At 44.2% G+C, this 72,089-nt stretch overlaps 1 long non-coding RNA gene across 1 annotated transcript; it reads right to left on the minus strand.

Moving 5' to 3' along the window:
- Positions 1-31,888: 31,888 nt before the first annotated feature.
- LOC141172667 (uncharacterized) lies at positions 31,889-50,756 on the minus strand. Its single transcript, XR_012252509.1, has 3 exons — positions 50,649-50,756; positions 37,007-37,140; positions 31,889-32,046 (listed from the first exon to the last, which is right to left on the minus strand). It is a non-coding gene; the product is annotated as an uncharacterized lncRNA (long non-coding RNA).
- Between the last annotated feature and the right edge of the window lie 21,333 nt (positions 50,757-72,089).

The raw sequence follows: 72,089 nt of genomic DNA on the forward strand, positions 1-72,089 counted from the left end.
AAATAAATTAAATCCGCTCCAAGTGAAAAAAACAAGCCATCACCCAGCTCCGTAACCTGAAAATTGAAAACATCCTTACGGCACTCGGAAGATTATGTCACAAGCATATTTTATTTTTCAAATTTTTGATTTTTTTTTTCATCTTTTGAATAAAATAAAAACTATGCATGTTCTGTATTTCTGTAATTGGTCTGACCTGGAGAATTATATTGCCAGGATACCCTTATCTGTAAATCAAAAAAAACAATATCAGAATTACACTTTTTTTTTTTTTGCTATTTCACCGCACTTGGAATTTTTCCCCGCTTTCTGGTACATCACAGGATAACACGGACGGTGTCATTCAAAAGTACTGAAGTTACCGAAAAAAACAAGACCTAATACGGCTATATTGGCGGAAAAATAAAAATGTTGTGGCTCTTGGAATAAGGTGAGAAAAAAAGTTCTTAAAGGGCAAAAAGGAATTTGCCAGACAGTTTTCACTATTTAATCTGAGAGCAGCATAATGTAGAGGCAGATACCCTTATACCAGGGATGTGTCACTTGCTCAGCTGCTTTCTGTAGTTTCAATACAATCAGTGTTTTATCAGCAGAACATTATCACTGCCAGGACTAGGTGTCCCATGCAAGCTATTCCAGCTAATCTGTGTAACCCCATTCCCACCACTAATTGACAGCTTTCTGACAATGTCTAGTGTACATAAAGAAAAAGAAAGCTGCAAATCAATGCTGTGGGGGGAGGGGTGATACAGGGCTCAGTATTACAGCACTGCTACAACTATAGCAGAGAAAACAGGGATTTTGTCAAAACTACACCAAACAGGTCAACAAGGGATATATTGCTGGAATCAGGCTCTCTGCCCCTACATCATACTGCTCTCAGATTAAACAGCAAAAGCCTGCTGACTGATTCCTTTTAATCTCCATTGTGGCTCTTTTTGCCAAGGCCTGCTTTTTTCATGAAGAAAAAAAAATACTAGTGAACATACAATCTAAATAAGCAGCATTAGAAAACTGCACTCAGGTAAGAGAACATTAGCACCTACTTTGTTCTGTTTCCAGCATCTCTGCTTCTACTAATCCACTTTAATCTGTTTAATGATAGACACAATTTCTCTCTTCCAATATCAAACAAGTGGTTTATCAAACAATTCACAGAATCCACATAAACTGCTTTAAGTATCTCATAAAAGAAATAATTACTAGAGAGGAGCGAATCTTTTAAAATTCATATCAAAGTGACCTTTACTTATTTGATGATGGGTAATCGGATGGTAACCAACAGCCTTTTCTTTAATCACCAATATTCTTCATAGCTGTTATGTTACACACTATCTGTACAGTTTATTCAGTGTTTTATGGCTCGCTCTCCCTATCTCTATGGCTAAGCTGTGAGCAGTGCCATCCTCTCACTATCCATATTCATTCCAAAATGGCTGCTGCATTCCATGCTACAGCTTTTATACAGGCTATGATAGTTCCTTCTGAATGGCTGCACTGTACAATGTGATTCGAAAGATGCAACGCTTTATTGGAATTATGGGAATGCCCGGCCGCACCTGAAGTCATGTGATGTTTCTTGTTAAAAGGTGATGAATATTTTAAGCAAATTGTTTAAATTCACCAGGTTCAGCAGATTCCTAAAATTCAACATGAATTCACATTGAATCGATTCACTCATCTCTACCTGTTATTTTAGAAATTTTAAGGGAACCAGTCACCATGGAAAACACCATTTGACTGCAGATATAGGGTTAAGCTGCAGGTAAATAGTGTTCCAATATCGCCTGGCCGCCTTACTGAAAGTTGGGCAATCAGGGTTATTTTCTCCTTGTAGCTGCAGGTATTCAGTCATAGCGGTGGTGCAGGGAGCGGCTACCTTCAGCGCTCACTACACTGTGTCTGGCGGCTGTGAGGACGCCCAGCGCATTTAGATTGACAGCTGGCTCTTAAGCGCAACTGGGCAAAGTCAGCTGTCAATCTAAATGCTGGGGCACACTTACAGCCGCTGCTGAGAGTATAGTGAGTGGAGCTGTGAGCATTGACTATAATCGCTACTTACACCGCCCCTATAACTAAAAGTCAAAGACTTCCTGGAAAAAATAAGTTCAAAGCCCTATTAGAATGCTGTTTACCTGCAGATTAACCCAATATCAGCAGGTAAATAGCGATTTTATAAGGTGACAGGTTCCCTTTAAGAAAAAAATTGACAAATGGATGTTACCATTTTCCTTATCAAAAAGGCTTATCCCGACACAATCTGACATTGTCCAAGCAGTGCTGACAGCGTCATAGTATAGGGACCACCCCATATTAATAACACTCTTGTCAACTTTTATGTTTTGTGAGAAGTAACAGAAAGACGCTGAAACATAGAGTTCTAAGGGTTCACGCGCACTTGTGAGCAACATCCAATGATTCTCTCATGCGGATCACAGGTGTGGACAAGATGGAGAACTTAATTTCTACGTTTTCTCCATTCTGTGAGTCGGCGTATATCAGACTGCATTCTGATGATATCAGAGTGCAGTCCGATGTTTTGCATGCACCCATGGACTTGTATGAATGCGCACCATCCGTCATACGCAGCCAATGGCAGCATGCAGCGATTTTTTTTCTCATGCAGACTCAGCATGAGAAAAAAAACACTAGTCGGCGCTGCTCCATAGTATAATATTGGAGTGAGTGGTATCTGATGAAGCATCAAGTAGCTCTCATCCGAGTTATTCGCTGGCTGCTCACCAGTGTGAGTGAATTCTAAGAAAAATTATACCAGAATTGTTACTTAATAAAGAATTAAATTATAGAGATCTGACCAAGTGCTGCACCTTTTTCACATGTACTGTATATACCTTTTTTGACTACTGTAGGCATTTCCTGCACAGTGGGTGGCATACCACTCAGTTGTAACATTCATGTTTTAGGGTGGCTGGGGTCCCAGATGTCAGATCTCCATAGGGTTTTAATGTTATGTCGTATTCCAGACATCACCTAGTGATGTGACATAACAACAGACCTTCTGTATTTAATTAGGGGCCATTAAATGGATTGTCCACTACTCAAACAACCTCTTCTGAATCCCTTGGTTTCCCCCCAGTAAATTAACACCTATACTCACCTCCAGTGCTGCTCCAGCGGTGTTAGCATTGACTCTCATCGGGCTCACGAGAGCCCTGCAGCCAATCAGCACGGTCTTCACTCTACCATCCTTTAGACAAATCAAAAGATCCAGAGGAACTGAGAGAAAAGCCTCAGCTCTCATTTCATCCAGATAACAGTTATGTCCATAGGAGAGGAGAGTGAAGCCAGCGCTGATTGGCTGCAGGGATCGTGTGACATAATGCTAAGCAATCCCTGGGAGAGCTAGTTCTGACACTGTTGGAACAGCGCCGACACCCGAGGTGAGTAGTATAAGTGTTATTATTTCACTGGGTGGAAACATAGGGAGTCAGAAGGGGTTGTCAGAGTAGTGAAGAACCCCCTTTAACATTGTGTTTTGGCCCCTCAATCTGATGTTTAATGGGAATCCAGTTGAACTCATAACACATGTCTACAAAAAAAAAATTTTCAGGTGCTAACTAGTGATGAGCGAACATGCTTGCCTCTGCTCGGTAGTCGCCCGGTGCTCGGCGAGTATTTCCGGGTTGCTTGGGCAGGAACTCAGGTCCCCGCCCTGCATGTTTGGTGCTCTTTAGAGAGCCAATGAACATGCAGGGATTGCCTGCCACGCACTGTAATGCCGTAACCATGTTGGTCATCAGGTCTATGTAAGACCTGACGCCACTATGCTCGTCACAGTTTACCCTGGAAACAGGCAGAGTAGGGAGAGCTGCTGCTGAGTCAGGGAGAGATTTGCTTGCTTACAGTTAGTATATGTATTCCACAACTTATATATATATATATATGTATATATATATATCCATCTGAACTAACAGTCCTTCTGAGGACTAATCCAGCTGCATATATTCAGTGGTGATAACAGGAGTTAGGCAGGCAGGCAGTGTATGCGGCAGACTGCAGTGCATGATACAGCAAAAGAGGGTCCATTGAACGTTCTTTCTGCTTCTGCTGTTCTTACAGATATTTGTAGACATAGCCCCAGATATCAGGGGCCAGGGTAATTTTTTTTTTTATCTTAATCCTGGTTATTTGCTTAAAAACCAAGGCAGGCTGGGTATGTGACAGACTGCAGTGCATGATACAGCACAAGAGAGTCCTTTGCATGTTCAACTTCTGACTGATCCTGCTGTAACAAATATTTGTAGACATAGCCCCACGTATCAGGGGCCAGGGCTAATTTTTTTTATCTTAATCCTGGTTATTTGCTTAAAAAACAATCCAGAGTACATCATTTGTCTGCTCCATTTGCTTCTTAGCACTGCAGAATACACCCAAATCTTTTCCATATTACAGCGATAAAAATCCAGAAATTTGAACTGAACGTGGAAAATATTGGCCTCCTTTTACATTTTGTTGCAGTGTGTTGGTCAAGCTATTCACACTAGGTCTCTGTGAAGAATAGTATTAGTAAACTACAGGCCTGCTATTTAAACATGGTTCTCTGTCAGACGTATCACATATAACAGCATTCCAAAATCAGCCATTTCTGGCTTCCATTTCCATTTCGTTGCAGTGTGTCGAGCAAGCTATTCACACTAGGTCTCTGTGAAGAATAGCATTAGTAAACTACAGGTCTGCTATTTAAAACCGTGGTTCTCTGTCAGACGTATCACATATAACAGCGTTCCAAAATAAGCCATTTCTGACTTCTATTTCCATTTTGTTACAGTGTGTCAGTCAAGCTATTCACACTAGGTCTCTGTGAAGAGTAGTATTAGTAAACTACAGGCCTGCTATTTAAAACCGTGGTTCTCTGTCAGACGTATCACATATAACAGAGTTCCAAAATCAGCCCCATTTCTGCCTTCCATTTCTATTTTGTTGCAGTTGGTTGGTCAAGCTATTCACACTAGGTCTCTGTGAAGAATAGTATTAGTAAATTACAGGCCTGCTATTTAAAACTGTGGTTCTCTGTCAGACGTATCACATATAACAGCATTCCAAAATCAGCCATTTCTGACTTCTATTTCCATTTTGTTGCAGTGTGTCAGTCAAGCTATTCACACTAGATCTCTGTGAAGAGTAGTATTAGTAAACTACAGGCCTGCTATTTAAAACCGTGGTTCTCTGTCAGATGTATCACATATAACAACATTCTAAAATCAGACATTTCTGTCTTCCATTTCCATTTTGTTGCAGTGTGTTGGTCAAGCTATTCACACTAGGTCTCTGTGAAGAATAATACACTATACTCATTGGGTACTGACCTTCCCTGCTGAGTTTAAGAAGTGACACACATATCATTCAATAAAATATACATTTTATTATTAAATTTAAAAAAAACATAAAACAGAAAGGAGACTAAAATAATGCACTGGGGCTCAATCATATACTCAGTCTATGTAGATAACAACAGACACAATGATTTTATACTCTGAAAAGGATCTTCTCATTAATAATCAACCTTCAAAGTAGTAGAAAAAATATTATCATGAATGCACATATGTATACATAATATCAGAAAGGTATCCAAACCATTAGATGGCAAATAAGAAGGTCTTCAAACTACAGAACGCAATACGAGAAATTTCCTCTTGAATAGATATGGTTATATATTTTGCACTATGCATGTTTGGAGAAATGGTTGTATTAGAAACTAATTATTTTTCAAATTGACTATGAATGTGCATAACAATCCTCAAATGCAGGAGGAAAATCTCTATCCTATATAATTATTAGAGATATATATATATATTCTTGTATTGCGTGAGTTGCTAGAGTTTCTCATAGACTTACATTGGGCTCGTTACTCGGACCGGGGACTCGAGCATTCCAATTTGCTCGACCTGAGCAATTAGTACCCAAGCATTTTAGTGTTCGCCCACAGCTGCCTGCTTTACCTTTGCTTGTTATAAAAAATAGGGGGGGAAACCACGTAATTTTTTTTAAGTATTTAGTTATTTATTAGGTTAAACCAGGCTAAAAGCCCTTCAGTGCCACATGAAAGGTACTAAAGTGTGCATAGTTTATTATATGTAGGGGGCTTGTGAAATGATATACAGTACAGACCAAAAGTTTGGACACACCTTCTCATTTAAAGATTTTTCTGTATTTTCATGACTATGAAAATTGTACATTCACACTGAAGGCATCAAAACTATGAATAAACACATGTGAAATTATATACTTAACAAAAAAGTGTGAAACAACTGAAAATATGTCTTATATTCTTGGTTCTTCAAAGTAGCCACCTTTTGCTTTGATGACTGCTTTGCACACTCTTGGCATTCTCTTGATGAGCTTCAAGTGGTAGTCACCAGAAATGGTTTTCACTTCACAGGTGTGCCCTGTCAGGTTTAATAAGTGGGAATTCTTGCCTTATAAATGGGGTTGGGACCATCAGTTGTGTTGTGCAGAAGTCTGGTGGATATACAGCTGATAGTCCTACTGAATAGACTGTTAGAATTTGTATTATGGCAAGAAAAAAGCAGCTAAGTAAAGAAAAACGAGTGGCCATCATTACTTTAAGAAATGAAGGTCAGTCAGTCTGAAAAATTGGGAAAACTTTGAAAGTGTCCCCAAGTGCAGTTGCAAAAACCATCAAGTGCTACAAAGAAACTGGCTCACATGAGGACAGCCCCAGGAAAGGAAGACCAAGAGTCACCTCTGCTTCTGAGGATAAGTTGATCTGAGTCAACAGCCTCAGAAATCGCAGGTTAAAAGCAGCTCAGATTAGAGACCAGGTCAATGCCACACAGAGTTCTAGCAGCAGACACATCTGTTCAACAACTGTTAAGAGGAGACTTTGTGCAGCAGGCCTTCATGGTAAAATAGCTGCTAGGAAACCACTGCTAAGGACAGGCAAACAGCAGAAGAGATTTGTTTGGGCTAAAGAACACAAGGAATGGACATTAGACCAGTGGAAATCTGTGCTTTGGTCTGATGAGTCCAAATTTGAGATCTTTGGTTCCAACCACCGTGTCTTTGTGCGATGCAGAAAAGGTGAACGGATGAACTCTACATGCCTGGTTCCCACCGTGAAGCATGGAGGAGGTGTGATGGTGTGGGGGTACTTTGCTGGTGACATTGTTGGGGATTTATTCAAAATTGAAGGCATACTGAACCAGCATGGCTACAACAGCATCTTGCATCGGCATGCTACTCCATCAGGTTTGCGTTTAGTTGGACCATCATTTATTTTTCAACAGGACAATGACCCCAAACACACCTCCAGGCTGTGTAAGGGCTATCTGACCAAGAAGGAGAATGATGGGGTGCTACGCCAGATGACCTGGCCTCCACAGTCACCAGACCTGAACCCAATCGAGATGGTTTGGGGTGAGCTGGACCGCAGAGTGAAGGCAAAAGGGCCAACAAGTGCTAAGCATCTCTGGGAACTCCACGATTGTTGGAAGACCATTTCCGGTGACTACCACTTGAAGCTCATCAAGAGAATGCCAAGAGTGTGCAAAGCAGTCATCAAAGCAAAAGGTGGCTACTTTGAAGAACCTAGAATATAAGACATATTTTAAGTTGTTTCACACTTTTTTGTTAAGTATATAATTCCACATATGTTAATTCATAGTTTTGATGCCTTCAGTGTGAATGTACAATTTTCATAGTCATGAAAATACAGAAAAATCTTTAAATGAGAAGGTGTGTCCAAACTTTTGGTCAGTACTGTATCTACAGGACATCTAGCTATTGTATATATTTATATTTATCTATCATATATCTAATATCTTTCTATCATCTATCAATATGTCTACATGAGATTGCTTTATTAGGTTTGTAAACAAGCTTTAAGTTACATAGAGTATTACAGTATGTAAAAGATTACGTTAAAAGTGCATATGGATGTTATACAGATGCTAGGAGGAAAAAAAAAAAAAATCGCACACTTGCATGACATACGGAATGACATATGCAAGACACGCCAACTTTTCTGGCTGAGAATCTGAGCGATTTTATATACACAGATGTGAGCGAACCCTAAATTTGAAAACTCATGTTAGATCATTCATTTAATCACCATGCAAGTACATCAGCCTCATCAGATCTAAGAAATGTATTTATTGCATAATGTATACAGTTTGTATTGTGAAATCAAGCGTAAGGAGGAATGATAGTGCTAGAAAAGTTTTGTTTGGTGAAAATGAATACAACTCATCTCTCTCTAAACCCACTCTCAGGCAAGTGAGTGTGAGTGTGGGCAAACATATATATCCCTTTCTTCATATTGTATTATGAGCAGTGACACTAATTTGTCCGTCAGGTCACAGTTTGAAAGGATGATGTTCATAAACAGTAAACTGGTCACATACACAAATCTGTAGATCACATACAAATTGTTAGAACTCTCCTGTTAGGTTTTTTCTATTATGCTGGTCACATGACCTTGTTTGCCTATTTAATCCTGCTTCGCCCTTCTGGCCTTGCTGGACTTCATTGTAATTTCTACTCTTAAGCTAGCCAGGTGCTTTGTTACCTTTCTCAGTCAGTTTAGCTAGGTCTTTTGACCTCTATGTTCTATGTTGTTTGTTTGTCTTTTTACTGCTACAATTTCTGCTAGGAGGTGTCCATCTTTCTCCCAGTCCCTAGTTCTTGTAGGGATCCCTCCCTCACATCTATAGGTCTTCGTTCAGACTAGCTGAGGACTTTAGCGGGTCTGATCGCAGGATCAGGTTCCCCGTTACATCGTAGGGATCTAGCTTAGTTCTATTGTAGGGACAGATCTCCTGTCTTTCCTTAGTGCTTGTAGCAGATCATAACACAAATATAACAAGTTTCTTATTTTTTTCCCAGCTGCACCCATCTATTTATCATATTCTCAAACCCAAACTCTGACAACTCTTTCATTGCCATGTCTGAGACGAACAAAACAAAACCATACAAAGCTTACCAAAGACTCTGGCCTCAAAACCTAGCGGGAATTGTGAGCAAACATGGTGAGAAACCAAGGCGCGGCGTACAGACTGGGCCCGATCTCATACTCTTCTAGGTGGTTGTACAAGTCTCTGTGGTAGTCGTGAAGCAGCCGAGAAAGTTGGTACATCTGGATCTAAGCAAGAGGAGGGAAGACAGACGTAAGTGACATCTCATAAGGCGCTTTCTAAGAACAGTATGGAGTTGGGTTTAGTTTATGTTTTTAGGGGAATTACAAAGGAAATTAGAAAATTTTTTAATAAAGAATCTGTCAGTATTGTTAACAAGTCAATGGTAGTCAGTCATCACCATTACATGACTTCAATGAACGCGTTCATAATATAAATATAACAATATACAATTAAACATCAGAGAGCATTCTTACAAAGTGGTTACATAAGCCTCAATACGAAGAGAGGTCATCCGCATACAACTCACATTCCCCTCTTATAATGAGATGTCGGTGACTAGTTTAGATTTACAGCCGGACATAGTTTAGTGACATGCGGACAGGAAAAATTACTACTATTGTCATAAATGAAAGCCAAATGACAACTATCAAACAAGCGGCAAACATATCCCAAGTCTAGTAGCAAAAAGTTCAACAATGAAGTGAAAAAAAATACCCTTATATTCCACCCTGCATACTAGGGTCTCTTGTAGCATTGTTATTTTTGTTATTACTTGATGTTTTCTATATTTAATATGATGACCGTATATAGGTAAGTAAAATAGAGAAATATTGGCACTTTACATTGTATTATGAACACACATTTGGGGTCATTACTATCTTGCGATTTGTACTATACAGGCATCAAGCAATTTAATAATATTTTATTTCATGTTGAATTTTTTTTCCATTCAGTATTATTTCTGGTATCACCTTTTGTGCATCAAACGTATTTAGCATTTTTTTAACATGGTTATTAATCTAATAAAATAAAATCATGATTTAATTGGGAAAAATATTTTACTTAGCCCTTTTGTTGGGGTCACAAATTAAAGCCAAGTTATCCTCCATAACAAGATTTCTCTTTTCATCACCAACTACTCTATAATATGGTTAGAACAGTGTCCAGGGAAATTGTAAAAAGGCCACATAATGTTCAGATACCAGATCATTATGATTGATACAATTTAGTATTTTATATGATCTTAAATTTCTGGGCAAATTGTAGAGATCAGCCCTTCTTTTATATATCAAATGTTTTGGCCAAAAATTATGAAACCAAGCATTGAGAATTAAACAATAATAATAATAATGTTGTAGCCAGAAATTTAATGAAAGGGTAGCTGCCATGGTTAACAATTTTTGATGGCCTGCGCCCGCGCGTCGGGTGGGTCAGGAGCCTGGTGCATGCGCCATAGAGTGCCTCAGAGGGCGGACTTCCGCTCCCTCCTATCCAACGGCAGTCATGTGGTGGTCACATGACTGCCATATTTGGGCATTTTAGGTCCTGCGGCGCCACATTCTTTAGCCTTTTGAGAAAGCGGTGTACTCTCCTGGCGAAACGTGCATCGAGGCATTCTTCCCCATCACCCCCACCTACAGGGTTTCAGTTTGACGGTGCCTGACTCTTGGTAAGATCTTGGGGGCTCTTAATTATTGAATTACATTACACTGTGCTTTACCACTATTTTTGGCCATGTGATTGTTGAAATATGTGGTCCTCATAGACAGAAACCTATTTTCATTGTAATTTATTGTTATCAATTTGATAGCAGACCGTCTCTTTTTTCCTGCATTTTGCTGCCACTTTGCACTTTTTTGTTTTTTGAATGCTTTTATCTATGACTTTGATACTATATGTCATGGGATACTCTCAATAAAATGTTATATATTACGCCAGTTGAACTCTGATTCTCTTGTTTCATACATTAGATTATTAGCTGTCTCGGCCAACATCAACAGGTTTGGCCCTTATTAGTCTAATATGTATGGGGGCCATCAAATAGGAACCTCCAGTGATTCCGAGAGCAAGGAACTTGTTTCCTTTGGTCTCCCCTGGATCTCTTCTGGCCTCAAGACAGAAGTCAGGAAGAATGGAGGTCCATTCAAAATCTATGGCACAGAACATATGGGTCTAGGCTTATGCAGCGCTGTGCCATATTAGTTAATGCTATAGACCTGAAATGAGTGGCAGGATCCATGCACGACCTGTCGCTTCATTCAACTTTCCTCTAGTGGATAAGTGATAACTCGAGGGATGAGATAATTGGCATTTATTAGAATTGCTTGTATTTGATGGTGCCGGTACCTGTAAGGTGACCATATTAGGCCGATACTGCTTCCGTAAGCCCATGTCATACATCAGAAACTTCAGCAACTTAAAAGCATCCTCTTCGCTCATGTGTAGCAGAAGAACCCCAGCGACAAAGCTGAGCCCTTGGCAGTATCCGACTTCAGGATCGAGCAAGGAATAGGCCTTTAAAATATTGTAGAGTGACAGCTGTCCTGCTCCCAGCTGGGCCGAGAAGTACGGGTGTGTGGGGAAGGTGCGACCTGGGAAAACAATGGAGGTTAGCAAGGGTCACCTAAATTTATTTGAATTGCTATCAAGGCATGTCAAATAAAAACACAAATCTTTTGAAGCTGCTTTATCTTCTTAAGTAAACTTTCAACACCAATTACTAGGTAAATAGCATAAAATCAACTTGCTTTTGGCCCCCATGAATTATGTTCTGAGGTAATGAAAGCGAGCCACTTCATAAGGTTCACTGCTGCACATCAGATAAAGAAATTATAAAATAACTCTACGCTATCTTTACACCCGACAAATGGTGTATTACACTGATCATTTACTCCATGGTCTTGGTAATGTGTCGGCATGGAATGTGCAAACATTACAAAATTCCACAGTGACACCCACTGGTGACCGGTGGCACTGACAAATATTGCCTCCACATATACGGGAACTAAGTGTTCATCTGAATGGTCCTCCCTCTTGGTGTAGACTTGGCCTAGTCAGACCTTCTGATTAAATTGTATTACTGACCAGAACATGTGAAACCAGGGAGTATTCCAGGCATTAGATACAATTTTATATAATAGGTTTATGGTTTATTACTGGGGTGAGTGGTTAAAAACACCACATTACTCAGCTGAATTTTAAAGCTCCCACACATATTAGAAGAAACCACCTGTCACATACACACTTCTCAGCACATGACGTGGGGTGCGCCTACAAGGGTTAATTTATCTCCTCTCACTCAATCCAGCACTCAACCTCTGTTTTAGGCTATAAAGTGAGCATAATTCACACCCCCGACACATTCAGCACACCCCGATTTATTACGCTGCCACATCAAACACACAGGGTGATGAGTCCTCAAAATCTGTTATTGTCTGACAATCAAAAGGTCACACACTCTCTTAAAGGTTATAGGTTTTTTAAAGCATACAAGGGTCAAACTTATTAACGATTTTAATCTTTAAAATAAAAATATACAGTGTTTAAAATAAAAGATATAAAAAGATAATAAAAAATAAAATGATACACAAATATGCAAAACAGTTATAAAATAAAAATGGAGAAATAACAGAAATACTTATTGTTCTTCTGTTTCCTTGGGGGAAGGAGAAAATTATTTATAGATCGCAAGCAGCATCTGCATTCCCCACATGTGAACCCGTTCTCTTTGTGTCACATAGCTTTTTATAGACCTGACCATAGGCTCATATTTCCAGGATGACCCAGATTGGAACATTTAAAGTTTCTGTCTGTGAATGGACGATGAGCCAAGTTGTGGCATTTCAAATACCTGTGTCTCCCCCCTCTTCTCTTATACAGATAATAGGAAGTATTCTTTCTTTGTTACAACCCATCTGCTAGCTCTTTAATGTTAAGGCTCCTAGAGCTGAGCTACCAGGTTTGACACCCTGTGGTTTTAAGTTCCTGCAATTAGAGCAGGCAGATGCTATCTTATTTTGGCAGAGACAATATGTGGATGCAGTCTTAACCAGTTGTTCTACTGACATTATAGTGGCCACTATACAGTAGACAAAGTTGTTCTGTGCAACACCACAACTGAGCACTTCCAGTAACAGGGATCAGCTGGTTAGCAACAGTGCTGGGTGTCGCACCCCCAACAATCAGACATCGATGACCATCAATGCGAAAGTCCCCGACAAACCCTTTTTTGAATCTTGCAGATCCTGTGTTAGGGATGGGTCCATAGAGTACATCAGTTTCATGTAACAGGGACTCAGTTCTGAGACAAATTGCTTTGTTTATCAGAAGGGAGTGGATAAGGCCCTATGGCTAAAGCACTCATGTTACAAGCTTTAAATTAGTAAAACATTTTTCAAGCCTAAATATGGAGAACATGGAACAAATAGACAATAATTTCAAAGTGTAGGACATCAATTCAATTAGTTTCTGACATTTAAAAGATTAAGTTGTTTTAATTTAGAGCAATCCTTAAAGTGCACTCGTTCATTGGGTAAAACGATCTTTTGATTTGCCTACAAGATCATTGTTCTATACAGCACATTATCTTGTGTCAACAGGACCTGTGCTGCCAAGAACAATGGCAGCCTATGTGCACTGAACAATATATTACTGATCCTCTGTGCACACATTAAAGAAGCTCTCCCATCAAATTTTTTACCCTCTTAAAATATTGCAATAATCATATTATATAGCACTGTGTACTTACAATTGCTCATTTTGCCTTTCTACCCAGATAATTCTTATTTTTTTCTGCTCTATGTAGAAACAGGAAGTCTCTTGTCCCTGCAATTATCATTCCCCTCTTGAACGCTTGACCAAGCTGCTCGCTCATCCCCCCTGCCAGGGACTTTTGCAGTGACTCATGCAGGGAAAATTGACCTGTTTCTACATAGAGATTTGAAGGATTCAGCTAGTCAGTTTTTAATCACATGATGTCATAGACCTAATGGAAAACAGAAGAATTAACTGGATAGAAAGGCAAAATGAGCAATTGTAAGTATACAGTGTTATATAATATGATGATTGCAATATATTTAGAGGAAAACAATTTTGTTGGGAGGAGCGCTTCTTTAGATATGGTTGACTACGCTAAACAGGCTATTACACAATGGCCGTTCAGCAAGCAAGTAGCCGAACAACGGTTATTTAGTGCCATCAGTCAGCTGGTGTAAACCAAGCTTTACTCATTGCTCAAAGGAAGGCAAAGTATTAACACACTTTTACACAGGCCTATAATATGTAGAGTGTGCATTCATAGGATAGCTTGTTCCCAATCATTGCCCTGTGGGAAGTGTCCAAAGATCAGGAGACAAACGATTACTTGTCAGGATGATCGTACCTTTTATGCAAGTATAATGAAGTACTTGGGACTCCAGGTGATGGATAATCTGTTAAAGGGAATCTGAGAGCAGCATAATATAGGAGCAGAGATCATGATTCCAGGGATGTGTCACTTATTAAGCTCTGTGCTGTAGTTTCAATACAATCAGAGTTTTATCAGCAGGAGATTATCACTAGAGGACTAGGACTCACATGCAGACCAGTCAGAGTAATCTGTGTAATCCCAGCCCCACCACTGATTGGCGGATTGCTGACAATACACAGTATACAGGGGAAGCGGCCAATCAGTGGTGGGGGCGGGGTTAGACAGGGCTCAGCATTCTGGGCATTTGGTCATTTTCTTTTTGTATTTTCTCATTAATGTGGTTTGGAATGACTGTAGATTTCATTATTATGTGTTTATGACTTACTTTGCTACAGCCAGGAGTCAAGTACAAGTCTGGCTTTTATATAGTGTGAGTTTAATCATCTGGGCAATTTTATCATGGATTACCACATTGTTATGGTCTCTGTATCCAAATCTTTCACTTTGTAAATCAAAGCAACACCTTTTTTCATTCAGTCATGGTCTAATGGACACTTCCAGTGTATTCATTTTTGCATTTCTTCAAGCTGCTGTATATTTTGGGGCATGTCATCTGCTCATTTTTGGGGATTTTCTGCCTTTCTAGATGTTATCTTTAGGCCAGCTGTAGTTCTACAGAACTGAAACATTCATTTTGCTTTTGACATTTCCGAACGCATTTTAACGGATATTGTATCTTGTGGTTAAATGACTCAATGACCAGTAAATTCTCATTATGTGCCACAGTAAAAATGTAAATGATGGAAATGTGTAACTTTTTTTTTTTAATATATAAAGGTGGTGATAGGGAAAAGAACAAACTGAGGGCTGGGTCCCCGGATCGATGCGTGAATGATTATCTGGAATTAAGCATGCTGGGACTTGCTTCTGTAAGTGAAATCATTACTTGCCTTGACACAAACAAGAGGAAATACAGGAAAAGAGGCAGAGACTACTATGGACAGGTAATGTATCAGGGTGTATAGGACTGGAGGAATATAAGCATATACTCTGTGTGCTCCTCCATCCATCTCTGCACAGACGTGAAGCACAGAACAGGGAAGGGTTCTTGTAAAGGTAAATGGAGCGTGCGCTTACAGCAACCCTCTTAGTAAACACCGCCCCACCCTGGAGCTTCAGGAATGCTGCGGCAGTAATGCCGTTACAATATAAGGTTACAGGTCCTCTTGCTCAGTTCTTCAGCCTCAGATCAATGACATGACATCTCCTCAGCAATGAAAGCCGTGCAAAACTATAGAATATATAACGAAAATTTATGTGAATCCAATAAATCACATGTGACCTTAGTAGACGTCATATCTGCACTGATATCATCCAGGTGGCATAAAGGAAAAAAAAGTAAAAAAAAAACCTGGTGAAAATATTTTATTTTACAGTTTACTGGCATCCAAGGCCTGAAACCACCTCCCAGCATAGACTTTCATCAGATCTAGATTGGGATCTTTTAGAACCTTGGTGTAAACATTATTCCGATCATAAATTATGACGATCATCAAGTAGAAAACGACTTTATTTGATTTAAAAAAATAATAATAATTAATTGGAATTATTTGCCAAAATCCAAGAGGGACAGATGGACCCACAGAAATGCACACTACAAAAAGCAATTACAAAGGATAAAGAGGGGTAGAGTTGTGAAGACCACCAATTAGCATAGGAAGTTTTATAGATCAGGTGTAAACAGGCCCCCCGGCAGTAGTCGTGTGAGTGGTCCGCCATTTCCACGACGCGGCCAGCTACAGGACATTTTGTGTTGCTTGGGGGGGAAATGCGACCTTGTACCTGGATCTGCTGCTCCCATCGTTCCGCTCCCATTACTATTTCATTCAATAAGCCAGACCAGTCCTTAAAAACAATGTCCATTTTATATTTGGCCAAACTGGTTACAGGTTACACATTCTCTTTCTCCAGTTTCCACGCAATACACCAGCTCCATTCTCAAAGTTACAGCCTGCACTTTGGGAAGATGTTTGAATTGCCTGCGTTTCCTTAGGGGTAGGGTCATATGGGTCCACGTGTAATGCTATGATCCCGATACCCGGAGCCTTTAGCTAAGACAGTCCCAGGGGCCGCTTGTTGAAACTAAGCTCCGTTTCTAGCACTCACAGCAGGGGGCTACCTTTTCTTAAGGTCCCCCTCATCCACTGAACCACACTTTCCCCAGACTTCTAAGCTTTTCTCTCCTCGCCGCAGAGGTCCCCAACTTGCCTGTGATGTCCTGCCACCTCTGTAACTAGCTTATTTCCATTCTGAGCCTTGTAGTTCCACCAACCCTAGACCTACTACTGCTGTCACCTCCTTTGCAGCACACAGCCTACTACTCCACACTTCCCATTGGTTCCCCCTGTAGAGTTGCCCACCTTCTCTCTTTGGAGACGGCTTTGAGGTTAACCCTCCAGGAACCTGACACACACATCGGCCCTAAGGATAACACACTTTTCTTTTTACATGCATAAAGTTTAAACATAACAACATAGCAATTTTAACCCACTTGACATGACATATTCTTGAGGGGGACAAGGATCCTGTCCACCCTCTCACACAAGAATTGCTCCCTGGAAAAAAAAATAATAGGTTGTGCAAATCAGCTCTTCTCCAGAAACAAAAAACTTTAGGGCCACTTATTTAAGGCAAGTACACTACTATATAAATCAATATCCAACACTTAAATGGGGCTGAGAACCTATGGTGCCCTAGGCAGTATTTCAAAGGCCCACAATCAAAGAACCCTACAGAGAAAAAGGACCTCCAGCACTTTATAATACTGTTGCATAGGATTGTTACATTAAGTATACTGGTCATCCTAGACAGTTATTTTACATTTGTCTCTGGTATGGTCCATACAGTTTGCACCCTAGAGTTAGTCTCGTTCAGTGTTTTTTCATTTTCTGTCTGTTATTTTTGGTATCTCTGCATTTTAAGTGAATTTTATCCTTTGTAATGTCAATAAAATTGATTCATTTAATTTATACTGTTGCTGGAGGTCCTTTTCCTTAAATAGGGCTGTCTGTCTTTGGGACCCAATTCTGTAGGCGTTCTGTGTAACTGAAGACTGACAAGTTGTGACAGTGTGATGAGCATGCTGTCAAGGCTCTCTGGAATTCCCTATCTAGTTGGTGGCCACATGACCACATGTTTCTTACTTGTTGGCATGTGGCTGCAAGTATGCAAATGTGGTCATGTGACTGCCGTTTAGCATGGGGAATACAAGGGAATCAAGACAGCCTGCAGACCATACGCTGTCACAATTTTGTCCTAAGCCTGGACAGACCCTTTAAAATGGGCTTTGTCTAAGCCATAATAAAATAGACCCCATCTACAAAGGGCTGCTATGATGTTCATGCAACTTGTTAATGCAGAACAATGTACTGGTTGACTGAGCAAAAGGGCTTTTGACAAACCCTTGTGCATTTGACGCTCCCAGGGGATGGGGATGACTCGGTACCCGGGCCTTTACTTGGTTTGGGGATGTCGCGGTGGTCGGCTCCCGGGCCCGTACCCTGGGGTCACTCTTGAAAAAGGGGATTGGAACTTGGATAAAATAAATAAGTAAATAGTTTGTGACGCCACCTGTGGTTTCTGGTAATTTGTACCAGTGCTGCTGCAGACCTCTGAGGCAGTTGATAAGGCAGCTGGGATGGAACGGCTCCCCACAGGTGGAGCGTGCCTCAGGGCAGGGTAGAGTTGGATGGTGGGTGGTGATGCTGGGACCTGTAGTGCAGGCGGAATGGCGCGGCAGGAGTAACTGACAGAGACAGGGGATTCGCTTCAATACCTTTACTGGTGCAAATGTCAGGTACGGTCCAGGGTACTCGGTAGGATGGGTGCACTTCAGGACTTCTCCCCATTGAGCGGGTATAAGGCCTCCTGGTCCGTGTCTGCCTCTCTGTATGCTCCTGGCCAGCCTGCAACTGGGCCTAGCTTATGTGTCATGCTGTTCCTTCACCTGTCGCTTGGTAGTGGGACCTTCTGCTGGCAACCACTATCCCTGGTAATGCTGGGGCCTTCATGGTTCCTGGTCCTGTTAAGGGTTTAACTTCAGGTCTGCCAGGGACTTGTAGTCCTCCTGGAATGCCGGTAGTCCCTACTGGGTATAAAGGACCCTGTAGTCGCGGTCCCGGTGTCCGGGGTGAGCCTAGGATGCTCCTCCGCCCCTTGAACTCCTCTCTCCTCTCCTCTTTGCCGTCGGCCACACTCAGGGCCCTCAGAACTCAGCAGCAGACGTGTTGAGTCTTCGCTGCTCTCAGCGTCAGCACGCTCTCAGACTCTCTGACTCTGTCTGACTGACTCTCTCCTGACTGACTGCCTAGCTCCACCCTCCATATATATATGTCCCTAACGGGCTCCCTCTGGTGGTGTGAGGTGGAAGGGTGGAGGTGTTTGAATGTAGTGAGGGCCTCTTGTGGAGAAGTCCATCCATGCACCCTGGATCCTGTGGTATCTGTGAACAGCAGGGTGCCACACATTCACTGGCTAACAACAACCATGACATAGAAAATTGCATAATTAGAATTATACTACTTAGATCATCAATATCAACTCAGCTGGAGTCCAACATCCAGCACCACTACCAATCAGCTGTATGAGGTCCAAGTGCTGAGAAGCAGAGAGCATAAAATTTACTAACGCTTAACTGCAGTCAAAATGTCCTCTAGTATTACCATCAGCACTAAACTGTGTGCCAGTAGTTTATGGCATGTGTGTATACAAGTATCACATCACCAAAGGCCAAACTCAATGCCAAGAGTCCCATGGAGTGGTGTAACACACTAGAGCAGTAGACTCTGAAGCAGTGGAAACATGATTTGTGCAGTGATGACTCTCACTTCTCTATCTGCCATCTGATGGACAAGTCTGGGTTTGGCAAATGTCAGGAGAACATTACCTGCCTGACTACATAGTGCCACCTATAAAGCTTGATGGAGGAGATATCATGCTGTGAGGTTATTTTCCAGAGATTGGAATGTGAGGAGCTGCCCACTTACTAAAGACTAAGACACTTTTCCAGCACGGAGCACCAGTTCCGTCGCTATTATTATTGTGTTTTATTAGAGATTTGCTGGCTGTGTTTTATTAATGCTCTGCTTGCTCATCAGTTTATGTACACTAATTTTAGTTGTAAATTGTCTAGCATTCCAGTAATCTCATCAGTATCTCAGGAGCCTTCAATCATTGTCCAAACAGCATCTAGGCCCATTGTGTGAATGTTGATTGTGGACACAGTGGAGCAGTCACTACTAGAGATGAGCGGTGTTCGACTAGAACTGTTCGCCAATCTCAAATTCGAGCTGTTTTGGGCGGTGTTCGAGTTGTTCGACGAACCCGAACGATTTGCAAAAAATTCGGCTGTTCGAGGTTATGTTCGATAACTGTTCGTGCACCAAAAGCGTGTCCTGCATGTCTGGCGCTATTTAGAGCACCAATCATGCAGGGATTGTCTGCCACTCACTGTAATGCCACAGCCATGGTGGTTGTGGCATTACAGTGATTGCCCAAATCGATGGGAACAGTGCCAACAGTGAAACATGAAAAGCCGGCAATTCAGCAGCGGCATACACCTGTACCCGACAATTTAGAACCGAAAGAATAGAGCTTCACACATAGATTAGATAGATATAAACATGTCAGCCACATATATACGAAGTACACTGAAAGTGCTGCTTACTGTACTTGTCATTTAGCGTAAAGGATTTATCAAAAAAAATAATAGTGTTTTCATGCACCGTCTCTTTAAAAAAGCCGGCCGGCAATTCAGCAGCGGTACCCAACAATTTATAACAGACAGAATAGAGCTTCACACATAGATTAGATAGATAGAAACATGTCAGTCACATATATATGAAGTACAGTGATAGTGTTGGTTACTGTACTTGTCATTTAGTATTAAAATAAAGGATTTATTATTAAAAAAATTGGCGTGGGGTTCCCCTTAATTTTAGGCTCTAGCGGAGGTTAAGCAGACGGCTGGGGCAGATGTTTGAAGCCTGGGAAAGGGGTAATACCCACGGAGCTTCCCAGGCTACTAATATCAGCCCCCAGCTGAATACATAGCCTTTACTAGCTATTAAAATGGGGGACCCCCCAAAAAAAATGACGTGGGGTCCCCCCTAATTTAATAGCTAGCAAAGGCTAGGCAGACAGCTGGGGGCTGATATTAATAGCCCAGGAAGGGAGCCATGAATATTGGCCCCCTCCCAGGCTAGAAACACCAGCCGTCAGCCGCCCCAGAAATGGCGCATTCATAGGATGCGCCAATTCTGGCACTTAGCCTCGCTCTTCCACGCTGCCCTGGTGCGGTGGCAGGGGGTAATAGGGTTGGGGTTGATGTCAGCTTATAATGCCAGCTGACATCAAGCCCAGGTTAGTAATGGAGAGGCGTCTATAAGACACCCCCATTACTAACCCCATAGTCAAAGTTAAAAAAAACACAAACACCCAGAATAAAGTCCTTTAATTGAAATAAAGACACAATCCTTTATTGTTCTAAATTAAACCATACTTACCATCACGCCCATTCCAGCTGAAGCCAACGATCTCCTGCAATAAAAGAAAAATAATAAAGCAACCTCATCCTTACCTTTCCATGGTTCCCACGACAGCTTCAGCTCTGCTACATCGAGATGACAGGCTGGACCGCAGCAGAACGCTGCCATCCAGCCTCTCATCCCGCAGACACTGAGAAGCGCAGGCTTGCTTGCGCTGCTCAGCGTCTCTCTGTGACGACATCCAGATGAGCCGAGTTCATGTCCAATGAACTCGGCTCACCTCATGCACGTCACTGACAGCGTGGGAAAATTCTCACGCTGAAGCGGTGAGTGCAGGAGAATTCTCCCAAGCTGTCAGTGACGTGCATAAGGTGAGCTCATGTCCAATGAACTCAGCTCACCTCCTGCACGTCACTGACAGCGTGGGAGAATTCTCCTGCACTCAGCGCTTCAGCGTGAGAATTCTCCCACGCTGAAGCGCTGAGTGCAGGAGAATTTTCCCACGCTGTCAGTGACGTGCATAAGGTGAGCTCATGTCCAATGAACTCAGCTCACCTCCTGCACGTCACTGACAGCGTGGGAGAATTCTCCTGCACTCAGCGCTTCAGTGTGAGAATTCTCCCACGCTGAAGCGCTGAGTGCAGGAGAATTTTCCCACGCTGTCAGTGACGTGCATGAGGTGAGCCGAGTTCATTGGACATTAACTCGGCTCATCTGGATGCCCTCACAGAGAGACACTGTGGAGCGCAAGCAAGCCTGCGCTTCTCAGTGTCTGCTGGATGACAGGCTGGATGGCAGCGTTCTGCTGCGGTCCAGCCAGTCATCTCGATGTAGCAGAGCTGAAGCTGTCATGGGAACCATGGAAAGGTAAGGATGATGTTGCTTTATTATTTTTCTTTTATTTCAGGAGATCGTTGGCTTCAGCTGGAATGGGCGTGATGGTAAGTATGGTTTAATTTAGAACAATAAAGAATTGTGTGTTTATTTCAATTAAAGGACTTTTTTCTGGGTGTTGTATTTTTTTTAAATACTTTACTAGAAATTCATGGTGGTCATGTCTAATATTGGCGTGACCCCATGAATTTCGGGCTTAGGGCCAGCTGATAATGCCAAGCTGGCCCTAACCCCTTTATTACCCAGTGAGCCACCGCATCAGGGCCCTGGATGAGTTGGGTACAGCGCCAGAAGATGGCGCTTCTATGAACGCGCCATTTTCCGGGGTGGCTGCGGACTGCAATTTGCAGCGGGGGTGGCCCAGAAAGCTTGGGCCTCCCTGCGCTGCGGATTCCAGCCCCCAGCTGCCTAGTTGTACCTGGCTGGACACAAAAACAGGGCGAAGCCCCACGTCAATTTTCTTTAAATTATTTCATGAAATAATTAAGAAAAAAAGGGCTTCCCTATATTGTTGTGTCCGGCCAGGTACAAATAGGCAGCTGGTGGTTGGGGGCAGCCCGTTCCTGCCTGCTGTACCTGGCTGGACACAAATATAGTGCGAAGCCCCAAGTCAATTTTTTTTAAATTATTTCATGAATTTCGTGAAATAATTTAAAAAAATTGAAGTGGGGCTTCGCACTATATTTGTGTCCAGCCAGGTACAGCAGGCAGGAACGGGCTGCCCCCATCCACCAGCTGCCTATTTGTACCTGGCCGGACACAACAATATAGGGAAGCCCTTTTTTTCTTAATTATTTCATGAATTTCATGAAATAATTAAAAAAAATTGAAGTGGGGCTTCGCACTATATTTGTGTCCAGCCAGGTAACAGCAGGCAGGAACGGGCTGCCCCCAACCACCAGCTGCCTATTTGTACCTGGCCGGACACAACAATATAGGGAAGCCCTTTTTTTCTTAATTATTTCATGAAATAATTTAAAGAAAATTGACGTGGGGCTTCGCCCTGTTTTTGTGTCCAGCCAGGTACAACTAGGCAGCTGGGGGCTGGAATCCGCAGCGCAGGGAGGCCCAAGCTTTCTGGGCCACCCCCGCTGCAAATTGCAGTCCGCAGCCACCCCGGAAAATGGCGCGTTCATAGAAGCGCCATCTTCTGGCGCTGTACCCAACTCATCCAGGGCCCTGGTGCGGTGGCTCACTGGGTAATAAAGGGGTTAGGGCCAGCTTGGTATTATCAGCTGGCCCCAAGCCCAAAATTCATGGGGTCACGCCAGTATTAGACATGACCGCCATGAATTTCTAGTAAAGTATTTAAAAAAAAACACAACACCCAGAATAAAGTCCTTTAATTGAAATAAAGACACAATTCTTTATTGTTCCAAATTAAACCATACTTACCATCACACCCATTCCAGCTGAAGCCAACGATCTCCTGCAATAAAAGAAAAATAATAAACCAACCTCATCCTTACCTTTCCATGGTTCCCACGACAGCTTCAGCTCTGCTACATCGAGATGACTGGCTGGACCGCAGCAGAACGCTGCCATCCAGTCTGTCATCCCGCAGACACTGAGAAGCGCAGGCATGCTTGCGCTCCTCACTGTCTCGCTGTGACGGCATCCAGATGAGCCGAGGTCATGTCCAATGAACTCAGCTCACCTCCTGCACGTCACTGACAGCGTGGGAAAATTCTCCTGCAATCAGCGCTTCAGCGTGAGAATTTTCCCACGCTGTCAGTGACGTGCATGAGGTGAGCCGAGTTCATTGGACATGAACTCGGCTCATCTGGATGTCGTCACAGAGAGACGCTGAGCAGCGCAAGCAAGCCTGCGCTTCTCAGTGTCTGCGGGATGAGAGGCTGGATGGCAGCGTTCTGCTGCGGTCCAGCCTGTCATCTCGATGTAGCAGAGCTGAAGCTGTCGTGGGAACCATGGAAAGGTAAGGATGAGGTTGCTTTATTATTTTTCTTTTATTGCAGGAGATCGTTGGCTTCAGCTGGAATGGGCGTGATGGTAAGTATGGTTTAATTTAGAACAATAAAGGATTGTGTCTTTATTTCAATTAAAGGACTTTATTCTGGGTGTTTGTGTTTTTTTTTAACTTTGACTATGGGGTTAGTAATGGGGGTGTCTTATAGACGCCTCTCCATTACTAACCTGGGCTTGATGTCAGCTGGCATTATAAGCTGACATCAACCCCAACCCTATTACCCCCTGCCACCGCACCAGGGCAGCGTGGAAGAGCGAGGCTAAGTGCCAGAATTGGCGCATCCTATGAATGCGCCATTTCTGGGGCGGCTGACAGCTGGTGTTTCTAGCCTGGGAGGGGGCCAATATTCATGGCTCCCTTCCTGGGCTATTAATATCAGCCCCCAGCTGTCTGCCTAGCCTTTGCTAGCTATTAAATTAGGGGGGACCCCACATCATTTTTTTTGGGGGGTCCCCCATTTTAATAGCTAGTAAAGGCTATGTATTCAGCTGGGGGCTGATATTAGTAGCCTGGGAAGCTCCGTGGGTATTACCCCCTTCCCAGGCTTCAAACATCTGCCCCAGCCGTCTGCTTAACCTCCGCTAGAGCCTAAAATTAAGGGGAACCCCACGCCAATTTTTTTAATAATAAATCCTTTATTTTAATACTAAATGACAAGTACAGTAACCAACACTATCACTGTACTTCATATATATGTGACTGACATGTTTCTATCTATCTAATCTATGTGTGAAGCTCTATTCTTTCTGTTCTAAATTGTCGGGTACAGATGCTGAATTGCCGGCCGGCTTTTTTAAAGAGACGGTGCATGAAAACACTAATATTTTTTTTAATAAATCCTTTACACTAAATGACAAGTGCAGTAACCAACACTGTCACTGTGCTTCTTATATGTGTGACTGACATGTTTCTATCTATCTAATCTATGTGTGATGCTCTATTCCTTCTTGTCTAAATTGTCGGGTACCGGTGTATGCCGCTGCTGAATTTGCCGGCCGGCTTTTTTAAAGAGAGTGTCTTCTGAGCAGTTTGTCAGCTTTTGGACACCTTTGCAGGTGTTTTCTATGTGTTTCTATGTGTTTTTGTTTGCCTGCCATTGGTTTTAACGGTGTTCGACGGTGTTCTAAGGTGTTCGACGAACAGTTCGACGAACAGTTCCTCGAACATCCCGGTGTTCGACGAACCGAACCGAACCCGAACACTACGGGGGTGGCTCAACACTAGTCACTACAGGGGGTCTTACATGCTGTCTCAGGTGAAGGCTCCTGGAATATTCTTCATTGTTTCACAAAAAAGTAAATGCTTAAGGGGGAGGGTGTCATCACTTCTGACCTTTGAGAGGGCTGAGCCCAGAGAGAGAAGCGACATGTTTTAGTGAGGAGTAGGTGGAATGACATTGAAGGAATAGGATCGAGACTAAAAACCTGAAAGGATGGATGGATCAACGGTATATGGAGTGTTGGAGATCAGTTACCGATTGGACTGGATAAAAATGGTACCGTTGTGGGATCTGTCATCTGGATTTAAACTTTCTTAAAGGATTGATGCTACTCCATACCTGTGTTTACATAATTTTACCTGTCGTCTGGAGGATCGGGGACTCTGACTACTGACTATACTGGCACAAAGGCAGTGAAACTACTGTCCTGGGAAGGGGATCTTGTGGACTCAAGACAATTGTATTTTGGACATTTACCTGGAATTGCTGTATTACCATGGTTGTGAGGAATAAAATATTATTGCATTGTTAACCTGCCTAGGCAATTATTAAAACCCCGAACCTCAAATCTTTACATTTTATATGAAGAGATATCTTAATATTTCAACACACCAAGACATTAGGAAAATTGTATGCGCCTAACTTTGTGGGAACAGTTTGGGGGAGACCCTATGTTATTCCAACATGACTGTGCCCCAGGGCGCAAAGCAAGGTCCATAAATGCATAGTTGGGTGGGTTTAATATGGAAAATCCTGACTGGCCCACAAAGATCCCTGATCTCAACACCATCCAATACCTTTGGGATGAATTAGAAAAGACATTAAGAGCCAGACCCTGTCCTTCAACATCAGTATCTGACCTCACAAGTGATCTTCTGGATGAATAGTAAAAAATGTACCATCCAAAATCTTGTAAAAAGTTGACCCAGAAGAATGGAAGCTGTTATAGCACCAAAGAGGGGAACAACTCCATATTAATGTCTATCGATTTAGAATGGGATGTCATAAAAGCTGCTGTAGGTGTACTGTGGAGGGGATCCAACACTTTTGTCGATATAACAACAAGAGCCTTAGAAAATGGCTGAAATGAGTGCAAGGGCGAAGATGTTGCAAGCTGCAACATTTAGGAGCGAGAGTGATCCCATGTTCTTAGTGTGTGTTGTGGTCGCTATTCTATTATTTCACAGTTTTTGCTCTCTTTATGCTAGCACCACTTTAAGTGCTGGTATCTTTACATCTTACCTGTAAGCCTATGTTCACACACGTTATGTCTTGCTGTGTATTTTGCAGCAGATTTTTATGCAAATTTTCAGCTGCGTCTTGCAGTACCAGCAAAGTCTATGAGAAACCACAATTCTCTGTTCACACTTGTTGCTTTTTGTTTGCTGCGTATTTTCTGCCTTGGTTGCATTTTTGGAAAATAGAGCATGTCACTTCTTTCAGCATTTTTGCAGCGTTATTGCAGAGTTTTTTCACCCATAAGAAGTAATGGGTGGTGAAAAAAATGTTGCAAAAACGCACCTGCGTTTTTTCAGCATTTTTGATGGCAAAATAGAATGGGATGCCTTTTTCACATATATACATGCCTAAATAGAGACAGAAGGACAGTGAAAAAACGCATCAAAAACGCATAAAAAAACGCAGGAAAACCTGCATTTTTGAAGCAGCTGTTTTCCTGCCACAGAAAAGTTGTCAGCAGATTTGCAGCAGATTTAGCAGCAGAGAAAAACACAACCGGTGTGAACATAGCCTAGATGCCTTATGGGCCATTTGTTTCTTTGTTAACCACAGGCACAATATAAACTTTAACGAAGATTAAAAAAATATTTTGGAAAAAAAAGCATTGAGGATCACCCAGGTCTAGAGAAGCCTTCTGTACTATATACAGGGACATGGAGTAACCCATATATGCTTTTAAGCAACCAGGAGAGGAGGCACCCTTGCCTAAATTATGTATTTTTATATAATTTGGTAATTAGCCAAATGGTGGCATCTTGGAATGTTACAGTGTGTAATCCGCATTATACAGCTTGTTAATGTCATTCTTCATAGTAGCTATAAATTACTTTTACTGACAAACGAATCAGCCCAACATAGCACAGTTCAAAGAGAAATCTCCAGGTCAAAAGATCATCTTTACCCAAAATCATTACCACCCTAAATGTATTCTCAAAGTAACACCCTAAGCCCCAGATATCTCACCACAACTTGCAAACATGGACATTTTTATGAACTGGAAGAGAAATTACCCTGAAATATAAATCTAAATTAATGTTAAAGTGAATCGTGTAAATTACTTCTAAAGCAAACGGGTCAGAAAAGCAAATACATCATTGTGTCATATATGTGACAAAGTGTGTTGTGATTCAACAAAGTATTACATGGCAATTGGCCAAAAATAATCACATTTTTCAAAGTAAATTGCTTCATTTTTTATTTTTTCCTTTGAATGCTTGGCCCACTCATTCAGAGTGTTAACTCCCATAGTTTGTGCCGTGGACACAAAAATATATACAGGTAGATCTCACTAAATTAGAATATCATCAAAAAGTTAATTTATTTCAGTTCATCAATACAAAAAGTGAAACTCATATATTATATAGAGTCATTACAAACTGAGTGATCTATTTCAAGTGTTTATTTCTGTTAATGTTGATGATTTTGGCTTACAGCCAATGAACACACAAGTCATTATCTCAGTAAATTTTAATAATTAACAAAAAAAACACCTGCAAAGGCTTCCTAAGCATGTAAAAAGGTCCCTTAGTCTGTTTCCGTAGGCTCCACAATCATGGGGAAGACTGCTGACTTGACAGATGTCCAGAAGGCAGTCATTGACACACTCCACAAGGTCCCAGAGTTCCAATTTTCATTTGGAAATCAAGGTCCCAGAGTCTGGAGGAAGAGTGGAGAGGCCACAATCCAATCTGCTTGAGGTCTAGTGTGAAGTTTCCACAATCAGTGATGGTTTGCTGGTGTAGGTCCACTGTGTTTTATCAAGACCACAGTCAGCGCAGCCGTCTACCAGGAAATTTTAGAGCACTTCATGCTTCCCTCTGCCAACAAGGTTTTTGGAGATGGAAATTTCATTCTCCAGCAGGACTTGGCCCCTGTCCACACTGCCAAAAGTACCAATACCTGGTTTACAAACAACAGTATCACTGTGCTTGATTGGCTTATGGTGTGGCACCCATGCTCCCCTGACCTCAACCCCATTGAGAATCTCTGGAGCATCATCAAAAGGAGTGTCTATGATGGCAGGAGGCAGTTCACATCTAAGCAGCAGCTCTGGGAGGGTATTCTGTCCTCATGCAAAACAATTGAAGCAGAAACCATCCAAAACCTGACAAATTCAATGGACGAGAGAGTTCAGAAGCTCCTTTCGAACAAGGGGTCCTATGTGCAAATGTAACATCACCTAGAATAAAGTTTTGAGTTGAAAACTGTTTGATTTCAGTTTGTAATAACCTGCTAATGCTTATAATTTAAAAAATGACCATTTTTTTTGTTCGTTATTAAAATGAAAAGGTTGAAAACTCTGCTGTGCATAATAATTTGGAACATGCATTTTGAGTGCAGTTTGAGTTTTTTATTTTTTAAAAAATATACTGTTATCATAGGCAGTTTGTACAAAAACCTTTCAATTGTACTCTAATAGTTATTTGACTGGAAAATTACAATGACTGCAATTCATATAGGTAATTTGGGAAAATCTGAGAAAATATTATTTGCATAATAATTTGGAACACAGTGTACAGCGCTCTGCTATTGGTGAACACATGAATTCCACTATTGCTACACATGCATGAAGGTGAAGCATTTTGCACACATTTTAATCAAAGTGTGTGAGCCCATTTGCCAACAACAAGTACTCATTTTCAGATGGGGGCCTAAACCAAAAATTCACCTCTGTTTATGCCAAATGAGCTGGGGAGGAATAGCAGCCAGCTATACTTTGATCTAATTAAAACAGTCTTGTAAAGTTGCTAGAATAGGGTTCACAGACTTTGGAAGTAACTTATTCCTTCCAGTTCACAATGCACAAAAATCTAGAAAGTAATCTTGTACCTGAACATTCGTTATTTCTATAGGTATTGATTGCTGGCCAAATTTTTGATTTTTCTGCGTTATGCATTGGGAGGAGTGGCTACTTACAAAGTCCTGGCACCCTATATGACGCACCCCTGGGCCTGTGTCGCGCAGCGTTGCGCACGCGGGAGCTTACCCGGAGCTGGATCTGTTGAGGGTTGTAGTCTCGTGGCGGTGATCCGGTCCGTGCCCAGGGAGTCAGACTAAGTGGCGCTGTATCAGCGGTAGATGATGGACGACTACGCCACCCGTTGAATGCAGCTATGGAGCTGCCGCTGCAGGACAGTCCGCTGAGGCCGGTGGATGGATGGTGCAGCGTAGATGGTATAACCCCCAACGGGAGGGGTATGGCCTCAGGGCAGCAGGTGTGGATGATGGGGGTAGCAGGAACCACTCAGAGACGGTGCGGTGTAATTCAGGGTCTTTACTGGTAACAACGATAGACCCTCCCGGAGTACTTGCTAGTGAACGGGGCCTGGTCAGTCCTTGAGCAGATGGGATCTCCCCTGGCCAGGCGGAGTTGTAGGCCTCCCAAACTGACTGTACTCTTCTGGCTACCTTGCTAGAAGAGGATATAAGTAGCCCACGTCCCTGAGTGTACCGTGTGGTGCTCACCCGTATGGCCGGTGACTCGGGGCCTTCTAATGGCTTCCGCTCCACGATGGCGGTGCTGGTCCCACGCGTGTGACCGTGCCTTCGGGTTTCTGGGCCTGAGGACCTGAAATCCCCTGCCGGTCGGCTTCTGCTGCTGGGTAAGAGTTAGTCCCCACAGCCTCGGACGCCGGGTCCGGTAAGAAAGCTTCTCAGTCAGGGCGAGCTCTGCAGGTTGCCAGCCCCTGACTCGTAGTAGTATTGCTTCTGCTGTTTCTTGTCTCTACTCTCCTTGACTGCTAACCCTGCTTCAGCCCCGGGTTTATATAGGGGAAGTTCTTCCCCTCCCAAGACTGGGCAGGAGGTGTGGCATGCACAGGATCCCTGACCAAAGGACCTCCCACCTGCTCTCAGACATAATATCTCTATCACTGTGGCAACCAGACCCCTGGGGTGTCACATATACATGTATCTTTCCAAGACTGTTTTTAATTAGGCCAAAATATAGCTGAATGCTGCACTTCCCCAGTTCATTTGAAGTCTAGGAACAAGTGGCGAGTCTTTAGTTTAGGGTCCCATCTGAAAGAGGTCCCTTAGTTGTTAGCAGATAGGTTCACACATTTAGGTAAAAATGTAGTTAAGAACCTCTAGTTTTTATGTGGGTAGAGGTGAGTGAATCGATTTGCAGGAACCTGGTCCAGCAACCACGTCGGTATTCCATGGCCACCATAGGGAACCCAGCAAACCCGCCTCCTACCAGCTGGTGTGGCGCCCTGCTACGCATGGTGCCACAGAACACAGAAGAGTGCATGGATTGACTTCTCCACAAGAGGCCCTCACACATTCACACACCTCCACCCTACCAGTAGGAAGAAGTAGCAAGGGGGCAGAGGAGCATACCAAGCTCACCCCGATATATATACCAGACGCCGGGTCCGTGCCTACAGGGACATTTATACTAAGTAGGAACCACCGGAACCCCTGGAGGACTATAGGTCCCAGGTTCACCAAACGCTGATTGCAGTACCAGGGCTAGGAGTCACGGAGGTCCCAGCGTCCAGGGAGAGTGATCTCCAAAGAAAAGGCCCTACGACCAAGTCAGCAGGTGCCAAGAGAGACAGTAACCAAGCTAGGCCTAGCTCCAGGCAGGCCAGAAGCTTAGAGAGTAAAGCAACGGATCAGGAGGCCCTATACCCGCTCACTGGGGAGAGTCCAAAAGTGCGCCCTTCACCTGGAGTACCCTGGACTGTGCCTGCAGCATCACCAGTAAAGGTACTGAAGCTTACCCCCGTGTGAGTGTCTGTCTTTCCTCCGGGACTGTCCTGCCGTCTCTCCCCTGCAGCACCATCCATTATACACCCCACGCTGCCCTGGAGCTAGCTCTACCTGTGGACAGCCACACCATCCCTGCTGCCGTAACACCACCTCCAGAGGACTGCTCCGCAGCCGCGGCACCCCTTAGCCGCATTCCACAGGTGGCGTCACGAACTGTCCAAATCCCCCATATCTATCCCCCTTTTACTGACTGCCCTGGGTCACGGACCGGGCCAGCTACCGTGATATCCCCCAGCAACCAGAGGCCCGGCTGTCGAGTACCCCACGGCCCAGGGGGCGCATCACTGGCATCCCTGGCACTTCTGCTGATTTGTATGCCCGGTGCAACCTCATGGTTACAGCTTGAAAAATACCGGTGACAGGTTCAAATGTTGCATCCTGTGTATGGCAGAATAAAGATGTTTTGAACTTTACCACCTGCTAGACGCTGTCTACCATTTTCATGTGTATGCTTGTATCCAAGTGGGTTCCTTGGGTTTTGGACCTTGCGTCTTTATATGGGAAAATACCCTGATCTACTCTTTTGTCTTTTGAAGAGTTCTGCAAGCTAACCTTACACGTTTGATGTCATGGTTACAGTGAGTTGCACATAACATTACAGTGGACATGCTAATCAAAAAAGAGGTGCTGAGGATGCCATCACGTAGTAGGTGGTTCGCAGGGCTCCCATTTGATGGCCATGGCATACTGACATGGCCAATGGACCAGGGCCTTGCTAATCAATTCGCTTATTTCTAGCGTTTATCATTAGTGTAATTTATTAATTTAAAAATATTGCGCTGTTGAATAGTATCTGCATATTTACATCAATTTTGTTGTATACTGCTTATTTAGAAGAAATGTCCGTAAATGTATTGTGCTGGTGGCAGATCTGAGTGACACATTCCCTTTATTGTTTAGTAGATATTTCTCACGATTACCTTGCCCAACAGCAGCATGAATCTTTTCCATATCAGCCTTATTTTTTGCCCTTCCAAGGTTGTTCAGCTTTTTTTCCCACACTAATGTCACGTCTATAAGACAGGGTGTGATTTCTTCATAGTCGAGTTTCAGACGCTTATTTTGTAAATCATTTTCTGAGGCTTTGTAAAACATGAAAAGAAAAACAATCAGTGAATACTCATGGCTGTCTTGGCCTGTCCGGCTTCTTTTTTTATGTGCTCTTAGACATCACAGACAGGAATATTTATTATTTATTTTAATCATTATAAAGCACCATAAATTCTGCAGTGCTTTACAAACATCATCGCTGTCCCCATTTGGGCTCAAAATCTAAATTCCCTATCAGTATGTATAATGATTCCACCCCCCAGTATGTCAGTGCAGTGTTTGACAGCTCACTTGTCCCGTCTGATGCAGGGGCGTGCTGAGCTGTCTGTCTTTTTATTGACAGCTCGGCCATCCAATCTGAGACTGCGAAGTGCTGAGCTCTCGCCAGATGCTGCCTCTTCTCTTGATTGCTCAGCTATTTAATGGAGCTGGCAGTCCCAGATAGCTGTCAGCCGTAGCTTCAGGTCTGTGTGGATGGTTTTCCCCTGTGCCTTGCTTATTAATCTATCGCTGCCTAACATTGGACTTCATTCTGACCATCTATTTGTCTAAGCCTTCTGTTCTGATCCGCCAACCTCCTGGTATTTTGACCTCAGACCGTTACTTGACCACGCCCTTGTCTCTACCCTCTGTTAATAATGAACTCTCCTGGCTAGTGACATCAGACGTCTTGACTATCCCAACTCACGGTTTGTCCATGAGAATTGACTCAGCATGGAATGTCTCTGTAGTGTGGGAGGAAACCAGAGTACCCAGAGGAAATCCACGCAAATGTGGCACCCCTGAGGGCTCGGTCACCACAGAGGTACTGCATCTCACCCAGAGGTGTGGTATCTCACTCTCGGGTAAGGAAGGAGTACAGCTCGGGACCCTAACACCTGCACCCAACACATTCCACACCAGTGGGGGCAGGGCGAGATTGCTCCTAAGGGAGAGCACAGTCCCTGGTCCCTAGCTGAGGGGTGGAACTATGTAGTGGGTGTGGGTGGAGGAAGTAGCTTAGGGGAGCACATGAAGGAAGGTATAAATAGATAAGCCATCTTGTAAAGACAGTGCAGTTCAGTCTGAGAGGAGTAGTGAAGGAGCAGAGGCTCTGCGGGAGCTCTTCTCAGGCGGAGGGCCTGAGGAGAGGCCCAGGAGTGAAGGAGAGGAAGAGAGGAGCAAGAAGGGCTCCAGGAATGAGGAAGGGACCCCAGGGGTACGGGCAGTGCTGGAGGCCACCCGTACGCCCAAATCCACCAGGAGGTGGAGTGGTCAGGCCACACAAAGGGGACCGGTCCTTCAACTAGCGGAAGACTGTACGTCTCAACTAGAAACCGGAGGCTGCAGTATTTCAAGTCCTGCAACCAGGGAGACGGCCAGAGAGAGAACACACAGAAGGGGGTCCCGCTAAGTACTCCGGAGATATCTGAGGGTGGACTGAACCCCTCCCTGAGTAAGTGCAGCACGACGAGAGAAGTTACACTGGTACCTGTAACTTGGACTGCAACAACCGTGAGTAAAGACCCTGAGGACTGCACCCCACAGTCTCTGTGATTATTATCTGTGCCATCACCCCTGAACTACAACGCCCAGCATCATCTACTTCACTACAACATCTACACTGCCCTGGAGCTAAGCTCTACCTGTGGAGTGCTAAACCAACTCTGCTGCATTAAACACCAGCTCCAGAGGATCTGCTCGGCGGCAGCGGCGGCTCCCTTTAGCCGCATACCACAGGTGGCGTCACGAACTTTGTACATAAAAACTATAAAATACCCTTTTTACTGACCGCCCTGGGTCACGGACCGGGTTACCGCCACTGTGATATTTCCCCAAGCAAAGACCGGCCCGGCACAGAGGACCCCACGGCCCAGGGGGTGCGTCACAAACATAGGGAGAAAATACAAACTCCCTATGCCCTATAGATATTTCCTTGGTGGGATTTAAACCCAGGACTCCAGCTATTCAAATAACAGTGCTAATCACTTAGTCACGGTGCTGCCAATATATAACACAAGATAGGTAAAAAACTGTAAATAATGTTGACTAAGAATTCAAAGGCGTGCGGAAAAGGAGATGAGCGGTTGTACAGAAGTCCTCTGTCGCATTCAAAACTGAGCTGTCCACTTTGGTGGGCCTGGCATAGGAAGATGTGTACGTTAATTTGACCAAATTGAGAGACATTCTTTGCAGTTGCTCTGGCATGTGAAGGTTTAAAAGGATATAACCCCTAAATTAACATAGAAAACCCATATAACCCATGTTAGTAAATCCTAACCCACACAATCGATTTTTGCTTTAAGATGGGAAAACCTGGACACATCAGATGTTCTATAGTGTTAGGTGATATTAGACCCAATGAATATTTCACACATTGGGAGTTAAAAAAAAGGTTATCCAGACATAGGTCACCAATGAAAGACTGGTAAGGGCCACACCAATCAGATGTTTCCAGCTCTGAAGCGGCCAGATGTAAACCTTTTATGCAGCTGAACAGCCCAGCTCTGTATACTGTAGCGGCCGCTGCCAAGAAATGCAGACCAGCTCGTACGAAAGTGAAAAGGAGGTGAACTGTTTGGTCCTTTTAAACACATAAGCCGTTGGCCTGATCTTTGATGATCTTTGACTTGAATATGGTCTAAACATTTTTCATATCTCATTTGCAAATTTATAAGCAAACTCAGGGGTTGCATTGGTCTACTCCTACATAACCTACATATATGACACAAAAACTAGAGTACCATAAAATATAACATTCATTGATATATAAAAATAAACTAACTGGAATAAAATAAGGGAAAGGTGTCACAACAAAAGCCAAGTGGGGGTAGTTAATAATGCAATGTATTCATACAAACATGTATAAAAGTAAGGTAAATAACAATTTCATCATGCCAGGACCATAGACCATAATTATACAGACATTGAATATTATAGGAGCATACATGAAAAAATTATGATGGAGTATATAGATGGTTTACAAAGTAAAGTGCATAGTGCTATATGTAAGATCTATAAAGACCAATGTGTGGTTAAAGTGTCATGAATGACACATCCAATAATACATCCATGTAGCTGGCAATATATAAAGTAACATTAGTCATGGACTGCTGGCATACTGGATAATCTAGATGCATGTATGAAAAGAGTAAAATGTAAGATAAACAGCAGGTACTAACCCCCAAATGACAGGCTCCAACGCGCGTTTTGCCAGGGGCTTTGACGAGGATATGATGTCAGAGGATGGAAAGGGGTATTTAACAGGAGTTGGGCCAATCATGAACATCCAAAATTGAGTGGCTGATGAGTCACATGTGTTTGAGCATGGCACCATGCAGAGTGCTCCACCCCGAGTGTGCTGCGTCTTAATGGAGCCCAGCACATCCGGAGGAGGCTGCGTCAGCATGCGTGTCATTGTGGACCGCAGAAGCGGAAATGACTAATGCAGTGTGTACGGAATGGGCGGGAACAATGTGCGTTCCAGGGTTGGGACGCACGGAAGGCAGGAAGAGAGGTGGGGCTATGTATGTGAATGGGTGTGATTAGAAATGCGGGGAGGTGATGGAAGGTGAGTGAAGAGTAAGAGTATGAATAGGATGTGATGGAAGAATGATGGTGATGGAGCAGAAAAATGGCTAATTGAAATATACAGCAATAATGTACTGCTGAAAGTGGCAAGTGCTGGAAATAAGGTACAAATATACATGATCATCAAACATAGTTAGTCACAAATGAATCCATGAACATAATATACATAATGAGGTAAATATATGATGTGCAAAATGCAATAATGACATAATAAATTAGAAAGTACGTAAATAGCAGTGATTAATGCCACAAAGTGACAAGTGCTACAAATAAAATTAATATTTAATAATAAATAATACAAACGTGCATGACTATGATTAGAATATAAATAGATACCAATAGGTATGTTGAATAAGCAGAATACTAAAAATACATAAATATACATACTAGTGGAAAAAATATATATAAAAATAGAGAAATATGGCGCTGCATAGCTAAAACCAGCATAAAACACATGTGAACATGAATATTATATATAAAGAAGGGAGAAAGTTTCATTATAATAAATAAATTGTAAGCATTAGAAAAAATGGCCGACTTTTGAGATGGATGGATATGAAATAGATAGATCGTCAGGTGAAAGAACTAAAAAGCGAAAGAAAGAAAAAATGAGAGGAGAATGAAATTAATATTAAAAGCAATTAAAATATTTGAATGACCATGTTTAACCTGATATAATCAACTATTTTAACACTCAAAGGAATGAGATAAAGCTATTTGTTTCATTGAGGCCATAAGGGGTCAAGGTGTTCAAAATTGTGATCCACCTTGCCTCCTTCTGTGCCAGAATCTTCCTCCAGTTGCCACCCCATAATTTCATGACCAATTCCCTCAACTCACCATTTAAGTTGGACATCGTCAGAAATGTATCGACTGCCCTAAGGCCGTCTTCTTGGCCTATTGAAGTGTAAAGTGATTCCACATCACACGGTACCATTAGGACATCATCATTGACATGAATACCATTGACTCTTCTAAGCAAGTCTGCCGTGTCTTGAAGATAAGAGGGAATAGTTATTGAGGGAATTGGTCATGAAATTCTTATGTTTTGCATTGAGTCATAATTTTTTTTCTTTTTCGGGATTCCTTCTTTCTGCAGCTCCGGGGCACAGCTATGGGGGCGGTATGCGCCCCCTCATATGTTAATCTGTTCCTGGGGGTATGGGAGAGGGAGATCTTTATGACTAATCCACTACCCCAAGCAAATAACATCTTATATTGGGGTAGATATATTGATGATATTTTCTTTCTATGGCAGGGCTCTGTCGAGGATGTCACATCCCTTATCACCACCTTAAACAGGAATGAGCTGAATATCAAACTCACCTTCAAGACAGGAAGATAGAAAATGGACTTCTTGGATGTCTTACTAGATATCGATTCTAACGGTTTCATCCAAACAGACATTTATCGTAAACCTACCTCTGCCAATACACTTCTTCATGCGGAATCTTCTCACCGAAAAAATCTCATTCAAGGTATTCCCCACCGGGCAGTTTTTGAGAATGCGTCGTATTTGTTCTAGTGACTCTAAATTTGAATATCAAGCCTCAGATCTGAAGACAAGATTCCAAAACAGGGGATATAATGAAAAAAGTAATAATGATGACATTTCCACCTATAATGTCAAAAATGGTGAAATGTGTCAAGCATTAAAAAAACATTGTGAAATTTTACAGCTTGACCAGACCCTCACTCCCTATATAACATCCAACCCTGCAATAACATACAGAGGCTCTAAGAATCTGAAAGACCTCTTGGTCCACAGTCACCTAGAGGCACCCAAAACAAAGGGTCTGTTTGGGTCAAAGGGCACAAAGTGGGGGTGCCGTCCATGTGGCTCATGTGTGGCTTGTGTCAATATTTAGTCTACAAAATTCTTCACTAACTCTGATCAAACAAAACAATTCAAAATCACTCACACCATCACGTGTACCACTGTTGGAGTGATATATAGTGCCAAATGCCCTTGTGGCAAGATTTATATCAGCCTTATAGCAAGAAAGTTCCAGAGGAGGACCAGGGAACACATCCTTGATATTAAGGCAGCCAAAGATTTTGACAATCTTGACCATTTAAACCGAATCTGTCACCACTTTGGAGTTATTAGACCTCTACTATGAGCATTCAGAGTATAGAAAAGTAAATCTATACACACCTGTATGGCCCATGGTAGAGGTCTGAATGCAGAGAAATGTAGTTGTAGTTGTTAATTCATAGTTCTGATGCCTTCAGTGTGAATGTACAATTTTCAAAGTCATGAAAATACAGAAAAATCTTTAAATGAGAAGGTGTGTCCAAACTTTTGGTCTGTACTGTATATCGTATATTCGTGGAGATAAGCCACCACCAGACATGTTTGGCGACAGTTCTCTCAAAGGGAACAAAGGAGCGCTGGGCTGAACAAGTGCTCCTGAGTATTAGAGACACGGCCGAGATGGAGAGAAATATCAATACATAGGTTGTATTCATTTGTTCATGTTACTAGAGGACAGTAAAACATTTAAATGTTCACAGTATGAGAAGGATTTAATTTTTCACCCATCAAAACTATTATGAAACATAAAACTTCTAAAAACAAACACTGTCTGCTAGCCGACAATGACATTTAAAGGCCTAAAACAAACACCTATTTTGTTTTTTTAATGTGCTACCTACACATGTTAACCTTAATACAGAATTTATTTTTTTGTACCCAACATACCCAATATCTAGCTGTTCCATAGTACCAAAACCTTATTGACTCATCAATATCTAATGTGCTTCCTCGTTTTCACATTTCATCAATTAAGTACATAACTTTTTCTATGTAAACAGTGCAGCAATGAAGTATGGTTGAAGACAGCATTACTAATGTGACGTATTGAACAAGCCCCAGAGCAGTGGACATTTAAGAAAGAGAAGACTAGTCATCAATTTGATCATAATATCATGTCACATTGGTGAAAAATTCTCAACTTTAAAAGGGGTCTAAACTCCCAAGCTTTGACTCTCCCTACAAGTTTAACTTATTGTCAAGAGAAATGCTTTACAGTGTGTAAGCCATTGAAGAAGAATATTTGGTGGGGGAAGCGGAAGGTAAAGCTACCCATTTAACTTAGATAGCTGAAAGACAAATGCTTTTTCAGCCAACTGCTATTCCTCCTAACCCTCCCCATACATACTTTATTCTGCATGGTTTCTCGATGGGGACAGTAAACTGTTGTCAGACACCTTCCCAGATTACAAAAGGATTGGTTACTAAAATTTAATTTTTTCCTCTTTAACACAGACAGCCTCGGCCACTGTGAAGGGGTTGTCCAGGCACAAGCGCAGGCACAGATTACATATCCTTGGGCTGGGTCATCACTAGCAGATCGGTTGGGGTCTGACACTTGGAACGCTCAACAATACATTGTTATTTGTTCAGACCATCGCTGTAGGAAACACTTTGACCAGAGAAGAGCATAGCAGTCTTATTTAAAGTGTAGCAGCCACTGCACAACAACTCTTAAGCCCCCGTCACACTAAGCGAGATCGCTAGCGAGATCGCTGCTGAGTCACAAGTTTTGTGACGCAACAGCGACCTCAGCAGCGATCTCACTACATTTGACACTTAGCAGCGACCAGGCCCCTGCTGTGAAATCGCTGGTCGTGTCGGAATGGCCTGGACCTTTTTTTGATCGTTGAGGCCCCGCTGGGTAGCATGCATCGGTGTGTTTAACACCTTACCAAGACCTTGTTGACGACTCAGACACAGAAACACATAGGCGTGCATCGTTATACAGATCGTTACGGGTCGCTGCATCGTTGCTGCGTCGTTGGGAAGATCTGACTGTTTGACATCTCACCAGCGACCACATAGCGACGCAGCAACGATCCCTGACAGGTCGTATCGTTGTCGGGATCGCTGTAGCGTCGCTTAGTGTGATGGGGCCTTTACGGAAAAAAACAGGAGCTGTACTGCAGGACCCAGCAGGGTCCGCTTCATTTTTAAAAGGAGCTGTGCTCTGAAGCTGTATTCAAAGTGTTTACAGCAGGCGGCTGCCGGACCAAATAACAGCTGATTGGTGGGGGTGGCAGGTGTCGAAACTCGCCAATCTGATATTGATGACCTATCCTCCTTGTGGAGACTCTTCACTCGGGCCAAGAGATGAGGATGCTAAAGAAAGCATGCTCTATTTGTGACTCCATTAATTTATTATTAATTCTAATAGGGTAAATAGACTTCTAATCCTATTAATTAACTACTCAAGGATGTGGCCTAGTTTGTTGTTTAATTTTTTTTTTTTCCATTTTCATTTTTTTATTATATTTCATCCCCGTATTTCAAAATATTGCCACAATCTCTTGCCTATCAAAGAGGAGCAGGTAATTTTGTGAGGGACACAGGGTGGTAGTAGTTGCGAGGGGCTGTAGATCTCCTACACCCTGGCCTCCCACAAAGAATAAGTAATGTTCTGTCTGTGGTGTGGTGTGGGTGAAATGCATTACACTCGCTTTTGTACTGGAAGTCTCCACAGGTTCCACGATTCCGGATCCAGATGCCTTCACACATTCAATGACAGACTCCACGTCCATTTTAAATAACTTAACTTTACTCAACAAGTTCAGAGGTTTCATGGCAGTTACAGTACAGCAAGTGTCCACTTTGTCAGTTTTTACAGCCTGAGCTCTCTCTTTGTTTCCTGGCACTGCTGGCCCGAGTAGACGCCCCTTCCGGCTCCGCAGCTTCTAAGAACGGGGCCCTTCTTCCTATTTGTGTATCCCCGTCCGCTGTCCCCTCTCGGGACGTAAGGCTGGCTCCTCCATGCCTATTCCAGGCCACAGGCATTGGACGTTAAGGGATGATCCACTGAAGTTTCCCTATAATAAATTCTCATACCCCTCGCATCTGGGAAATTCCCTAAATGGAGCTGTTCTCATCTATGGTTAACCCATATTTTACTGCAACTATCTATTTCCTGGTCTACAGTGCCCTCCACTGTATCTCCCAATGCTAGCTATAGCTACTCCCTCATTTTATCTTTTACATATAAATCCTAATTCCTTACCCTAACACCTTTCCCTAATCTTATCACAATATCAAAGCATGCAAAGTAGTTGTAAAACCCATACACAATATAGTAATCACACTATTATAAGCAAGGTGCCTTCTCTAGGACCTTTTTGAGCATCGCTTTTAAAGGTTTTATTAAAACGCTCCACCAGGCCGTCGGTCTGCGGATGGTAAATGGAGGTTCGCAGCGGGGCAATCTGGAGGATTTTACACAGCTCCTTCATTACCTTGTTCATGAATGGGGTTCCTTGGTCCATTAGTATCTCCCTCGGCAGACTGGTCCTGGCAGATATATGGACAAGCTCCCGGGCTATGCTCCTACTCGACGAGTTCCTTAGTGGTACTGGTTCCGGGTACCGGGTCGCATAGTCCATGACCACCAGGATGTATTGGTGGCCCTGTGCCGATTTAACTAAGGGCCGCACTAGGTCCATGGCAATCCTCTCAAAGGGGACTTCTATCACAGGTAGTGGGATTAAAACACTATGGAAGTGGGAAGAGGAGGCGGTTATCTGGCAGGTGTGCCAGGACCTACAATAGTTTAGGATCTCCCAGTAACACCCTAGCCAATATAAAACCTCCTCAATATCCTCTCGAGTCTTCTCGACCCCCAGGTGTCCCCCCAGAACATGTGAATGGGCCATATCTAATACCCTCCATCGGTATGGCCCTGGAACTAACAGCTGCTCCACTATCTCAACACCCCTTGGCTTGGTCACCTGATATATTAACTCCCCCTGATCTGCGAAGTGTGGGTACCTGGTGTCTACCCCTGGCTCTTAAGCAACCCCTTTACAGACAGTAACATTGTCCCACACCCCCTTCAAGGTCAAGTCCCAAACTTGAGCAGACCCAAAAGTTCTCTCTGGGCACCTCTAACTCAGGGTGTTCGGCCTCCTCGGTCACAGTCTAGTCCTTGTTGCCAGCAAGGACACACAATGGGAACTCCACCACTTCAGATCTCGACAGGGGTATCTCCCTAAGGACCAGGCTTTTGTCCACATGACTCAGTCCGGTTCCCTTCCCCCACAAGTCCCAGAACAAAGAAAAATCGTGCCCCAATATGACGGGATGTATCAGGTCCTTAACCACCCCGACCTCGTGGGATTGGGCACCACAGTCTGTTCCCACTGTCACTCTGGCCACAGGGTAGTCATTGGAGTCCCCATGTATGCAGGGATCACCCACACAGTCTTGGCAGGGATTAGCTGGTGGGGAAGGGTAGCACTGATTAGGGTCACCAGACTCCATGAGTCCAACAGTCCAAGCACCATCACCCCATTAATGGACACGGCACACACCTGCGGTCCTTCACCAGGTTGACCATCCATGCTACAGCAAGATAGGCATAATAGGAACAACGCCGGCCTAGGCTGCAGTCCATTGGTTCACGGGACATATGACACCGGGCGGCTATGTTTCCAGGATTATGACACCACCAACACAGCAGTCTTTGCCGGGCCCTCAGTGGGATTGGGATGACCCCCATTCGGGACTCTAGACCCCTTATGTGGTGAGCCCGCCCCCTTTTGGGTACTCCAGTACGGGGAAGTGACTATGTCCAGTTTCCTGAGGGATTTTTAGACCACTTGGTACCTCTCTACCAGGCCCACAAGGTCGTCCGCATTCCGAGGGACGCCATGGGCAACCCAGGTCTGCACCGGCCTGGGTTGGGAACAGATGAACCTGTCCATCACCACACGCTCAACCATCTGAGCAGGAGAAGAAGACTCTGGCTGCAGCCACTTCTGGACTAGATGTAGCAAGTCAAACCTCTGTGAGCGAGGAGGTTTGTCGCCAGCATATGCCCAGTGGTGGACCCTTTGCGCTCTGACAGACAGTCACTCCCAAGCGTGCCAATATCTCTGTTTTTAATTTGGCATACTCCTGTGCATCCTGTAGGGCCATGTCATAGTAGGCCTTTTGGGGTTCACCTGTTAAATAAGGGGCCAGCAACCCCACCCACTGCTCCGGTGGTAATCTTTCCCGCTTGGCCACCCTTTCGAATATGGTCAGAAATGCCTTAACGTCATCCCCTATGGTCATCTTTTGCATAGCATGCCTTACCGCCTTCCGGATGTATGAAACACCACCTGGACTTGGGTGAAGGGTGGTTTCCCTGCTGCAGATCTCCCCTGCTAGGAGGTCCAACTGCCGTTGCTGCTGTTGGATCTGCTGCAAGAGGAGTTTATTGGTCTCTTGCTGTACTTGCTGGCTATGCTGATGCTGCTCTCGTTGCTGGTGTAGAAGCTCCCAGTGCTGCTGCTGCATGTTCTGTTGACTCTGCAAGTGCTGTTGATGTTGCTGGCTCTGAAGCAAGTGCTTGAGGAGCTTCTCCATGCTGCTGGACATCTCTGGCTGGCTGGCAGCCTTTACCCAGGACATCCACCGATCCCTGTGGCAGGTACACGTGTTCCTGGAATCTGTGGCAGGACAACTCACTCGGCTGCAGTCGGAAGTAGACTCAGGAACGGTTTCGTCTGCAGGTTTATTATGTCAGCATAAAGCACTGTAGACTTCAGCAAAAATAAACTCAGCCTTGCTGGTATAAAGGTAAAACAAAAGACAAATGGTAACATAGTCTATGTGTTTGCGGGTTCGCCCTGCACCAATTTGCAGCACCTTCAACTCCTCTCTGAGCTGAAGTTACACAGCCTGGAGACTTGTCTCTCCAGACTCACCAACAACAGAAAAAAGACAGGACTGAGCATGTAAACTTGCTCAGCCACACCCCTAGGGGAGGTATGGTGAATGACTTCCCTCCCGTCTCTATGTCATTCACACCAAACCAGTCCCATCACAATGGTGAGTTAAACCCCCAACATATAACATGCTGGAGAATAGTTTTAAGTTCACTTCACTAAGGCTAGTAGCCGTAGCGAAACATACCTCCCTCACATATAACACCAGTGACTCTGTCACAATATAAATCCTAATTCCTTACCCTATCAACCTTCCCCTGATCTTATCACAATATCAAAGCATGTAAAGTGTGACGCCCAGCTGCGCTTGGTATCACAGATCCTGGAAGGGTGCATTGATGGATTCCTCCACAAGAGGCCCCCATAACCATTCACACATCTCCACCTTCCACCTCAGACCAGCAGAGGGAGCCCGTTAGGGATAGATAAATAGGGAAGGTGGAGCCAGGCAGCAGTTAGTCTATCCTGGTTTAGCAATGAGTCCAGTACAGTCTGAGAAGAGTTACCTCAGAGGACAAAAGCCTGTCCCAGCTCCTGCAATTGCTATCCTGCAGTGGAGCTTATCCAGACCAAGACTCAGTGTAGCTCAGAGTAGTGAGCTTTAGGTGTGCCGGCGCCATAAGATCGGTGAAGCACGGCAAGCTGCCGTTAGTGTGTATAGCCTAGTGAGGGCCCGAGTAGGCCGAAGGCGAGTGGAGAGTTAGTACATAGGGGGCAGAGGAGCTTAACTAGCTCACCCCGAAGCATATACCGGACACGGGTCCGAAGCTTAATGGGAACTCTATGACCCAGTAAGGCATAACCGGAATCCCTGGAGAACTACAAGTCCCAGGATCGCTAAAGCGCTGATACGTAACAGAGCCAGGAGACACATAGGCCCCGTAAGCCGGGAGTGTGCACTCCAAGAGAAGGCCCAACCACTACGTCAGCCAGCACAGGACAGAGACAAAGTTAGGCCTAGCTCCAGGCAGGTCAGAAACTTACTACGCAGAGGCAAGTAACAGGAGGCCCTACACCCGCTCATTGGGGAGGATCCTGACATGCACCCTTCACCCTACAGTGCTCCGGGATGTGCCTGAATTTCCATCAGTAAAAGGTACTGAAGTGACTATCGTGTCTGTCCCTGTTCTTGCTCTGACCCGGCTGGGTCGCGCCTGTCCTGCATCCCCCTTCAAACACTGCCCTGAGGCCTAGCTCCACCTGTGGGGAGCTATACCATCAAGCTGCCTTATCACCGGCCTCAGTGGACTGCGCAGCGCTGGTGACTTTCACCAGAAGCCACAGGTGGCGTCACGAACTTTTTATAAAATAAACAACTTTCAACGCTTTTAAAGAGAGACCCCAGGGTACGGGCCCGGGAGCCGACCACCGCGACATCCTCAAGGCCAGGCAAAGGCCCGGGTACCGAGTCATCCCCATCCCCTGGGCTGGTCATAAAGTAGTTGCAAAACCCATAGATGATATAATAATCACACTATTATAAGCAAGGTGCGCATAAACATTGTTTACATTATATCACAATTCCTACAGACAAAGTATCTTTAGGGGGAGAGGCACATGACAGCTTCTGTCACACCCTTACAATTTCACATTTATTAGTACATTGCTTGGAGTTCAGACCAAAAACCAGGTAGCAAGGAACTTTTAAATGCCAGTCAGCTGGGGAAGAGTGTGGGCCAGCAAGCTATGTGTGGTTAGCAAACTATTACTCAATGTGAGAACCACAACACTTGTTAATATTTAACAATGGCGCTACCTGCAATGGACAAGAGACACGCAGAGGTCAAACTACACAATAAACACCATCATAGCTGTCTGCCTGGAACCGAGGAAAGTGCAAACACAGTGAGAACATACAATGGGTGAGAGCTATGAACATTACATAAACAGAGGCGCGGCCAGGCTCCTGGCCGGTTTTATAGCATCAGTTCACTTATCTGTGCAATATAGTGATTTTTTTTGTTGACCTGAACACAGCTGCTCAGACACCGTTACCATTGGCTGCGAATAGATGTCAACACCAACCAGGTGACATTATAACATTATGATTGAGTCTGAGGCTACATGTCAACTCTAGCTGTGACACAGGTCACATGGCCAATGATTGCTATGTGCAACAGAATGCAGGTGAATGGGCTAGTATACCACATGGTTGGGGTACCTTACGGGTGGTAGTGCAACCCCATTCACCTGCATTACGCCACGATGTAGCAGCTGAAGAAAACAATCTTTAACCATGTGACCTGTATTGTAACCAAAGTTGCCATGTAGCCACAGATGTACTAATAAACAAAAAAAAAAGTTATACACTACCGTTCAAAAGTTTGGGGTCACCCAGACAATTTTGTGTTTTCCATGAAAACTCATACTTTTATTTATCAAATGAGTTGCAAAATGATTAGAAAATATAGTCCAGACACTGACAAGGTTAGAAATAATGATTTTTATTAGAAAGAATAATTTTCTCCTTAAAACTTTGCTTTCGTCAAAGAATGCTCCCTTTGCAGCAATTACAGCATTGCAGACCTTTGGCGTTTTAGCTGTTAATTTGCTGAGGTAATCTTGAGAAATTTAACCCCATGCTTCCTGAAGCCCCTCCCACAAGTTGGATTGGCTTGATGGGCACTTTTTGCATACCATACGGTCAAGCTGCTCCCACAACAGCTCAATGGGGTTGAGATCTAGTGACTGCGCTGACCACTCCATTACAGATAGAATACCAGCTGCCTGCTTCTTCCCTAAATAGTTCATGCATAATTTGGAGGTGTGCTTTGGGTCATTGTCCTGTTGTAGGATGAAATTGGCTCCGATCAAGCGCTGTCCACAGGGTATGGCATGGGGTTGCAAAATGGAGTGATAGCCTTCCTTATTCAAAATCCCATTTACCTTGTACAAATCTCCCACTTTACCAGCACCAAAGCAACCCCTGACCATCACATTACCTCCACCATGCTTGACAGATGGCGTCAGGCACTCTTCCAGCATCTTTTCAGTTGTTCTGCGTCTCACAAATGTTCTTCTGTGTGATCCAAAGACCTCAAACTTTGATTCGTCTGGCCATAAAACTTTTTTCCAATCTTCCTCTGTCCAATGTCTGTGTTCTTTTGCCCATATTAATCTTTTCCTTTTATTAGCCAGTCTCAGATATGGCTTTTTCTTAGCTAATTTGCCCTGAAGGCCAGCATGAAGTCGCCTCTTCACTGTAGACGTTGACACTGGCGTTTTGCGTGTACTATTTAATGAAGCTGCCAGTTGAGGAGCTGTGAGGAGTCGATTTCTCAAACTAGAGACTCTAATGTACTAGTTTTGTTGCTCAGTTGTGCAGCGGGGCCTCCCACTTCTCTTTCTACTCTGGTTAGAGCCTGTTTGTGCTCTCCTCTGAAGGGAGTAGTACACACCGTTGTAGGAGATCTTCAGTTTCTTGGCAAATTCTCGCATGGAATAGCCTTCATTTCTAAGAACAAGAATAGACTGTCGATTTTCACATGAAAGTTTTCTTTTTCTGGCCATTTTGAGAGTTTCATAGAACAAACAAATGTAATGCTCCAGATTCTCAACTAGCTCAAAGGAAGGTCTTTTTTATAGCTTCTCAAATCAGCCAAACCGTTTTCAGCTGGACTAACATACTTGTGCAAGGGTTTCTTACACAGTTAGCAAATACAATGCATCATTAAAACACTGGAGTGGTGGTTGTTGGAAATGGGTCTCTATACACCTACGTAGATATTGCAATAAAAACAAGACATTTGCAGCTAGAATAGTCATTTACCACATTAACAATGTATAGAGTGTATTTCTGATTCATTTAATGTTAGCTTCATTGAAAAAAAAATGTGCTTTTCTTTCAAAAGTATTAACATTTCTAAATGACCCCAAACTTTTGAACGGTAGTGTATGTCTCCCGTCTATAAGGTCAGCCAGGCCAGCCAGAAAACCAAAGGATTCTACAGTGGACCCAGATTATAACCCAATAATGGTCACCAAAGGTCCAAGAGATGACTACCTTATCTGCAGCAGATTTTAAGTGAAATCACTTACCTCGATACCTTAAGTTCATTCACTATTAGCCTACTGGATATCATTGATGATATGTCCTGCGTGCAATTATATCTTTTAGGTTACATTCCCACGATGAACTTTTGGTGAGTTTTTGATGTTGCAGAAATTCTGCACCATTTTTGCATCCACAATGTAAAAATCAGGGTACTAGCGTTTTTTATTGTATTTTTGTGTGCGTTTTTTTACATGCGTTTTTATCACGTTTTTTATGTTGTTGTTTTTTTTTTTTTTGGTGTGTCATGCTTTAAACAAAGTTACTTGGTTTTTGATACTTCCTGGTATCTGGATTTGACAAAACTTTATTGACACCCTTAGGTGCATAATACATGCGTTTTTGATGCGTTTCTGCACCAGAATGGCACGTGCGCTTTTTTACCTGCAGATTTTCCACATCTAATGAAAGTCTATGGGGAAAATCTGCACAGAAAACTCAGCTTACCTGCAAGAGAAATTGACATGTTGCGGATTTCAAATATGCAGCGCAGGTCAGTTTACACTGAGTTAAAAAAAGCACAGTGGGCAGGAGACTTCTATGAATCTCATCCACTTTGCTGGAACTGTAAGACCCTGCGTTTTTGATGCAGTGAAAATACGCAGCATCAAAACTCACCAAAAGCCCATGGTGAGAACAATGCCTTAGGAGAGCATGTTGCATATGTGCTGCAGATTCTTTCACACTTTGACTCCTATTCATCATGGCTATTTTTACAGTTTACTGGAGTAATTTGCTCCTTTTTAGTGGTTTCAGTGTCTGCGCCGTATTCTCTACATGTTTTGCACCACTTTTTAAAATTGTCGTTCTTTTTTAAGCCTTTTTTATTGTTCTTCAAGAGCTTTGGTTATACAGATGTTTTAGACGGATTCATGAAATGCGACTTTCACCAAATGTCACATTTTCTTTTAGAGCATCTCACTCCAGTCCATGCCTGGAGTAAGGTATCTGGAGGAGTTTTCAATCTAGCGCATTTTTGGCGACTTTAAGGATTTCGCAATGTTTGGTGCTGAAAATCATTTTATATTTTCCGACATTTTGAAGAATGTGGCATAAAAAACGTCAGCGAATACCACAATGCTAAAAAACAAGAGTGACTTCAATAAATCGCAAATGATGAATCAGGACCTACAGTACAGACCAAAAGTTTGGACACACCTTCTCATTTAAAGATTTTTCTGTATTTTCATGACTTTGAAAATTGTACATTCACACTGAAGGCATCAAAACTATGAATGAACACATGTGGAATTATATACATAACAAAAAAGTGTGAAACAACTGAAAATATGTCTTATATTCTAGGTTCTTCAAACTAGCCACCTTTTGCTTGGATGACTCATTTGCACACTCTTGGCATTCTCTTGATGAGCTTCAAGAGGTAGTCACCGGAAATGGTTTTCACTTCACAGGTGTGCCCTGTCAGGTTTAATAAATGGGATTTCTTGCCTTATAAATGGGGTTGGGAGGGACCATCAGTTGTGTTGTGCAGAAGTCTGGTAGATACACAGCTGATAGTCCTACTGAATAGACTGTTAGAATTTGTATTATGGCAAGAAAAAAGCAGCTAAGTAAAGAAAAACGAGTGCCCATCATTACTTTAAGAAATGAAGGTCAGTCAGTGCGAAAAATTGAGAAAACTTTGAAAGTGTCCCCAAGTGCAGTTGCAAAAACCATCAAGCGCTACAAAGAAACTGGCTCACATGAGGACCGCCCCAGGAAAGGAAGACCAAGAGTCACCTCTGCTTCTGAGGATAAGTTTATCCGAGTCACCAGCCTCAGAAATTGCAGGTTAACAGCAGCTCAGATTAGAGACCAGGTCAATGCCACACAGAGTTCTAGCAGCAGACACATCTCTACAACAACTGTTAAGAGGAGACTTTGTGCAGCAGGCCTTCATGGTAAAATAGCTGCTAGGAAACCACTGCTAAGGACAGGCAACAAGCAGAAGAGACTTGTTTGGGCTAAAGAACACAAGGAATGGACATCAGACCAAAGAACAAATCTGTTCTTTGGTCTGATGAGTCCAAATTTGAGATCTTTGGTTCCAACCACCGTGTCTTTGTGCGACGCAGAAAAGGTGAACGGATGGACTCTACATGCCTGGTTCCCACCGTGAAGCATGGAGGAGGAGGTGTGATGGTGTGGGGGTGCTTTGCTGGTGACACTGTTGGGGATTTATTCAAAATTGAAGGCATACTGAACCAGCATGGCTACCACAGCATCTTGCAGCGGCATGCTATTCCATCTGGTTTGCGTTTAGTTGGATCATCATTTAATTTTCAACAGGACAATGACCCCAAACACACCTCCAGGCTGTGTAAGGGCTATTTGACCAAGAGGGAGAGTGATGGGTTGCTACGCCAGATGACCTGACCTCCACAGTCACCAGACCTGAACCCAATCGAGATGGTTTGGGGTGAGCTGGACCGCAGAGTGAAGGCAAAAGGGCCAACAAGTGCTAAGCATCTCTGGGAACTCCTTCAAGATTGTTGGAAGACCATTTCCGGTGACTACCTCTTGAAGCTCATCAAGAGAAAGCCAAGAGTGTGCAAAGCAGTCATCAAAGCAAAAGGTGGCTACTTTGAAGAACCTAGAATATAAGACATATTTTCAGTTGTTTCACACTTTTTTGTTAAGTATATAATTCCACATGTGTTAATTCATAGTTTTGATGCCTTCAGTGTGAATGTACAATTTTCATAGTCATGAAAATACAGAAAAATCTTTAAATGAGAAGGTGTGTCCAAACTTTTGGTCTGTACTGTATGTCTGCAGCAAAATCAACAAGTCTTACATATGAATTTTGCATGCCATTTTATCTGGTGCAGACTTCACCCATAACTGGACTTTGTATTAAAAATGTGGTCACACAAAGGGTTGAAATTATAGTTTCTTCTTAAAGGGTCATGTACTGTATATCCTAAGACAAGGTTCATTTTGGGGGAAAAAGAAAAGATTACTGAGAGATTAACCAAAAAAGTCTCAAGAAAATATCTAAAGTTAATACAAAAATCTCTCCTAGTGATATCGACGGTATATACTGAAGCGTGTAGTTATAACAAGAATGCATCACCTACGTCTACATAAAAATGAAAGGGATTCTTTACTGTAAGAGCAGTAAAATTATGAAACTCTGACAGAAGGAGATTATTTTTAGGTGAATACATTTAAAGAGTATAGAAAGGAACTTGGATGCCTTTCTTGAGTGCAATATTACATAATACTAGAGAATAGATATTGGTATTAGGGACTAGAAAAAGAATAGAATACCTTAAGAATAGAAAAATTGCCTTCTGCCTCGTGGGGTTTTACCTTCTTTTATGTGAACATTACAGGAGAATCAGGTAGACATGTGGAATCTTTTTTTAAGGCGTTACTAGGTAAAATATCATACATCCTGACAGTGTACAGAATGATAACCTTTGCACGGGGTGGACTTATTTTTTTTTTTTTTGCTAAGTTGATTATTTTTCCCTTTGAGGATTTGACAGGGTTGAATTCTGTCTAATTTTACAAAATATTGTCCTTTCTAAGTAAAAACAAATTGTAATGACTTAAAATGTGATGGAATGAAAAAGGTTCAAAAGGTAACCACTGCAGCCAATCAGAGTCATGTGCTGTACACCGGTTGGCGGCAGCGATCAGGGGCAGGTGCGGCACATCCTTACTGCAGTGGTGTAAACAGTGGTGTAAACACAGGCAGGTGTCTACAGGATTGCTGACACTGGGATAAAGGGGGCTGTAAAAAGCAGGGAGTGTGGAGATCTGTCACTATATGCATTAAGCATAACATTCTTAAAGCTTTTTAAATTTGCTACAAAGTATCTGAATGTTTCATTATTCAGTGATAAAGCTGTAAGAAATTTGCAAGCGCACACTTTTTAGCATGTGAATGGCTTTCTGTAAATATATTGGTGTAGATTTACAGAGAGATTGTCGATCACATGCAGTCAGGTGTTTCTAGTTTCCGAGTAAGTCACAAGTGATACAAAAAGTTTCTTCCTTGTATTAGCAAACTAGCAATGACAGCACCTAGTAAATATGTCTGTACTTCTCCACTGATCTCTCTCTTATCTAGAGATCTGTGCACACCATGTACAGACAGTACAAACAAGAAATCTCAGGACAACTCTTACCAAAGGATGATCAGCTGTCATCTTTATTCATACATTCAGTCAATAAGTTGACAAGTTTACCATCAGTGTCCGAGTATAGGATTCTAAAGGGACAACCAATATGGCAGCACATCCGGTAGCTCCTTTAACAAAAAAATGCACAAAACATTTCTGCAACTAAAAAAACAATCTAATTACTAAAATTTGGACACAGCTCTAACGTATAACTTACTACTATCGGTCCCTTTTCACATTCAGGGTAGAAATCTTCTTTTTAAAGAGTTAATATGTTTAATGGTGTGTTGATGAGGAATGCTATAAATCTGAAATAGGTGGAGATTCACGTTCTCAGAAACGCAATGTTCAAAATGATTCTGTTCTCGTCATTGCTGGACATACATCATCTAAAGAAAATATGCAGAACTAAAATCCGATTCATTAATACTGGTGTTATACACACAAGTCCTAATGAAGACACCGCTGGAGTAAGATGCTTCCATTTCTGCGTCTCAGCTGGAGATGTTCCTGATGGCAGTAACTGGAATACACTTCTGGTGTTAAAGTGGCAGAAATTGTGAAGAATTCGCTCGGTGGGCTTCACCACACCCTGCAAACTCCTCACGTTTTGACAGAGTTGACCAGGATTGATATATAAACAAACACCAAAAGTCGTAATTTTTTTTGCGCAACTTTGAGTTGCAACATTTTAAGGTGTATTTTGTCAAACAACCAGCGAAAACACTTTGCTGAATCAGACTCTAAATGCCTCATGTATTGATATAATCTCAGACAAGCTTGGGTACAGGTGTAGGAGACAACACCACTGCCTGATTGAGGAGTGTTTGGCACAAAAGAACTTTTTTAGTTTGGCCGAGCAGGAATAGTATTGAAAGAAAGAAGAATGTGGTGTCATAAATGGCCCCCAAATGCACGTAGGGCAGGGAGAGACATGCTTTCATCAACTTTTCCAGCTCAATGTAACCTAGAAGGCAGGTGTCCCCAGATCTGGTCTCAGAGAGAAACCATGGCCTTGTTGTAAACCCTGTTACAGTGTAAAAGTTGCAGCATTATCTCAGGGTGCTGATGGATTGCTATGGCAGCAAAGAGCTTAGAACAGGCCACGTAGTCTATCATATCCTTGATACAGGGAAAATATATATCTTTGTACCGTGTTAGCCAGTAGATAGAAAAATATTTAGATTTGAGTGTCTTCAGTGATTGATACCTTTTAATGGCTAACTGAAAAGATGATAAATTGCAAGCTTTTGAGACTACTCAGGTCTCTTCATCAGGCATAGTAGAACACAAAATCTGAAGATTCACATATTTATACACAGCAAGACACAGAAATAATGCAATAGATGAGACAAGTGACGTAAAGCAGAAGTATTACTATAGGAGAAGGATCAACAGTTGTGGCCGTAAATATTGGAATAGTTCATAGATAAGGAGTGTGAAAGTTTTATTTTCCGGTGATTGAGGTCTAGTCCAGGGTTGTGATGACCCCACAGGTTTGAGGAGCACATTCCTTAGTTGATGTAGAATGACATAAATCCATGCAACACATTCATTCCTGCTCTGAAGGTGTCAAAGGTCATCATGAGTTTATATTCCCAAACTTTTCTGTCTCTCTGAGATTTGAAATGACCTTTTAGTACCAGTAATTTAATGTCGGTGATGCTGTGATCAGGGAAACAAAAATGTTTGGCCACAGGTAGATCTATTCTTTTTTTATTTTATTGTGTGGTGATGAGAATTCATCCTTGTTCTAAGTTTTTTCCCCGTCTCCCCTACATACAGACCCCCAGATGGACATTTCGTACATATAATTAAGTACACCACATTAGATGTGATGCAGCTGAAAGTACCTGGGAACTTGTAGTCCTGATGTGAGTTGGGTATCTTCATATTGTCTGTGGTCATTATAAATGGACATTGTTTACATTTTTTCTGGGTTAATGGGAAAGGTTCCTGTAGCTGATGGAGATGACAGGGAGCTTCTGACAATGATGCTTCTTAGATTTGGGGGCTACCTGAAACACAGAAGTGGGGGGTCTGGAAATATGGATTGTAATCGGGCATCTTTTTGTAGTAAAGTTTGCAGTTTCCGGGCAGCTCCCCTTAGCGCCTCCAGATTTGGATTGTAGGTGACTACTAGAGGCACCCGGTTGCTTTCTTGTTTTGTAGTATAGGAGGGGATTCCTTAATATTGTGGTGGCTCTTGTAATCTTGTTCTCAATTGTTCTTGGATGGTAGCCCGGATTCAAAAAGGTCTTTCTGAGGCCACCAAGGTGTTTGTCTCTATCCACAGGGTTGAAACATATCCGATTGTATCTGATGGCTTGGTTGTAGCCAATAGAGTTTTTATGTGTTTTGGATTGAAACTGTCCCATTTAAGGTATGTTGGACAGTCGATTGGCTTCCAGTACAGGGGTGTCTCTATTTCATTGTTCTGTAGCTTAATGATGGTGTCCAAAAAGTTCATTTCAGTACCGGAGTAGTTGAGTGTTAGGTTGATGGTGGGATGAAATTGATTAAAGTGTTCATGGAACGTCTTCAGCTGTTGCTCAAACTCCGCCCAGATTATTAAAATATCGTCAATGTAATGATAGTAGGCCAGATGCCTGATGGGACTTGAGAATAAAAAGTCACTTTCAAGCTTGGCCATGAAAAGATTTGCGTACTGTGAAGCCATTTTACGTCCCATCGCTGTACCAGTCCCTGTAGATATATTTTATCATCAAATTCAAAGTAATTGTGGGTGAGGATGAATTTTGTGAGTTTCACCACAGAATCAGCATCAGTTCTCGCATTTTCCATGAAGATTTTGCAGGCATTTAATCCATCCTGGTGTGGGATATTAGAGTACAAAGATTCCACACATGGGACCCAGGATAAGGGACATATTGCCAGGATGGGGCCCAGGATAAGGGACATATTACCAGGATGCGGGATATATATCAGGAAGGGGCCCAGAATAAGAGTGGCATACAGTGGCATGTAAAAGTTTGGGCACCCCTGGTCAAAATTACTGTTATTGTGAACAGTTAAGCAAGTTGAAGATGGAATGACCTCAAAATGGCCTAAAGTTAAAGACGACACGTTTACTTTATTTACTTTGTACATTTTTACCTATTTCCCATTGTGAAAATGTAAACTCTGGGGCTAAAATAACATTATAGTGGTAAAAATTGTATTTTTTTTCTTCACCACTCAATGGTATAACATTTTGTAAAACACATGTAGTCTCAATATGCTCACTGCACCCCAAGACGACTTCTTTAAGAGGTGTAGTTAATAAAATGGGGTCACTTAAGGGGGTTCAGAGTCCTGACACCTCAGAGGCCCTGACAATGTGACATGGCACCTGCAAACCATTGCAGGTGACTCGCCCAGGGGGATGATATGGGGGAAACTCGGTACCCGGGCCTTGACCTTCTGTGGGATGTCACGGTAGTCGGCTCCCGGGCCCGTACCCTGGGGTCACTCTTTAAAAGGGGGTTTGTTAACAGTTTTTGTCTCGTGACGCCACCTCTTGTTCCCAGTAATGAGTACCGGCGCTGCTGCAGACCTCCGGGGGTGATGGGATGGCAGGTGGGATGTTTCTGCTTCCCACAGGCAGAGCGGGCCCCCGGGGCAAAGTTGATGGAAGGGATGCAAGTGAGACGTGGGCCAGCCGGGCCAGGGGAGAATAACAGACACGCACACAGAGGGTTCGCTTCAGTACCTTTACTGGTGTAGACGGCAGGTACGGTCCAGGGTACTTAATAGGAAGGGTGCACTTCTGGACTCTCCCCAGTGAGCGGGTATAAGGCCTCCTGATCTGTTTCTTCCTCTCTCTATGAAGCTTCTGACCAGCCTGAAACTAGGCCTAGCTTCTGTATTCTTTCCCTCTCCTCACCTGCATGCTTGGTGGTAAGAAATTTCTTCTGCCTACCACTATCCCTGGACGCTGGGGCCTTCGTGGTTCCTAGTTCTTTAAATGATTGTAGCTTCAGGTTGACCAGGGGTTTAGAATCCTCCTGGTATACCGGTTATTCCTACTGGGCGTAGAGGCCCCTTTAGGCGCGGACCCGGTGTCCGGCTTGTGTTCTGGGGTGAGCTTCAGATGCTCCTCTGCCCCCATAACTCCTCTAACTCTTCTCCTTGCCTTCTGCCCCACTCTAGGCCCCCAGGGCTTCAGCACGTGCTTTAGGCCCTGGCTGGCCCTCGGCACAGCAGCTCACATGCTGCTTCTTCACTGATCTGTGCCAGCACACACACTGACTGCTTAACGCCACCCTTCAGTATATATATCCCTAACAGGCTCCCTCTGGTGGTATGAGGTGGAAGGGTGGAGGTGTCTGTTATGTAATGAGGGCCTCTTGTGGAGAAGTCCGTCCATGCACCCTTTTGGGTCCTGTGGTACCTGTAATAGCAGGGTGCCACACAGGCAAATCTGCACTCCAACATGATGCTCCTTCGCTTCTGAACTTTGCAGTGTCCCTAAAAAGTAGTTTTTGACAACATATGGGGCATTGACGTACTCCGGATACTCCGCATAACAAATTTTATGGTCAATTTTCTAATAAATTTTTCAATTAAAAACGTGGGGCTAAAACAACATTTTAGTGGAAAAAATGTAACTTTTCATTTTCACAGCCCAATGTTAGACAATTCTGTGAAACACTTGTGCTCACTAAACTTAGAGGAATTCTTCGAGAGGTGTAATTTCCAAAATGAGGTCACCTGTGGGGATTTCTGCTGTTCTAGAACATTGGCGGTTCTACAAATGTGACCAGGCATCCACACACCAAAAATCAAAAAGGCTCCTACCTTCCAAGCCCTACTGTTTGCCCAAACAAGTAAATCTGAGCACATTATGTGGTCCATTTTCTCCTGTTACCTTTGCAAAAATGAAAAATTTGGGGCTAAAACCACATTTCTGGAGAAAAATAGCCATTTTTAATTTTCACAGTCCAATGTTTTAAAATTCTGAGAATCACATGTGAGTTCAAGATGCTAACCACACCTCTAGATAAATTCCCTGAGGGTCGTAGTTTCCAATATGGGGTCACTTTTGGGGGGTTTCCACTGTTTAGACACATCAGCAGCTCAGCAAATGTGATAAGGCATTCCCTATCTATTCCAGACAATTTGGCAGTCCGATAGTCAAATAGCTCTCTTTCCCTTCAGAGCAGTCTTGTGCACCAAAACAGTAGTTTTTCACCAGATATGGTGTATTAGTGTACTCAGGAGAAATTGCACAACAAATTGTATGGTCCATTTTCTCCTGTTACCTTTTTTAAAATGAAATATTTGGGTCTAAAGCTAAATTTTTATGGAAAAATTCCATAAGGATAAATTCCTTGAGGGGTGCAGCTTGCATAACTAAGTCACTTGTGGGGGGTTTCCACTGTTTAGGCTCATCAGGGGCTCTGCAAATATGACATGGCGTCCGCTATCGATTCCAGGCAATTTTGCACTCCAAAAGTTAAATGGCGCTCCTTACCTTCCGAGCCCTGCCGTGAGCCCAACCACATATGGGATATCTGTGTGCTCAGGAGAAATTGACAACAAATTGTATAGTGCATTTTCTCCTGTTACCCTTGTGAAAATGAAAAATCGGTAAAAAGTTAAATTTTCATTTTTTTCTTCCACATGGTTTTAATTCCTGTGATGCACCTAAAAGGTTAATCTATTTCTTGAAGGTGGTTCTGAGCACTTCTAGGGGTGCAATTTTTTTAATGGTGTCACTTTTGGGTATTTTCTGTCATAAACGCCCCTCAAAGTGACTTCAAATATGATGTGGTCCCTACAAAAATTGGTTTTGTAAATTTTGTTGGAAAAATGGAAAATTGCTTTTAAAATGGAAAATTAAACTTTTAACCTGTCTGAAAAATTATGTTTAAAAAATGATGCTAATGTAAAATAGACATATGGGAAATGTTAGTTATACCACAAAACAATAGTTAATAAATATCTAATTTAAGGGCATAAAAATTTAAAGTATGAGAATTGCAAAATTTTCAAATTTGTTGGCAAATTTTTGATATTTTCATAAATAAACGCAAATTGTTGAAGCATTCCAGTGTTTTTACGACAAAGTGGGCTTGTTCATTATCGTACAAAGTGGCTCAGTCCTTAAATGGTTAACCTAAAACATACATACACCATGTCCAATTACAAGGATTTGCTGCTCTGCTTATGGCATCTCGCCTTCGTTAGTTTTCAAAAAATTAGGAACATGTAAATGTGAAATGTGTTTTGTGAAGTATGGCAGCTCAACCACTACTCACCCCCACGAACCTGCACGGTAATACCAGACACAACCGGTGGATAAATATGCCATATAAGCCATATTTTTTCTGTATAACCAATATAAGGCAGGAGAAATCTGGAGCATAAATGACATTGACAATTGAAGGAGTGACTGATATAAATTTTGTCTCCACCCCGGTAAAATTAGCAGCTTCACAACTTTTTATACATTAAGCATTTCTTCTAAACTACAGAAAAGTAGCTATACGCACAACATGCTGCGTGTCCCATCTTGTAGTTCGTAAAGATGGAAATACTTGGAAGTCTGGGGCTTCTTCAGAAAACAAGCAAGTATTGATAAAGAGGAGATGTTAATTAAAGGATGTACATTTATTACAGCAGCTGCTCTCTGAAAGGCGAGTAAAACAAAGGCGTTTTGTGAGAGACGCTTCTCTACCAGTGCAGGTGATTATGTCAGCCATTTTTAACCTGAGGCATGTTATACTTTCTTCAATACCTCTTGGCGGAAGCTGGAATGTGTGTGAACAACAGGTCATGTACAGTTTTTGTATGATGAGTGACAAGATGCTTAGCCTACACTCGGAGCTGTCAATCAAGAAGGTATAGGGGATAGAGGAGATAATTTACCATATAATGTCCTATTAGACATCTTATCAAAGTATTCATTTGACGTACACTGATAAGAAAAAGTAAAATTAGCCATACATATTATGAATCTAAAAATAAGTTCTCTCGATGGTGCTCATACACCTTAGCTAGAAAGAGGTCTGCTTGTTTGGCCAACACCTATCAAGCTATCTCTTCTCCTCCATACACATGAACATTCAGCTAAGCCTAGCGTGCCTGTGTTTTGTACGGGGAGAGGAGCATAAAGCCCACCATACACCTTAGATGGCGGTTGGCTGATACTCATCTTGGGGAGTTCTCCAATACACTGGTGTGCTCCTTCTGCCGAGCGCGCCTATGTTTTCTATGAGAAAGCCATTGCCAGACATGCCTGGTGGAGGCTTAGCACTGGGAGAACAAAATATTTGGCAATCCAAAATTGGACATGTCAAATCTCTAACTCTCCTAGCAATCAATTGTCCATGATCCCCATTAGACTGTTGGCCAACCCCGTTGATATCAGCAGGTGCAGCAGACATTAGTCTATTGTGTATGGGAGGTTTTAGTTGCCTCAAAATACCTATCTGCAGAGAGAATATAAAAAGAAGACATTTTAATTCAATGCCGTTCCAATGACAGAAGATATAATCAATTGAGGAGAGTCAGGAGTAGAGGCCCTGAAAGACATAATGCAGTAAGATGGTCCTACCGAAATTCCACCAACTACAGTGGCCACTGAAAGTATTCAGCCCCCTTTAAATTTTTCACTCTTTGTTTCATTGCAGCCATTTGGTAAATTCTAAAAAGTTCATATTTTTTCTCATTAAAGTACACTCTGCACCCCATCTTGACTGAAAAAAACAGAAATGTAGAAATTTTTTCAAATTTATTAAAAAAGAAAAACTGAAATATCACATGGTCATAAGTATTCAGACCCTTTGCTCAGTATTGAGTAGAAGTACCCTTTTGAGCTAGTACAGTCATGAGTCTTCTTGGGAATTATGCAACAAGTTTTTCACACCTGGATTTGGGGATCCTCTGCCATTATTCCTTACAGATCCTCTCCAGTTCCATCAGATTGGATGGTGAATGTTGGTGGACAGCCATTTTCAGGTCTCTCCAGAGATGTTCAATTGGGTTTAGGTCAGGGCTCTGGCTGGGCCAGTCAAGAATGGTCACAGAGTTGATCTGAAGCCACTCCTTTGTTATTTTAGCTGTGTACTTAGGGTCATTGTCTTGTTGGAAGGTGAACCCTCAGCCAACTCTGAGGTCCAGAGCACTCTGGAAGAGGTTTTCATCCAGGATATCTCTGTACTTGGCCACATTCATGTTTCCTTCAATTGCAACCAGTCGTCCTGTCCCTGTAGCTGAAAAACACCCCCATAGCATGATGCTGCCACCACCATGTTTCACTGTTGGGATTGTGTTGGGCAGGTGATGAGCAGCGCCTGGTTTTCTCCACATATACCGCTTAGAATGATCACCAAAAAGTTCTATCTTCGTCTCATCAGACCAGAGAATCTTATGTCTATTAGTCTGGGAGTCCTTCATGTGTTTTAGAGCAAACTCTATGCGGGCTTTCATATGTCTCGCACTAAGGAGAGGCTTCCGTCGGGCCACTCTGCCATAAAGGCTCGACTAGTGGAGGGCTGCATTGATAGTTGACTTTGTGGAACTTTCTCCCATCTCCCTACTGCATCTCTGAAGCTCAGCCACAGTGATCTTGGGGTTCTTCTTTACGTCTCTCACCAAGGCTCTTCTCCCATGATTGCTCAGTTTGGCTGGACAGCCAGGTCTAGGAAGACTTCTGGTGGTCCCAAACTTCTTCCATTTACGGATTATGGAGGCCACTGTGCTCTAAGGAACCTTGAGTAATGCAGAAATTCTTTTGTAACCTTGGCCAGATCTGTGCCTTGCCACAATTCTGTCTCTGAGCTCCTTGGTCAGTTCCTTTGAGCTCATGATTCTCATTTGGTCTGACATGCACTGTGAGCTGTGAGGTCTTATATAGACAGGTGTGTGCCTTTCCAAATCAAGTCCTATCAGTTTAATTAAAAACAGCTGGACTCCAATGAAGGAGTAGAACCAGCTCAAGGAGGATCACAAGGAAATGGACATCATGTGACTTAAATATGAGTGTCTGAGCAAAGGGTCTGTGATATTTCAGTTTTTCTTTTTTAATAAATTTGCAAAAATTTCAGCATTTCTGAAGATGGGGAGTGGTGCAGAGTATACTTTAGTGAGAAAAAGAAGAACTTTTTAGAATTTACCAAATGGCTGCAATGAAACAGTGAAAAATTTAAAGGTGTCTGAATACTTTCCGTACCCACTGTATGAAGGTCTATAGTGTATTCACCTCCTATGGTGTATGGAGGTCTACAAAACCACTGGTATTTATAGATCGTAGTCCAACCTCTAATATCTTGTTTTTGGCCATGAATTTTCTATTCTTGATTGGATGAAAAGGGTTAGGCTGCATCCGAAGACGAATAGAAAAATCCCCAAATTTGGAATTTACCTTGGAGGCCTAATCCACAGGGAGATATGGCTGCCTCCAGTCATAATCTTTTGTATGTTGTATTAGATCGGCTCACTCAGCTGCACACGGAGGTTGACACAGGAACGCTGTCTCTTTAAATTTCTTATTGGTTTATTAACACACAACATAAACCAATGTAAAGTTCATCAAAATAAAAATAAAAATAAAATAAACATGGCCTTTCTGGCATAATGGCAAAGCTAAAGAAAATGTACAGCACAGTCCATACGTCTGCGGGGATCCGGACGCTCAGGGTTAGTTAGCTTACTTGACTTCTGATGTGCCAGCTATTGCTGCTGCTGTGCCAGCTGTTGCTGTGCTTCAACAAGGTGCTTAATCAGGTCCTCCATGCTTTCTGTCATCATTTCCTGGCTGCCTTTACCCAGGACATGCGGTTTTTCCACAACCGCTACACATGTTCCTGGAACGTTGCCCGCATTCAAAACCACCTATAGCAGATCGGCTCACTCAGCTGCACATGGAGGTAGACACAGGAACGCTGCCGGTTTAAATTTCTTATTAGTTTATTAACACGCAACATAAAGCAAAGCTCATCAAAATAAACAGTGCCCTTCTGACATAATGGTAAAACAAAAGAAAATGTACAGCACAGTTCATACTTCTACGGAGATCTGGAAGCTCAGGGTTAGCAAAAACACAAGGTTCAGATTAGCACAAACACAAGCTCCTCTCTCAGGAGTTAGCCTTTCCAGGCACACGGAACACTGAATGCCTCAACAGGCCGTCTATTTAAACCCCAGACCACACCCTGGGGTGGAGATACAGAGAACAACCTCCCACCCACTCTATGGTTGTTCTAAAAAACCCAGCCCTTTTAAAATTGCCGATTAAGACCTCTCAAAACATAGTGTGCTGGAGAAAACTTTTAGGTTTCAAATCACTGAAGCTACTAGCGTCAGTGAAACATATCTCCCCTCCAGTACTTTGCCAGAGACTTTGTCACAATGTATAAAGGATAGTGTTGAGCGAGCACTAAAATGCTCGGGTGCTCGAAGCTCGGGCCGAGCTCACCGTGATACTTGGGTGCTCGACCCGCGCAACGAGCCCTATGTTAGTCTATGGGAGACACGAGCATTTTTGCGGCAGCACCCCCAGCAGTCTTTTAAAAGCCTAACAAGTGCCCAAAACGATAATAACAGTGCTCAAATGACATGGGGACAGCATGGGGATCACCCTAGGAAGCATTTCTGACCCCAGGTCACTGCTGTCAACAACGTGGTCAGAGGTATTAAGCCACTTTTAAGGGCTCACAATAAAACGTTCAAAAACGAAACTGAAACTGCTTTCCTGTGAAATATGTTAAGGAAGTTCCTTTCCAGGGTAAAGACTTGTGTATAAGGTAAAATAAATAACCCCAAAAAAAAATACTCCTCCACACCTTGGGCTATGTTCACAAGTAGCATTTTTTATGCATTTTTGTACTTTTGTATTGCTTTCAACCGTGACAAATGCATTCACCGGGAAATGTCATTTTAACACTTTACAACCTTATCTGGCCATGTGCTGTGTGACACATGCATACAGTGCTGAAAAGACATGGGAACAGTGTGGGGAAGACCCCTTGAAGCATTTCTGACACCCAGGCACTGCCTAAAAGTGTGCCCATCAGAAGTCATCCTTGCTGCATCCTCCCCCATTCCTTGCAATGCAACCGCAAGTGTGCAGCCTGCCACCCACCCCTAGGCTGCAATGCTATACTGCTAGCTTGCACTTGAAATGGGGCCTTTTAGTTTGGAGGAGGCCGAAGCTGGCCACTACCTCATGGCTGCTTCGGCAGCGAGGTATCCATACTCAGTCCCCAGCCGCCCCTATTTGTCCCGGTGTGCCTTATACATAAGATTAAGCGCGCATACCAAAACATTACCTGTGCCCTCCCCAGTGCATTTAGTGGGAAGGACAGCCTATTCCGCTGTAGTGTGTGCATGCCAAACCCCTGTTCATGGTACATGCGAAGATGTCTCCCACCCTGCACCTGTCGTTGCAGACTTGCAACTATCCCCGTTCAAGTACTTGGACCAGGGCAGTGTTCAATTGTACCTCTCCCATTCCTTGCAATGCAAGCGCAAGTATGCAGCCCGCCAACCAGGCTGCAATACCATTCTGCATGCTTGCTTGCACTTGAAATTGGGCCTTTTAGGCATGCGGAGGCGGAATCTGGCCACCTCGTCATGGCTGCGTTGGCAGCCTGGTATCCATACTCAGTCCCCAGCTGCCTGGGGAACATGTGGATGGCAAAATAGTGTCGGCTGGGGACCGAGTACCGAGGGACGGCCACCGCCATAAGGTTGCGGAAGGATTCCGTCTCCACCAGCCTAAAAGGCAGCATTTCCAACGCAAGCAGTCGTGAAATGTGCAAATTTAGGCCTGTGGCCTGTGGGGTGTTAGTGTAGCACCCTGAGGATTCGGCTGCTACAGGGGTATTGCACCTCAACCCAGAGGTGTGATATTCCACTCCCGGGTAAGGAAGGAGTGTGGAACTGAGCTCGGTAGGCTGCATGCACTACACACATCCCATTTCCGGGGAACAGACCAACGGTACTCCCACTTAGAAATGTGCAGGTACGACCGAGTCTGTTCCTGGCTGGAGTGGGAGGGGGGTGGTACATCCCAAGTAGTGTAGGGGCAGATAGGGGGAGCAGCCTGGGTAAAGATAGGAGCTCATTGGGTGCTGGTCACCTGAGCTCACACATAGAGGGTGTATATAAGGTGGGCACCAACTAAGAACAGGGTCAGTCTGTCAGAATCAGGAAGAGGAGCAGAGCAGAGCCCTAGAGAGAGAGGAGAAGAGAGAGAGACCCAGAGGAACAGCAGAAAAGGACTCTAAGATCCCAACTAAAATCCCCGGGTGAAGAGTCGGCACAGGGTACCGGAACCCAAGCTGGTGGGGGTAAAAACATTCCCCAGCCAGAGACCGGAGACCGTGGGCAGCGTTTGTCACGGTCACCCACCACATCCACCACGAAGGCATACCACGAGGAGGGTCAGGGAACCCAAGGCCAAGGGTGTCCCAACAGAAGGCCCGAGGGAGCTGGACCTGGGTGGATCAATAGTGGGGACGGCCAGAGAAAGGACTGAAGGAGAGCTCAGGGCCACGCTCCGGACTTGTTTGGGGGTTGGCTGGATCCAGGACCTGGTGGACGCAGCACGGCTCGGGTGGTCACTCGAAGCTGGAGTGACCAGTACAACATCTGCAGTAAGTAAACACCCGTAACTGCACAACCCGACTCTGTCTTCATTGCCGTCTGCACTGCACCACCACAACCCCCATCATCTGCACCTGGCCCCTCTGAGGCTATACCCCTCCCGTTGGGGGTTATCCCACCAAGCTGCGCACCCACCATCAGCCTCAGCGGACCCTGCTGCAGCGGCGGCCACAGTGACCGCATCACAACGGGTGGCGTAGTCGACACAAAAGAACTCTTAATAACATCTGTAGAACTGCCACACAACACTGAGTTTGACGCCCTGGGCACGGGCCGGGTCACAGCCGCTCGGAGACTACAACCCCCCATCTGATCCGGTGCCGGGTATTCCCCTCAAAAAGGAATATGTCCCAGGGGGCGCGTCAACTTTGGCGTAGTCGGCAGGATTACGTGCCCGCAACACCCGGGTACTGCGTGCCTGAAGAAAAGTGCAAGTTTACCTCAGAAAGAAGTCTCCCGCCGGTTCCGGAGGGTCCACGCCATCGGACTCCATCACCAGTCGTTTCCCGCCGATTGTCCGCCATTTCCAACTTGTTCCCGCCATCTGCAGAGTTTCCCGCCACTGGGCGACGCTTCCCGCCAAAACCGCAGATTTCCCGCCTTGGAAGAGCAGCGGACGCCATTATGGGCGTGCCAAAGGAGGGCGAGAGGCCGCCTCCCATCGTGGGCCAGGACAGAAAATGGCGCCAAAAGTGGAAACCGCCCCCACCAACAGAGACTGTGATGCTAGAGGTGTCTGTCAGCGTGAAAGAACTTCCCCTGGAGCTGACAGTCACCGAGTTGCCCCGGGACCGCCCTCGAAGTGGGAGGAGACGAAAGAAAAGAACAAAGATGGGTGCCGCCTGGAGCAGTCTGGAGCGAGTGCACCCGGAGGCAAGAAGCCTGGAGAGGAGTAGCAGAGAAGCTCACCCGGAGATGTCCAGAGAGCAGAGCAGCACCGGCCCGCTGGCCAGGAGCCTGCTGGAAGAAGAGCAGAGCAGCACCGACCCGTTGGTCAGGAGCCTGCTGGACACCACGACCCCACTAGGCCTAGTGGAGGTCCTTGCACAGCTCCCCCGAGACCGGGAGTGTGCACAGACTGCCCTGGAGGGCCTCGCACGGAGGATGGCCCGGGTACAGCGAGAGACATTGGCGGAGTGGAGCCGTGAGATGGCCCAGCAAACCAAGACCCGGAGCACGCCAGCCGAGATGAGGAAGCAGACCGCCTCTGAGGATGGCGCGGGAGGACCAAAGGTCGGAGACGGCGCCGAGAAGGGAGCCGAACGCATGGAGGCAGGTAAAGGGGACGTCTATACCCCAAGCCGTGACACCGCTTACCTGCCCCAGCTCCCCGTCGCAGAGCCCGAAAGTCCCCCTGCTGTGCCCGAAAACGCCATGTCACCGACGCAGACTAGGCCCCAACCGGAAGCCGCCGCCGCGACCCCTGTGACGTCACACGCCTCGACCCCGAGCGTGACCAAGCAGGAAGTACCACCAGCCTGGTCGCAGGGCCTAGAATTCCCGGGCGCCGCATCACCAACAGCGCCCCCTACCTCCGCGGAGCCTCCGGCCTGGCCGCAAGGCCAGGTAGCCCAGGGCGCCGCCGTCCTAACGGTGCCCTTCATCTTCCAGGTGCCCCAGGCCTGGCCGCAAGGCCTGGGCAACCCGGGCGCCACCACCACCGCGCCCGCACCCGTGAAACCAAGGGTGCCGCGTCTGGGAGAGGACTTGTTTGCCCAGCACACGTGGCCGGACGGGCAGCCTTTCATCTGGCCCCAGAAGTATTACGAACTGGAGCACCAGAGGAGGGTTGGGGCCATGTGTGCACCCCTGATTCCGGCTCCGAAGCCCGTAGTAAGGATCTCGCCCCCGCTGGCGGAAGCGCAGTTTGAGTGGGACCCCACCGGAGAAGATCTAATGGGGTTCACTCAGGAAACCAGGGCAGCTGCAGCGGAGCGTGCTGAGTGCTGCCGCCAACAGCTTGAGGAGTTTGCGAGGGAGCGGAGAGAGAGGCGGGTCTGGGAACAGCAAGCTCAAGTAAGGAGCGCGGAGCAGAAGAGCCGGGCCAGGAGGGACCCCCGTGCAGCGCACAGTCCCCGTACCACCGGGACTGTAATAAAGTTTAACCTGCAGCATGGGTGGGGCTTTATCAGAGACAACAACACCCCCGGCGACGTCTTTGTCACGCGCAGAGACGTGGAGTCCCATCTGCCGGAGGGGCACAGAGGTCGTGACCTCTACATCGGAGACGAGGTCACCTTCACCCGGCACAATTGTGCCAAAGGACCTTACGCCCTCCACGTACACCGCCTGACGGAGGAGGAGTTGCGGTGCGAGGAGGAGGAGCAAGAGGACCCGGACGGGTCTGAAGTAACAACCAGCTGTAAGCAAAGAGCAGGAGGAAGACGCCGTTGAGTGCGGCAGAGAAGTGATGTAAATAGTTACCCGACCGGGTACCAAAGAAACTGTTGATACTTATATATAGTCCCCGTTGGGACCAGCTGAGTGAACTGTTTACCCTTAATCCCACAGGCTGAGGACTGTGAGCAGCCATTCCCTTCCCTCTACCTGGCCGAGGATTGAGAGCGGCCAACTTCCCCTGTATATAGTTGCGCGTCCTAAAGCGCCCCCTACCGGTTTTATAGGAAAACCAGTTTTTCTAAGAGACTGTCGCACTTTTCCCGGACACACGTTGCACAGTGTCCGAAGGAGGAACCTGAAACAAGAGACGACGAGAATGTTTATATGAAAAGTTTTATATATATATAATGTTTTATATGTTTATATGAAAATTTTGTATGTTTTGGTGTTGTTTTATGTCTTACAGCCCGAGGACGTGCTGTGATTTACCAGGGGGGAATGTAGCACCCTGAGGATTCGGCTGCTACAGGGGTATTGCACCTCAACCCAGAGGTGTGATATTCCACTCCCGGGTAAGGAAGGAGTGTGGAACTGAGCTCGGTAGGCTGCATGCACTACACACATCCCATTTCCGGGGAACAGACCAACGGTACTCCCACTTAGAAATGTGCAGGTACGACCGAGTCTGTTCCTGGCTGGAGTGGGAGGGGGGTGGTACATCCCAAGTAGTGTAGGGGCAGATAGGGGGAGCAGCCTGGGTAAAGATAGGAGCTCATTGGGTGCTGGTCACCTGAGCTCACACATAGAGGGTGTATATAAGGTGGGCACCAACTAAGAACAGGGTCAGTCTGTCAGAATCAGGAAGAGGAGCAGAGCAGAGCCCTAGAGAGAGAGGAGAAGAGAGAGAGACCCAGAGGAACAGCAGAAAAGGACTCTAAGATCCCAACTAAAATCCCCGGGTGAAGAGTCGGCACAGGGTACCGGAACCCAAGCTGGTGGGGGTAAAAACATTCCCCAGCCAGAGACCGGAGACCGTGGGCAGCGTTTGTCACGGTCACCCACCACATCCACCACGAAGGCATACCACGAGGAGGGTCAGGGAACCCAAGGCCAAGGGTGTCCCAACAGAAGGCCCGAGGGAGCTGGACCTGGGTGGATCAATAGTGGGGACGGCCAGAGAAAGGACTGAAGGAGAGCTCAGGGCCACGCTCCGGACTTGTTTGGGGGTTGGCTGGATCCAGGACCTGGTGGACGCAGCACGGCTCGGGTGGTCACTCGAAGCTGGAGTGACCAGTACAACATCTGCAGTAAGTAAACACCCGTAACTGCACAACCCGACTCTGTCTTCATTGCCGTCTGCACTGCACCACCACAACCCCCATCATCTGCACCTGGCCCCTCTGAGGCTATACCCCTCCCGTTGGGGGTTATCCCACCAAGCTGCGCACCCACCATCAGCCTCAGCGGACCCTGCTGCAGCGGCGGCCACAGTGACCGCATCACAACGGGTGGCGTAGTCGACACAAAAGAACTCTTAATAACATCTGTAGAACTGCCACACAACACTGAGTTTGACGCCCTGGGCACGGGCCGGGTCACAGCCGCTCGGAGACTACAACCCCCCATCTGATCCGGTGCCGGGTATTCCCCTCAAAAAGGAATATGTCCCAGGGGGCGCGTCATTAGCTGCGAATTTCTGCTTTCGTTCAAAGGTCTGGAATATGGACAATTGAACGCTGCGGTGGGACGTGGACGTTGATGCTGTTTCTTGAGAAACTGCCATAACAAGTGAAGACTGAGAGGAGGGGGCATCTTTGCATGCAGTATGGACAGGGGATTGCCTTGCACACACAACAGGGGGTTCTATTGCACGCACAACAGCGGAAGAAGCCGTGGTGACGCCGGTCGTGGACCCTGGGGTTCGCCCCACAAAGTCGGGTGCTTTGCTGCCATGTGCCTGATCATGCTGGTGGTGGTCAGGCTGGTAGTTTTGTCACCCCTGCTGATGCTGGCATGGCAGGTGGTACAAATGGCCTTTTTGGGGTTATCAGCTGAGTCTTTAAAAAAATTCCAGACTCTGGAAGACCTACCGGTTGTACTGGCAACGTCCCTCGTGTTGGTGTTACGGGGAATGGTTGCCCGTCTTCTGTCTGCGGCCACCACACTGCTTCTTCCTGCCTGCTGGGGTAGTCTACTAGATCCACCACCTCCTCCTCCTCTTCCACTTGCGCACCACGATCCTCCTCCTCACTTCCTGGCAATTGTGTCTCGTCATCGTCCACCTCTTGTGACAAATTGGCAGCGTCGACTTCCTGTGGCCGTGGCTGTTCAAATATTTGGGCATCGCTACATGGGATCTCCTCTTCCACCACTTCAAGCGGAGCAGGCGAGGGGCACAAATCTGGAAATGGACCAGTGAACAGCTCTTCAGAGTGTCCAAGTGTGGGATCAGTTGCTGTCTGACGACACTCGGCATGGTGGGAGGAAGGAGCATCAGGGTGAGGAGGAGTATGTGGTCGAGACTCACGGCTACTAAGAGTCGACCATGTGGAAGACAGGCCGGAGGTGGTGGTGCCCAGGTAACTGGAAGTATTATCTGCTATCCAATTAATAACCTGTTCACACTGATCAGTTCGCAATACTGGTGTTGTTCTGTGCTTCCCTAGTAATTCGTTCAAGAAGTGGGAGCGAGAAGATGTGGCTGCTGGTTGTGGCACATTTTCACCTTGGCCACGGCCCCGTCCTCTGCGCGCACCATCACCATCATCGTCCACTTCCACGTCCCTTGCCACGCACCTTGCCCATTGTAAAGGAAGTAAAATAGCTTACACTCGCACTATCAATGGAAAAAGGGTAATAAAAAGTAGATTAGAACCGTGGAAGATGAAAACCACAGTTCTATTTCTCTGGCCTACACCCGACTCTTTTAAACAATCTGAACAATCAGGGAGAAACTATTACGGTTTTTCTTTACGGAAAAAATACCAAAAGCTGAATAATAGAGATTTCTTACCGTGGAACAGCAAAACCACAGTTATAATTTATTGGTGTATATCAGACTTTTTTAAATATATATATTTGCGGCTGAACGGTGAGTGACACACTCAAACTGTTTTTTTTAAGATACAAATGGCCCAAAAGTGGATAATACAGAGATTTGAACCGTGGAACTGCAAAACCACACTTGTATTTCTCGGGCCTACACCAGACTATTTTCAACAGGTATATTTGTGTCTGAACAATCAGGAGACACTATTTATTTTTACGTCAAAAATTGCGAAAAGCAGGATAATACAGAGATTTTTTACCGTGGAACAGCAAAAGCACACTTTTGTCTCTCTTGCCTACACCAGACTATTTTCAACAGATATATTTGTGTCTGAAAAATCAGGGAGACACTATTTATTTTTTACGGCAAAAATGCCAAAAACAGGATAATAGAGATTTTTTACTGGTGTATACCAGACTTTTTTAAATATATATATTTGCGGCTGAACAGTGGGAACAGTTTTTTTTAGATTCAAATGGCCCATGGAACTGCAAAACCACACTTCTATTTCTCTGACCTACATCACACTATTTTCAACAGATTTATTTGTGTCTGAAAAATCAGAGACACACTTCTTTTTTTTTGGGGGGGGGGGGCACACCAAAAGGTTAATAAGACGGGTATTTGTAGAGTGTGAAGGAGGAAAAAAAAAAAGAGAAGTTAGATGAAAAAAAAAGGATTTTTCCTGGCCCCCGACACCTGGAGCTAAGTCCAGCAATTTCAGCAACAGGAGCACACAGGACTGTAATGCAGCGTTTGCTGGTATAACCACTGCGTCTCCTATACAGCCTGCTTGCCTGATATCTGGGATGGATATTAGTCCTGAGAAGGACTGTTTGTTTGATCTGGCAGCCTTTACAGACCCTAAACTAACTATTTCGCAGGATATATCTCTCCCTAAATCAGCAGCGCTGTCCCTACACTGTCTGATCCGGAGAGACTGTGTCCAAGATGGCGGCGCCCGGTTTTAAATACTCGAGGTGACGCTGTGCGGCCAGCTAATCACTGTAATGCCCACAAATAACATGGCTGCGGCATTACAGTGACTGGCTGGCAATCCCTGCATGTTCATTGGCTCTGTAAAGAGCGCCAAACATGCAGGGCGGAGACCCGAGCTCCCACCTGAGTAACCCGGAAATGCTCGGTGCTCGCCGAACATCCCGAGTAGTGAGATGCTCGGGCGAGTACAGAGAAGTGTCGAGCATGCTCGCTCAACACTAATAAAGGTTCAAGACTTCCTGGTTTTGCTTTATCTGTTCATTTGAGAATTTGGCTTCTTCAGTACAGTCATAGACCATGTGTCCTTAGGAAATCCCAGGGAGATGATGATTTAGTGAATCCTGCATTGAGCATTGGGTTGGAACAGATGACCCTGGAGGTCCCTTCCAACTCTACTTTTCTATGAGTCAGCATGTAAGTAAGGCTGTTCTTACATTCACTAACCCACTGATGTCTCTGCTGAGCCAGGTGAAAGAATAAGCAGGATGAACGGATATTTCGATAAATTGAGAACTGACTTCTCTCCCCATTGAATAAAAATGTTTAGTGTCAGCAGTTACATGTCCATGAGCCCCTTACTCATACACATGAAATTGCAGCTCAGCTCAACTCAATTTAATAAGTTAAGAGCTGCAATAAGACACGTCATGGACAAGAGTGGCATTTTTTCTTGAAAAAAAAGTAAATCTTTCTAATCTCTATTTACTGGAGTTATGGTGCCCATACACTTTTAAAGGGAATCTGTCAGTAGGTTTTTGCAATTTAATCATCTGAGAGCAGCATAATGTAGAGAGCCTGATTCCAGGGATGTTTGCTTTGCGGTTTGCTGTAGTTTCAATACCATCAGTGTTTTATTAGCAGGAAATTATCACTATAGGACTAGGCATCGCATGCCCAGCAGTCCAGCTAATCAGTGTAACCCCGCCTCCACCAATGATTGGCAGCTTGCTGACAGGAAGCTGCCAATCAGGGGTGTGGGTAGGGTTTAAACACAGCTCAGCATTCTGAGCACCACTCAATCTACAGCAGAGAAAAAAGGAACTCTATCAAAACTGCACCAAACAGTCCAGAAAGTGATACATCGCTCTCTACCCCTACGTCATGCTGCTCTCAGATTATATAGCAAAATCTTGCTGACAGATTCAACTGCTATTTCTGACTCTCTCATTCATGGGGGCAAAGTCAGAGTATGAATAAAGAGAAAATTTCAGCTCACCCCTGATGTAATCCCATTCTAGCATGGAGCACGGAGTCCTCGCTGCTGCACAGCGCCTGGGTCAATGAGGAAGTGACGATGGATCCAGCTCAACACACCGGGCAATTAATTAAAATTCAACAATCTTTATTGGCAAATCCTTTTAAAAACGTGTAGAAAAGACAAGAAATGGACATCTCAGATGACAAAGCATATATTATGGGGTGGTGTGTGTAAAATATACCATACGCATTTCGAGTGAAAAACTCTTGAACACTGGCTAAGCTAAGCCAGCATTTTATTTCCTAAAACATTGCGGCATATGTATGAGGCTAAATGCACCAAAAAACCTCTTTCATGACATGCACCTTATTTACCGAGAC

This window comes from Phyllobates terribilis, unplaced genomic scaffold, assembly GCF_046119375.1.
Source record: "Phyllobates terribilis strain yellow unplaced genomic scaffold, ASM4611937v1 Scaffold_1__5_contigs__length_1240528914, whole genome shotgun sequence".
Taxonomy (NCBI): Eukaryota; Metazoa; Chordata; class Amphibia; order Anura; family Dendrobatidae; genus Phyllobates; species Phyllobates terribilis.